Genomic DNA, 70,065 nt, shown 5'->3' with positions numbered 1-70,065 from the left:
ATGTCACGCTATTTCTAGAAGTCAGAATAAGTTAGACCTTAGTGGAGATCATCATCATATGTGTCATCTTCATCCAATGTGAAACAAAAATATTTTTGAATTGTGAAAAGTAACACAAAGATACTCAACGCTCTCAAGACCATCATATTTGTTGAGGCCCAAAAATCCAAGGGGCTAAGCCCAAGTTGACTATTGGCCCAATAGGGACAAGTAAACGCAAGAGAATTTAGGGAACGAATTAATACGAGCTACGGGCCACATGCCACGCCAAACAAGCACGTGCGGGAAGACCAAAAAACATGCTAAAAACATGCTCATTCCTATCGAACTCGGCTATAGCCTATGATGATAGGATAAAAATCCAAGCACAAGCATAGGTGTCGGAACCGCCATGCCAACACCAAGATGTGTTACAAGCTTAGGTGGGCCCAAGCCACCAAAATTACCCGGGGCTTGCTTGAACGGGTTGTGGTATGGATGGCAACGGGCTTTCATAGGACCCATTGACGAGCCAAGGAAATGGTAGTTTCGGGTCACTTGGGAGGCCCAAAACTCAAGCCTATTTCTTCGGCCCGAAATACATGGGTTAGCATAAGAGAAGAGAGAGCATGACCCAATACCTTAGAAAAAAAGTGCAAAGCCTGTTAGAAAAGGCTAGGACAATGAGAAGGCCTAAATGTGCTGTTAAGGTGCAATAGGCAAGCTGCTTCCGGCAGCTTGACGAAAGCCCAGCAGACTGACCCAGAATGACATATCACCAATTCAAAGCCTAGGAAAGAAAAGCCCAGCCCAAACTCTCTGTAAAATATCTGGCCAAGCACGTTTTGTCCCTATCCAAGAAAGTCAACAGCAACCATCTCAAAAACCAGAGGAAATCCACACAAGCAAGAGGTTTACCCGTTGGGTAAAACGTAGCTCCTTTCCCTCCCATTGTTCTGGCAGCTTGCATAGGAAAAATCGAGAGAAAAGCAAGCGGCTCTTCACCTCTATGATGAAGGGCCAGCAAAACCGAGACCTTGGAACCACAAATGGGTTCCTTACCCATGTGTCTTGGGCGGACGGAATTCATCAAAGAAGACGAAGTGGGGGAAAACAATGGAAAGAGGGAGGGAAGTATGACGGAATTAGAACCCTTAGTGGCTATAAAAAGGAGGACTTCTGCTACCCAGAAGACCAACCCATTTTCAGAGCTCGACCAAGCATTGTCAAGCAGCTGGAAAATCTACTCAAGCCATCCCATCTCCTCCTCCATTCGTTTCCTTCCTCCATTAGGAAGGAAATCAGCCAAATCTTCCTTTGCTTGCTCTAAACCTCCACCCCCCATAGGAAAATTCATCTCTCTCTCTCAAAATTGCTAAACCTGTGAAAGCCTAGCTCCCATGCCACATGCTCTTCAAGCCAAGCTCTTCTGCAAAACTGGTCAAGCTTGTTTGGGCTATTAGTGAAGGAAGCCTGAGAGTGTTTTCGTAACGGTTTCATCAGACTTTGCGAAAAACACTCTTCCAGGCGCTTGGTGTCGAACCCAGGCACTTGGGGAATTTTTCTCACTTCTCTTCTTACGGCAGCCCAAGCCCATTCGTCAGGCTGCTGGAACAAAAAAGCCCCAACAATATTATCATAGCATCATCACATGTACGCCTATAATAAAAGACCCCTTTAACAAAAACATATAACTATTGTAATAAATATCAAACTAGAAATACTACTTACACATAGAAAATATATTGTTTTATTATTATTATTTAAATACAAGATTTCACACCACTTTAATGCTGCTTGTTTGGGCAATGGTTTTGGTGAAAGAGCATAAGTTGCAAAACTTTGAAATTCTATTTTAAAATTGAATGTCAAATCATATTCCCGTTTCTCTTTCCATTATATACAACCTTCCCACAATTCAAGTCTCTTACTCATTCTTCAACTTCAAAATAATAAGGAAGATATTAAGAAATATTATTCTTGTAATTTATTGTAATATATTTACTTTCCTAAGTTAGTGTAGATCAAATTCCACCAAAGGTGGATCACGGCTTCTAAGCCTTAGACATAGAGTTTGATTGATTGTAGGACATGTATATATGCCTTGTACTGTTGACGATTGCAATTATTGAAATTCATCTAACACCAATCAACTATTGTCTACTTTTATGATGGTATCATAGCACCGTCTTGGTGCCTGCCCAACCTTTTCAAAACCCTACAACAAACCTGCAACCACCATGTCAGACGAAGAACAAACACTACCAGAAAACAAGAAATCCAATTCCAAAAATTCAAGCAATAGCAACAACGATTCTAGTATGGATACATCAAATCCATACTATGTTCATTCTTTAGACCAGCCAGGTCATATGCTTGTTCCAACAAAATTGAACGGCGCCAAATATCCATCTTGGAGTAAATCCATGATTCATGCCTTCACAGCTAAGAACAAAATTGGCCTTGTAAATGGATTCATCAAGCCGCCCTCAGAAACAGACAAATATGCTTTCTAGAATCAATGCAACAGTATGATATTGTCATGGCTTGCTCACTTCATGGAACCGGATCTAGCCAAAGGGGTTGTCCTCGCCAAAACCGCTCATCAAGTATGGGAAGATTTTAAGGACCAATTCTCACAAAAGAATGCACCAACAATCTATCAGATTCAGAAGTCCATCGCCTCTCTCTCACAAGGAACCATCACAGTCTCGGCCTATTTCACAAAACTCAAAGGCCTTTGGGATGAATTAGAGACACATCGAACGCTTTGGACTTGCAACCAGATAACAATACACAATAAACAAACAGAAGAAGATCGTATGATGCAATTTCTCATGGGTCTTAACGACACCTACAATGGTGTTCGTAGCAACATTGTCATGATGACACCGTTGCCTAATGTCCATCAAGCTTACTCACTCGTCATTCAAGATGAAACGCAATGACAAATGACGTCGAAATCAACTGAGAACTTCTCTATTGCTATTGCAATACATAGTCGATCAAAAAGTTTTTCAAATGATTCATCTAATAAGCATTGTGAACACTACGACAGAGGATGATTCATCTAGATACCATTTAAAAAGCTTGTTATCATCAATCAAAAGCTGATTATTCCCTTTTCACCAAGGCTCAAAGTACTTCATTTATGACAGTCCTTATCTATGTTAATGACATACTCCACACAGGAAATAATTTTCAAGAAATGGAACGTCTCAAAACATTCCTCCTCAACTACTTCCGTATCAAAGATCTCGGAGATTTAAAATATTTTTTTGGGCCTCTTCTCCTATCTTTTACTCCTCCCCCAAACAACCATTTTTCTCTCTCTAGATAATATTAACTATCTTTGCCTCTTGTCCACTCTATATACCACCTCTCACCACATCACTTATTATACTTTCCCTCGTGCAAGAGAATAAGTTTTGCAAATCTTTGTCCAAAAAAAAAAAAAAAAAACCTTTGATGTCCTAAGTGTTTGTGCAAAAATCCTCGTTGCAAAATATTCACTTTGGGATCCTTCAACCTTTGATCTTCCTTCTCTCTCTTCCTCAGTTCCTCTATAAAGGACCGGAGTAAATAGACCACACCCAGGGGGTGTTGGCCAAATACCCTCCGATGTCAAAGTTATTTCGATTGAATCTAGGAGAAACAATAGCTAAAAAAGAGTACGGAGATGTATATATGGTGTGAACTGAGCGACCTGAGCATTGTGTGGGGGGTGGCAGGAGCCGTGTATATAAAATATGGAGCGAGGATAGTGGTGTGGCCGGTGGCGGTGTTGGCGTTGCCGGCAGTTAGGAAAAGAGAGATAGAGAGTTTTGAGTATTTTCTCGGGTTTTAGAATTAGGTTTATAAGTATCTTGAGTGATGAACGAAGCCATGTATTTTATAAGAGCCTCGGAGGCTAGGGTTTTGTAAAGAAGTACCTTGATACCTTGAGTCCATTAAGGATTTGATTGGGATCAAATCTCCTATCACATCCCTAATTTGATGATGATAATATCTCCTTATTAGGATAATATCTAAATTGGTGGTATGATCTTATTCAATAATGATAATATCTCATAATTAAGATATTATCCCAATTTTTACTATTAATTAATTGACCAAATAAATGGGCTCAATTAATTAACCTAGGAAATATTCATCTTATCCACGTGGCGTCTTGTAATTGGAAACGAAAATATTTGCTCCACACTAGGCCCCACCTAAAGTTGTAATTAAACTATAACCATAAGAGAGGCAATGTCTCCCACACACAGGAAATAGAAAGTCTAGAGGTAAACGCCACAACCGCATGAGCTATTTTATTACACCTTCTAGGCACAAAGGAAAATACCATATAGTCTAATTGTTGCCTTTACACCCAAATGTCGTGCACTATGCCATCTAAGATCACATTAATGCTAGCATAGCTTTGCAACGCATCCACGAGCAACTTAAAATCTAATTCAATTACTATATGTTGTGCGCTGTAATCAATTTCAACTTCCAAGCTCGCTCTAACTGCCTCAGCTTCAGCTCCAAGAGCATTCAGACACCGCTACCCACCAACCCCACCAGCCAGACGAAAACACCCAGAGTCATCCTTCAACACCCGACACCCTGCTCCAACCATACGATTGGCACTCCAAGCACCATCACAATTGAGTTTGAGAAATCCCAATGGAGGTTTTGTCCAGCCATCAAGGATCACTAGCAGCTTTCCACTCCCATCATAGCAAGAGAGACTACAAGAAGAGGCTGAGATAGTTAGAATAGAAGTTAACTACATGATGGAGCTCAATGAAGTTGAGAGCTCAAATAATTTTCACATAGCCATGTTCCCATTCTTTTTAATGGGACACGTGATTCCTTTCCTCCATCTCTCTAATGAGTTGGCTGCTAAAGGCCATATAATCTCTTTCTTGACGCCTAAAAAAGCTCAAATTCAGTTACAACATCTCAATTTCCACCCAGACCTAATCACATTGTCTCATCACTGTCCCTCACGTTGAAGGCCTCTATGAGGGAGTTAAGTTTTCCCTTAAGATCCCAACAGCTTTGATCTATTTGTTCTATGTTGCCGTGGATCAAAACCGTGACCAAACCCAAGCAATCCTAAAAGCCAGCATCCTCAACCATAAGATATACATGATTTTCTACTACTTTGTTCATTAGGTACCAGAATTCACAAGGAAACTTGGGGTTGGGATCAAATCTATTTACTACATCACTACAGCTGCAGTTGTGCATGCGTTCTCTATTGTGCTGGGGAAAATTACAGCCCCAGCCTTACTGGTATTATTATCGAGAAACAACTACGTGACCTGCATCCTGGATACCAATCACAAAATGTGGTACTGCTTCCTGGTCGTGAAATTCGCTCCATGTTAGTGTTATGGAAGCCGTTTGGATTAGGTGGGCTTACATTTTACCAAAGGTTCGCAAACGCATCACAAAAAGTGACGTGTTTTGCATAAGAACATGTAGAGAAATCGAAGGTCATTTCTACGATTACCTGAGCGCACATCACAAAAGGCCTATGCTTTTAACTGGACCAGTTTATGGGTTGGACGACTCGAACAAGAATAGCCCACCTTTAGAAGACATGTGGGCTAAGTGGCTTGGTGGGTTTGAGGAAGCAGGGACGGTGGTGTTTTGTGCATTTAGGAATCAATTGATCCTTGAGAAGGACCAATTCCAAGAGCTTGTGCTGGGGTTTGAGCTAACTGGGTTAACCTTTTTTTATAGTTTTCAAACCACCTGCAGCTTGTGCTACAATTGAAAAGGCATTTCCAAGTGGGTTTGAAGAGAGAGTGAAAGGGAGAGGGGTGGTGTTTGGGGGTTGGGTGCAACAGACAGCCATTTTGAGCTACCCATTAGTTGGGTGCTTTGTGAGCCATTGTGGGTTTGGATCTATGTAGGAGTCTTTGTTGAGTGACAAGTAGATTGTGTTGGTTCCAAACTTGTGTGACTAGATCATGAACACCATGATACTGGTGAAAGAGCTCAAGGTTGCTATAGAGGTAGAGAGAGAAGAAAATGGATGGTTTTCAAAGGAAAGCTTGAGTAAAACCAGTACAACTATGATGGATAAGGAAAATGAGTTGGGTGTTTCTCTGAAGAATAACCTTGCGAAATGGAGACGGATACTACCAGAGCCAGAATGAGCAGTTATATTGATAGGTTTATCCAGAATCTAAAATAGTTTTGTAAGGTTGTAAATTAGCTTTAGCCTCTTAACCAAGAAATCTCATGGTTTTGGTCTTTTCAATCTCATATTGTTGCTGTGTGTTGTAATATAAGTAAATAGGGTGAATTTCAATTATGTATTACTAGTATATTGATGTTAGTTTAGTACTCGTATTATTAGTTGGGTAAACTGCCGAATAACCCCTTGAAATTGTACATAACTATCAATTTACCCTCTGACCTTTTTTTAGTGAATTAAGGGCTCGAATCAAATTTTATTGTCAATGTTCCCCTCACCGTTAAAAGTCCCACATTTCATCCATTAATCTGTCCATTTGACTCACTTTGACTCTCTTTTGAGGTTTATTTTGGTCATTCCTCATGGATTGAATTACCCAGGTGAACCTCACTTCTCATTTTGCCCACCAAGGTTGGTCCTCCATTTGTTTCTAGAGATTTCCATCCATCTAGAGAGAGAGAGAGAGAGAGAGAGAGAGAGAGAGAGAGAGAAAGAGAAAGAGATGAGGACAAACTTACCTAGCATCGTTGACGGGTCACACAAAGGGAGTTCGGAGTTTGAATACAGCAATTCATGGATATTGCCATCATGAGTCTGCTACTGTGGAAAGGTTGCAAAAATTCAGATTTCTTGGACTTCTTCACATCCGGGACGAAGATTTTATGTTTGTGCGTGAGTGAGTTGAATTTTGAACTTTGGGTTTCAAATTTGCAGTATTGCATTTCCAAGTTTTAAAACACTGTCTTTGCAGAATCGTTGTCAAATGTGAGAGTGTGGTGACCCTGTTATGTGCAATAGATCTAAGCAAATAATTCCAGGACTGCTAAGGAGAATTAACAAGTTGGAAGCATGAAAAAAATAAAAAGAAAAAAGGGAATTCAAAGCTGAAAAACCCATGGTTTTAGGTGTCGTTGTGCATGTTTGGGGTTATTATGTGGTTGATTTTGAATGAAGATAAAGGCATCAATGGGCAGCTGTAGAAAGGGATGGGTAGTTGGCTTTTTGTAAGGGTTATAAAGGGATGGGTGCTTGTCATTTTATAAGGGTTAGAAAGGGATAGGTAATTGGCATTTTGTAATGGTTAGAAAGGGATGGGTGTTTGGGTTTTGTAATGGTTAGAAAAGGATGGGTGATTGGCAATTTGTAATTGTTAGAAAGGGATGTGTGATTGACCATTTGTAATGATTAGTAAGGGATAGGTGATTGGCTTTTTGGAAGGGTAAGAAAGGGTGTACAATTGGCTTCATTTTGAGTGTTGTGACCAATGTAATCAATGTATGAGTTGTTTTGGTGAATGAAAATGCAAGCTCTCATTTTTACAATTGAAATAGTAAGTGTCACACCAAATATATGAACTACACTTCAAAGTATTTCAAAATACAACAGTTGAATTCACAATACATTACATTAATAGCACTTCAAAATACACAGACACATTCCTTAAACAATCTTGTCCAAAATCCCTTAAACATACACATCCACAACATATAGCTTTGCTATCAGAGCTTGTCCAAATTCAATTCAAAAATACGTCTTCATCACTAAAGCTTTGCATATTAGCTTGTACAAAATCAGTTTAAAATGTACCCCTTAAAGAGTTGCAAATCAAAATGATCCACAAAACCCAAATAAACATCACAACTCTTCAACCATTCACTTCAAATCTCTGACTAAATTCTCCATGGCCTTATTTGTTTTGATGGAGATTTGAACCTAGGCCATTTTGGAGAAGTTACCATTGTTTGAAGTTGTGAACTTGAACCTTGAGGAGCTTGTGAACTTTGGCGAGTTGTGAAGGAGCTTGTGAACTTGAACCTTTCACATGTTGGGAACTTGAACCTTGAGCAGGTTGTGAACCAGCAAATAGATTGGTCTTCCTATGACTTGGGGGACATGGGCTCCTCTTCTCACCTATTGCAAGCATAGCTCCCTTAAGCCTTTAAAAGATACCACAATAATGCAATTATTGATCCAAAACATCAAGGTTTAATCCAAGTACTTACATTAAACTTTGGTGTGGCTTGAGTTTGTTGTTGTTCACTCACAACACTCTGCCTCTCACAACACCTCTACCCTTGACACCAACCGTTCCACTTGCATTGGCACTAGCAGCATCAACACCTCCATTAACAGTTATAGCTCATCTTCCCCTCACAGCTCATCTTCCCATCATACTGCCTCTTGCTCTAGCACCTCTAGGTTGCCCCTTCATTGTCAATAACAACAAATCACATGTTAACATAGCAAAAACAACAAATCATATGTTAACATAGAAATATCATCAAGCATGGTTTGCACCAATACAAATTGAGGCAATAAAGTTTAGAAAAATAGCCAGGAGGAGACGGAGGCTTTATTTAAAATACACCTGTAGCTTCTTTTTTTGTTTAATATTTAACAGATTTATAACAGCACCAAAAACAAAAGTTAAAAACAAGAAAAAAAGAAGAAGCAAATAAATAGTAAACTAAAAGAAGCATGGATTGAAACCAATGCTTGGTGGTTCAAGTGGTAAGGAGCTTGTTCCTCTTAGGTAAGGTCTCGAGTTTGAGCCTTGTGAATGGAGTAGCCATCATTGGGAGAGCTTGCCCCCCAAATGGGGTCTGTCCGTACACCGGATAACCTACGCCACGTGGGACCTAACTTTCACTTGGTGGTACTTGTAGTGTAACCAAAACCCGGGGAGGTACCTAAGGTAGTGCATATAGCACTCTAAACTGACATTCTAGACTCTTTTGTACCCTTGTATAAACATATATAATTATATTAATTCTAATATTGTGTAACCCTCCACAATGGTCTAGCACCCGATAATCCCCCTGGAAATGTGAGATTACTCCGGGAGACTCGCGGTCAACCAAGGGTCAAACGGACCTGCGGGGCCCACGACCTCCATATTCCGATCCGAAAGTCCCTATGGGTTTTACAAGGTATAGGACACTCGTCCTGCAAGTTTGGTTCAGATCGGACGGTCGGATCGCTCACGATCGCACGATCTGACGGTTAATATAAAATATAAACTTTATTTTACTATTCGGAACATCCGGGGCTCTGATTCACAATCCGTGAATTCCTACACGATCCTAGAAATACCTAGATTAACATATATTAAATTTGGGACCATCCAACGGTCCCACCCTACCGAACCCGGATAACGCACAATATGCGTTCGTCCGTTCGATAGTCAAACGACCTCCAAATTGAGATCTGCGAAATCCTACGCACTCGTGACAACCTAAGGATCTCATCGAGACACAGTGCCACTTTTTCTACAGTGCCCACGCACCGGCAGCGCGTGGGTGCCCAAAGCGATAAAGCTTCGCCGGAAAATCTCAAAACCACGGCTCCAAACTCCTACCCTAGGTATAAAACCCTATTTGGAGCCACTTTTGTTCTTGGACCTACCCCAAAAACTGACCGGAAGCTGCCAGAATCGCGATCCCAAAATCGGTCGAATTTCAATTCGAAAATCGAATTGGCTAGGCTAAGAATCGATCCAATCCTACCCAACCATCAGCTAGAGCATACAAAAGGGATGAATTTCCATACCTTGATCGCCAGAAATGGCGGCTGGAGGAGGGAGATCGGAGCCGGCGAAGTTCGGGCGAAAATTGCCATTTTTCGACGGCTGGAGCGGCGGCCGATGTCGGGGGAGGGCTGGGTCGTGACGCCGAGGCCGAGCCGGTCCTTTTGGCACTGGTCCCGTCCGCAGCTGCGGCCGGTGGCAGGAGATACGAGGAGAGAGAGAGAGAGAGAAAATATGATTTTTATAAAAAATCCCATTTTGAAATAATTACGATTGTGCCACTGGGTTTCTTTTGACCATATCTCTCTCGTTACAACTCCAATTCGAGCCCACTACGTGTCTATGAACTCGTCTCAGTATGACCTATCCAAAAATACTAGTCACTGCCCCAAACTCTCTCCGATTAAGAATATAACCAAAATGCCCTTAAATAATTAAATAATTTAAATAAGGGTTAAATTTGGAGTCGGGGTGTTACAAATATGTCTTGGACATTTTGATATGTATTAATTTTTTTACATAGTCTAGATTTTTTGTTAATAACAATTGAATTGATACATATGTTTGCGCTTATAGTGTCTTTTTCTCTTTCAAAAAAGTAATTTTTTTATTGGTTTTTCTTCAGTAATGGGGCGGGTAGGGCGGACCCGTTCCTTAATGAAGGCGAGAATGGAGAATTGCCGGTTAGAATATTGCGGCTATGAATGCAGGGATGGGGAAAAAATCCTTAACGGGGATGGGGATGGGAATGGCATACCCACCCTCGATTTGACCTGTTGCCATCCCTATGTCAAAATGTCATTGTAACTTCTAGCATCTTGAGCCAAACTCTTGGTTCTATATCTATCCCTCTTATGAGAAGTTCTATGCAAAGCTTGATAAGGGCTAAGCTATCTTCCACTTCTTCTTCTTCTTCTTCCTCCACCAACACTTATGAGTTACAATTTTATCTTAATTTACCAACAATAGAGGTTGTTTATGATAATCAATTTAATCTTCTAGGTTAGTGAAAAAGCAATCAATCACTATATCCTATTGTTTCCCTTATGGCTCGTGATTTGCTAACTATTCTAGTTTCTACTGTAGCATTGGAATCATGCTTTAGTGCAGGTAGTAGAGTTGTATCCGAGAAGAGGGCCAGTTTGAGTCCAAATAAAATTGGGCCTTGGCAGATTCAAGAAAGCAAGATGCTGCAGAAGATGAGCAACCGGGCTGAAGAATTAATGAACATTAAGGCATCAAGACCAGATTGGATGGCAGACAATGAAGTTGACATTAGTAGTGAATCAAAAAATGAGACCATTGAATTTGAATGTAGAAATGTTATGTAATAGGACTACCTTTTATTTTGCAAGCCTTAGATTTTTATTATAATATCGGTATCAAACTTGGGACTTTTATTATCATGCTTTGATGGTTTGGTAGCCATTTAATTGAAGTTATCCTTTTGATGAGATTATGAGTGAATTGACGAAGTTATCATTTTGGCAACCACTGTAAATCTAATTTGATTTTGCACAGCTTGGGAGTTGAAAAGAAGATTTGTGGTTTGTTGTAACATTTCAGACTTTAACAAGAATGGAATGAATTTCAATTTTCATCTATGTTCCTTTTTTTTTTTTTTTAATTAAGCCCATTTGGCCTGCCCCAGTTGGGCTTTTTAGGCCCGGCTCATCAAAGCCCATTTAGGCCCGGCCCATGGACCGGGCTCGAGTTCTAAAATATTGAATAAAGTCCAGCCTAACTCAACCCGCTAATTCTCTTTTATTATTTTAAGCCCAGCTCAACTCAACCCAAGCCCGTTAAATTTAGGCTAGGCTTGTCCCTCCCGGCCTATTGACGAAGCCTACTCTCTATGTTCACATCAGTAGGCACCTTAACTCTCAACTCACAATTTTCTCGTTTATGCCCGTATCTTCCACAATGGTAGCAAATATCAGGCAAACCTTCATACTCAATGTTGTACCAATTTTGATTGATTTGTACAAAACCTCTAGAGGTTTAGTTAAATCTAACTCAACACACTACCTAGCAAACTTACCACAATTATGTGCAGTGGTCAGCAAATCAATTTTTAACAATTTGTCCAGCAAGCTACCAATTCGCTTCAAAGATCAAACATCAAAGCACTCATGTTGAATAGCCGAGACCCTGAGCCACGCTGCCATACAAGTAATATGAGCAGTGGTTGAGCAAAAACCAAGTCGCTATTTCTGTATTGCCAAATATTGTCCTACGATAATCCAAGGACCACCAGTCAATACACAGTTTAGATCCTCTTCAATATCAAATTTCACCATTTAGTAATCATTAACTAGATCTACCAACTTCCACACCCCTTTCAAACTCCATTGATGTTGTAATCTAGCATGGAGATAATTATAGGTATGAGATTTACCTAACAATATAACAATAAGAGCATTCTCCAAGGCTTACATAAACAATCCATAGCCCGATCAGAGAATTGAATACTTGACCCACATTCTTCATGAGAAATTTGAACATCTTCAGCATCATTTAAATCATCGTAATCAGCATCAAGAGAACATATATCAATTCCCACGTTTTTCCCAAATTGACCTTGTTCATCAATTTGTCATGAAAACTTTCAACTCCAAAAGTTGAATTCGGCGCAAGACCTTGTTCAGATTCAGACATTGAATGCTCCATCAGAAAGGGATTGGGTTGATCATCCATGTTGCACTCAGGGGCACAATAATCTCAACTCGAACTTGTTTCGTTAAACAGTGATTTTAAAGAAAATCCCTGACGATCCTTCCTTCATAATCAAAGAAGGTGCACCCAAAGTAGAAATAGCAACAATTGATTAAGAACAAGAACTGGAAACCACAGTGGAAAGTAGCCTCTAATACGACGGAAACGAAAATGGAATCGCAGATCTGAAAACACAAAAAATTGAACCGCACGTGGGGTGAGTACCAAAACTCATATATTATTATAATTGTAACCTACCACTACAATATTATTAGGTTTTCATTAAGCTAGATTTAAGTTAAAATAGAAATATATAAAAAACTGTAGTGGAGATTAGTGTTTCAACCCACTAATTTGGGATTTAGAAAGAATAAAAAGAACTAGAAATTTGGCATGGAAATAATAATCAAAGCTAACTAACTCAAATGGAAATTTGGTTAAATCATGAGTATCGAAACCGAGACCGTAACCAAGCCTTACAAAGCCACAGTAAGCATTACGCAAGTTATTTCTTTTCTTTTTTAATTTATTTTTTTAAAGATCCTTGAGCATTACGCACAACGGCGCAAGTTAGCGAGACATGGAATGCACTTTGGAATTAAGATAGATTTACCAGAAAATTCACCTGTCTGGTCTCTCTCTCATAAGTTTCCAGAAATCCCAGATTAGGGTTTTCTTTCTCGAACTTTCAACAACACACTGGACTCTTTTGCCTGGTAAGATCTCCAACCCCAATCTTTTCTTTCATTTTCTTTTCAGTCTTTCCTTTCATTGGCATCATAAAAATGCTTCCTTTCGATTTCTAAACACACTTTCACTGCTCACTCGAACGATAGATAGAAAACCCTAGGCCTTCAAAGACCGAGAAGAAAACGGAGAAGAATGGATGAAGGTGACGGAGCCGATCAGTTCCACCGTAACGAGGCGATCTCGGCCGTGGCCGACGACGGTTTTTTGGCCGAAGAGGACGATGATTATGAGGACCTTTACAACGATGTCAATGTCGGCGAGGGGTTTTATCAGTCTATGAGAAAGAACGAGGAATTAGGGTTTAGAAATGAAGTGGTGGAGGAGAAAAAGATTGAGTCGCCGGAGGTTGCGGCTCCGGAACCTCGCGGTGTTCCCATACCGGGTGTTGGGGGCGGTAGCGGTGAGGGTACTGGAGGAGGTGACGGAGGGGTTAGGGGTTCTGGGTATAATAACAATAATAATAACCAGAATCTAGGGTTTAGAGGGAACGAGGTGGGTGTGAAAGGGAGTGTTGGTTTGGGGCCCATTGGGGGAGGAGGTGGGATTAGGGTTGAATTAGGGCAAGCATCAGGCAAATTGAATGAGTTTGAGCAGCAAAGTGGGAATAATAGTGGTGCTGGGGTTCAAGGGATTGTTGCTCAGCAGCCGCCGCCACAATTGCAACAACAACATCAACCACAGCCTCAACAGCAACAGCAACAGCAACAATTACATGCTGCTGCTGCTGCTGTTGTTGGGAATGTGGGAAATGAGGGCATGTTGAGGCAAGCTGGTGGTGTTGGAGGTGGGAATGTTAATGGGATTGGTGGGAATAGCGGTCCGGGAGGAGGATTTGGTGGTGGTGGGGGTGGTGGAGGTGGGACGATATTATTTGTGGGGGATTTGCATTGGTGGACTACAGATGCAGAGCTGGAGGCAGAGTTATGTAAGTATGGACCAGTGAAGGAAGTGAAGTTTTTTGATGAGAAAGCAAGTGGGAAGTCAAAAGGATACTGCCAGGTTGAGTTTTTTGATCCTGTTGCTGCTACAGCCTGCAAGGAAGGGATGCATGGGCATGTGTTTAATGGGCGGCCATGTGTTGTTGCTTTCGCATCACCATATAGTGTTAAGAGAATGGGGGAGGCTCAAGTAAATAGGAACCAGCAGGTAACCCAAACTGCAGTACCTCAAACTGGTGGGAGGAGGGGCCCTAATGATGCTGGGAATAAAACTGGTGGGAGTAACATTGCAACTGGGGGAAATTATCAAGGTGGAGATAACAATAGAGGTTACGGGAGAGGTAATTGGGGGAGGGGTAATGCTCAGGGTATGGGAAATAGAGGACCGGTTGGTCAAATGAGGAATAGAGGTGGTGGGATGGGTGGCAGAGGTATAATGGGGAATGGTGGAAATGGGTTTGGGCAAGGTATTGGTGCAACCCCTCCTTTGTTGCACCCTCAGCAAATGATGGGTCAGGGTTTTGATCCAGCTTTTGGTGCACCAATGGGGAGAATGGGGAGTTATGGAGGCTTTCCTGGTGCTCCCACGCCTCCTTTCTCTGGAATTTTGTCTTCATTCCCACCTGTGGGGGGTGTTGGGCTGCCTGGAGTAGCCCCTCATGTGAATCCTGCATTTTTCGGCAGAGGGATGCCCATGAATGGAATGGGAATGATGCCAACATCAGGTGTTGATGGGCCTAATATGGGAATGTGGTCTGATCCTAATATGGGTGGATGGGCTGGTGAAGAGCATGGTGGTGGGAGAGCTGGGGAGTCTAGTTATGGTGAAGAAGCTGCTTCTGACCATCAATATGGTGAGGTTAGTCATGATAGAGGAGGTGGGTGGCCAAATGCCACAAAGGAGAAAGATAGAGGTTCGGAGAGGGACTGGTCTGGATCTTCTGATAGAAGGTATCGGGATGATAGAGATCAGGGATATGACAGAGATGTGCCTAGAGAGAAAGATGTGGCTCATGACCATGACTGGTCAGAAAGAAGGTATCGTGATGATGGTGATGCTAGTCGAGAACGGGACAGAGAGCGTGATAGGGGCCGAGAACGTTCTCGAGATCGTGATCGTGATAGAGATCGGGAACGAGAACGGGACCGTGATAGGTACAGGGAAGACCGAGACAAATATACTGATCATCATAAGTACAGAGACCGTGAACCGGAACATGAGGATGAATGGGAACGGGGAAGGTCATCGAGGACTCACAGTAAGGCACGTGTATCTCAAGAGGATAACCGTCGGTCAAGATCAAGGGATGCTGATTATGGGAAGAGACGGCGGCTTACGTCCGAGTAACTGCTCTGCAGCTTCTTGCTTTTGATGACTTTCCATTGAGAAAGAAATGGAATAGAGTAAAAGAAACTTTTGGTGGCTTTTGGTTCGCCATGCTTATGTGGACTCTCTTTCAAATGTTGTTTTTGGGTCCTTGATTCATCCAATGGCTGCTCTCATGTCATTGCCTAGATTTTTTGATTGCTTCTGTCTTGCAGGAGCAGAGTTCAATTCTCATGTGGAAAAAGGTAAGCCTATTAAAATTCAGTTTAATTTTCATCTGTGCTTTTAAGTTTGATAAATGTTCGTTTGTCTGTCTGGGATATGCCATACTTGTTTTATGCTTTTATCATACATCACCACTCTTGTATACTGGTTATGTTCTTGTGCATTGTTTGTACAGTTATTGGTTCTAAGTTTATTTGTTTTGGGAGGTTTTCATGCCCTTGTTCTGACCTCTCCATACCTCTTACTGTTGTTGATCAGTTTTTTAACTTTGCCTTTTTTGTAGATCTGTGGTATGATAGTTTTGGTTACCAGGGATTTTAAGTGTTGATTTCAATTTTTATGCTATGTTTGTCATTTGGGCTGAACTTGATGTATTACAATTCGTGTATGTTAGAGTCTAAATGATACAGCTCTACACCAAGTTTTCAAGCATTCATGACATATTGTAACATGAATTTGTGTGCTTTTTCGAATCCTTTTCCTCTTTACACCTACTACCCTTACCACTAGTGTGTACATATACACTTGTATGGAACAGATGCTTGATGACCCCTCAATTCCTTATTGTGTTGACCTCACTGTGAAGTCAATGTGATAAGTGATGTGCAGTTTTCCACGATGTCATCCACACACTGTGAAGTCAATGTGATAAGTGACGATGACCACAATTGAAAATGTGTGAATTTGTATATGTACAATTTGGTATCGCCTGTGTTAAGACTATCACTCAGGACTATGCATTCAAACGTGGTTCCACTTAATTAAAGGCTTTGTCTTGCTAGAGAACAGTACCTTAAATATATAGGTGTCCATGGTTTATATCTAATCTAGTTTTTATAAAAAATAAACTTTATAACTTTAACATTATAAAAGTTATGATTTTGAATTGCAATTTTCCTTTATTTTTCAGTATATCTAGTTTTCATGTTAATGATCCTGCCGTATTCAAAATATATTATAGTATCTGATTTTTTGGATTATTCTCCTGCCGTTATTTTGTTGGATTTGGTGGCAGCGGTGAAATGAGAATTTGGTCCTCCTTTTTTATTGTTTCTTTTTTCTTTTTCTCTCTTGTGTTTCTTGGTGTTTTCTTTTTTGTTCTTCGTTGTTCTGTTGGGCTGTGGATGCCTTATCCACCTTTTTAATATATCGTTTCTCTTAATATAATATATATATATATATTATAGTATGAGTTGAAGAGATGGGTAATCACTGATGACTTTGACTCATAAAAAGAAAGAATTAAAATTAAAAGAAAGTCTTGGTTTGGTAAATTGTTGTTTCAACTTTGAGCACTGAAGTATGGTACATATGTGTCTTAGAATCAGGGATGGCTATGTGCTTCATTGATTAACTGCCCTCCTCCCCTCGATGACTTTCCAAAATTGAAGGCTGCTAAACTTATTTGGATATGTCAGTGATCTAAATTGAAAATAAAACAATGACCTGGAAACTTACATGGACAGTGTTCTATTGCTTTAAAATAGTTTTTAGTAACAAGAGAAAACTTGGTTGGCCTTGCCTAGGGTTGCTGTGCTATTCTATATTGCTTTTCCTTCAGAAAGTGCAATGTTCCCTTAAGGTATTCTAGACGGCTCCAGCAGTCATCTTACCCAGTCTTGGAGATTTGGAAACCTGCCATTTATATTGTCAGTGCAGTTTGTTGCTGTGAAATGGTTGACCGGTTCAAATGTCTTCTCAGGAGGACAATTAGAGTAGAAGCAACTTGATTTGGATTAACAGACTAGTCTTTGCAAAGCTGAAACCCTAATTACCTTCTATCGATTTCCCTACTTGTAAATTATGGTGAAAACCTGTCCTTCATATCTATGGTCGACCAATACATAGAATAGAACCTAGTAGTTCTTCTTGCTACTATGATCCAACTGTGTAGGATCCATCCTTGGATTTTGAGGACGTGGTTGCTTTTTACTGACTTTCGTGTGTGTGTCTGTGTCTGTGTCTGTGTCTGTGTGTGTTACCCTATACTGCATTCTTCTTTTTATCATTTAACCCTTTATAACTTAAATATACTGCTGTGTAGTGATGTCGTAGAGTATTTTATTGTTTCCTGATGCTTATGCTTATTGTAGATCTGTCACCTGTTTCACTGTCTAATAGTTTGAAGGACACTCTATCGTGAGAATTGAAGCTGTGAAGTACAACCCAGAGTTGCTTTGGAGATGAAGAGGACCTCCAACTTCTACATTGAAGAGACGATGCATGGCGTTTCCCTTTATCTAGCTGGATTTAGAAGCCGAACTCTTGCTTTTGGTTTTAGCTTTCTTTTGCCTTTATGTTTGAGTTAATTATAGCACTTGATCAAAATAGATTTGTGGATCATGTTATGGCTTGAAATTGCTGAAGTCTGGAATGTGGTAGATTGTTCTGGAACCTGATATTTGACTGTTGTAATAGGATTTAGCAGAGGATGTTGCTAATGTGCCTTGTTCTGATTGGCTAGTTGTATCATCTTTCCCCCATTTCTTCTTTTGTTTTGTTTTGGGTAGTTGTATCATCTTTCCCGCCATGCTGATTGTGCCAAATTTTTGTGAGGATGTAGAAAATTAACCATTCTTTTAAAGCAATTATTTAGACCCAGAAATTGTATAGTAGCTTATCATGTACATAGGGAAGAGCTGGTGTATGATATCTTGTACATAGTGAATTCTTTGTTGAATGGATTCATTTTCATAATGGCCTCTCCCTTCTCTTCAAAGTTCATCTTATTTCTCTCTTTCACAAGTCCCGAGAGCTTAGTTGTTGGCTCTGCTAAATTGTTATTCTGAATGCTCTTCTTCTGCTTATGGTGGGATTTTCTTGCAAATATCATTTCGCATGCTTACAGACATGATAATTGTAATATCTGGGAATTCTACCACCTTCACTTGTAAGTTGTAAGCTGTAACATAACCATATGATCATCATTCTTACTTAAACCGGTAGGCTATGGGTGGGGTTTCATGGTTACGCTAACAATCTTCTTTCGTATCTCCAGCAATAGTTCAACTCTTACCTTTCTCCTCCCTTGAAATGGAAAAATAAAAATATTGTTGTCCTATTTTTTTTGGTCGAAATAAAAAGAGTAAATTACTCAAATGGTCCTCAAATTTATGCTTTATTTATATTTTGGTTTCTCAACTAAATTATTCGTTTAAATGGTCCATCAACTTTATATTATTCGCTCCAATTGTCCTATTGTATAATTTTCTGTTAGATTTAACCTAATTTTAGGGTAGATAATAACCAATTTGCCCTCATATTTAACGGAAATATTGACAAAATATAACGATATGACCAATAGAGCGAATAATATAGAGTTGATGGACCATTTAAACAAATAATTAAATTGAGATACCAAAATATAAATCGAGTATAAACTTAAGGACCATTTGAGTAATTTACCCAAATAAAAATATGGTTGTCACTATAACTTCGGCAATAGTTCGATTTTTGCTTAGTTAGTAGAACTATAACTCCCACATTCGAATTTTACCCCTACACACGAAATATCAATCTCACTCAAAAGTAATGAGTAGGACTTTTACCCCTACTCAAAAGTAATGAGTAGGACCTAGTCAAAGATATGCACTGGTGCATTGCACAATTTAGTCATTGAATTTTTAAAAAAAATTAAATAAATAAAAATAGAAAGAAAAAAAAAATCGAAGTCATTGGATTAAAAAAAGTCGAAGAATAAAATAACAAAGGTCCAGCAGATAGTAACAGACAAAATGCAAACAGAGGATCCGAATGCTTGATGTTGTATATAACAAAGCAAAGGTTATGAACTCACTTCTTTGTTATTGCTCACTCACTGACATTTATAATACACGGTTTAAATTCAAAGTCAAACAATAATTTCTTTTTTGTTGTAAATAATGTGGAGCCCACAAGTAAGCAATGAAAAGAAAAAAGTAAATGAATGTGAAGACTTTGTGTATATCCTACGGAATTGGTGTAGCAAATGTGGTTGTAATATCTCCGCTTATAAAAGGAGGTCTCCGTAAGAAAGGAAAACTTACCAATCAGAAGAGAAAAGTGAGAGGGAAATCAAAAAGTTAGAAAGTTTTAGAAAGATTTGAGTGAGAAAGTTCTATCAATGTAATACTATAAAAGAGAAATACAATCTCACTCTAATATTTAGAGGTATTCTCATATTTTGTTTATTTTATAACACCTTATCGAGTTTTTATAAATAAATAAAAATAGCTAAAATTTACCCCCTTACTTTTAAAAATGTCAGTTTTTATAAAATCTTTCAAATATAGCCAAAACTCACCTAAATAAACACAAATGCCCTTAAAAATTAAAATCTACATAAACTAAAAAAGTTTCATCCTCTCTCATTGAGTCCAGTCCCACGTTGGCCAATTGGCTGTTTTTGCATTGGTTTCATCTCAATTACTAAATTCCTGACCAAAGTTGTTGGTCTTCATCCAGTTAGTGCCCATAGAATGTGAAATTGTCGTGGATATATATATTTTTTTTAATTCCTTAATGAATTCATCTCATGTGTTTAACAGGTGAAGAATCCCTCAGTTCGTATTGAACATGAACCCAGTACCTACAAAATTGGTGAAGACCAGCTATTTTACTTTCAGCAAAGGGGAATCGACTATGAGAAAGCCATGGCCGCTATTTTACTTTCCCATCTTCAAAAGTTTACATCAAAAAATTTAAGAAAATTATAAAATTAAATATTCATCCATTGTTCATTCTAATTCATAAATTTAAATAGTAAAATATTACACCTTATCTATGAGGTAGGATGAAGTGCAATAGGATTCTTGCAAGTTTGTCGATAATGGCCAATTGAACCACATCTTGAACGCTTACGAGGTGATGGTTCTTCTCTGCATTATGGGATTCTCTTTTCCTTGCGCCTGCCATACCTTTTTGGTGTAATTGGTGGTAGAACAATTCTATCTCGTACGTCATTAGGTACCACCCAATCTATCTAATCCCTAACTGACCAAATAGGTTCTGCATACACAATGACCAATAAGTTTGTAGTATAATATTGTGAACACATTGGGTAACACGAAATTTGTCGATGCCTACATGCAGTACAAGCATATGCACATGGTAGTTGATCAAGATCAAAACAATGTTCAGACCCTATATATCATAATAGCAAATGTATATATGATTTGTATATATTTTTTTGTTAGAATACCAAATATAAACACAATTTGGCCATAGAGTAGAAAGTAGAAAGTAGTTGGACAATATAACATGTTTGATAAAAATATATTTCCTTAATTTCTATGCATGAAATGAAATTGCTTAATAATATATTTTCTATAAATTCTCTTTGAAAATGGTTGCCAAGAAGCAAAATGTTCAAATATATAACAAAAGCCTTTAAAAAGACTAATGAGGCCAGAACAAGGGTGAAGGGCAACTGGTGTGATATTTGACACATGGAGAGAGATGAGATGAGATCATGAGATGTCGAATGTTGAAGTTAAGTGGCGATGTTGCAAAGAGCTGGCAAATACCACAATTTGTCAAAATACCAAATATAAACACAATTTGGCCACCCCCCCCAAAACACAATTTTGGCCAACAGAAATCCCTAGAATTAAAACAAAGTTAGAAGGAGAGAGAGAAAGAAAAGCGAACCTGGGATTACGGATCGGTAAGTTAAATTAGGGAATGTTAGAATTGCTTCAAATTCCCATAAAAGAAACCAAGATATTCCTCCCACGCCCTCTGCAAGAAACCCAGAACTCACGCTATACCATCAAAATACACCTAAACTTATGAATATTTCAATTTCTTGTTCCTACCAAGCCAAAGAAACAAAGAAACCATTAAAAGAAAGAAGCAACCGCACGAATAAGCACAAAATATACAGAAAGAAAAAGAAGAACATCACTCACTAGTAGTTCAACCAAGGTTACAAACGCGTGTGCGATTCCAAACTTTGTGTAGTAGGTTTTTCTTTTTTAAGTTTATGTGGGTTTTAATTTTTAAGGGCATTTGTGTCTATTTAGGTGAGTTTTTGGCTATGTTTGAAAGATTTTATACAAACTGACATTTTTGAAAATGGGGGGTAAATTTTGGCTATTTTTGATTAAAAAAACTCCACGTTATCAGCATGATAGTCTCCCTTCTGTAAGGGCTTTTTTCTTCCGGCAGCTACAAATGGGCTGGGCTGCCGTAAGGAGCGAACTGATGAAATTATCCCCTGTGCCTGAGTTCAAAGATCAAGCCCCAAGAATGCTTCGAAAGGACAGTAGGGCCTTAGGAAACACCTTGGTTACTTTCACCAACAAAAATAACAACAGCTTACAGATAAATTCTTGGCTTGGCATGAAAAGCTTCTGGTATGGGAGCTGAGCATTCATGAGTTTAGCATGAGAGAGAGAGAAATGGCTGCGATTTCCTATGAGAAACAGAGTTTTTAAGGCATGGGGGAAGGGATTCTAAGAGGATTCGTTGAGGAGAGAGGGGGGGAGAGAGATGAGGGCAATGGGTGTTTTTCCGGCAGCTTGACAGAGGCCAAGAGGGAAAACTAAGGAAGAGGAAGATGAACTGAGCACGGAATTGCTGGGTTTTGGAAGTAAGAGAGGAAGCTTGCTCTCGGGTTGTGATTGTGGCTAGTGGTGAAGTATTGGGTGTTTTAGGTAATTTCCCAACAGCCTGACAAAAGCTATGTCAAAATCTGGAATGGCTTGCCATAAGAGAAAATGGGAGAAGATGGATGAATAGAGCACGAAATTGCAGAGTTTCAGATATGAGAGATGAAGCTTGCTCTCTAGATGTGGGTTGAGATGATGGGTAGGAAATGCATCTTTTTATAGGTGCTGGAAGCTACTCTTTTCTAAGAAACCATAATGGTTTCTATCCAATTTGGCCAAGTCTTTCCCTCCCTTTCTCCCATCATCCCTTCAATCATCCTATTTTGGTGAAATCCACTCTGCCCATTTGCACAAAATCAGGGATTTTTGGGAGCTCAATGCTCTTCCTGCAGCCACTTTAGTGGAAAACTCCTATTTTTAGCCATCTTTCTTCCTTCTTTTGTCCCCTCTTCTATGGCTAGATCTGATGGGTGGAAAGAAATGGGTATGTACACTGGTTTAAAGGGTATTTTGCTCAAGTATCCTTTAGTTTTTTTGGATGGCTTGTGTTGGGATTTGTCTTTGGCCATGTGCTGGAGATTCCTAGCAGCCTGCAGATGTGAGTGGACTTTAGCTTTGGTTGTGGTCTTATCTCCTGTTAAGTGCTGGAAGCTGCAGATATTTTCCTTAGTTGCTTGGACCTTTCTAAGATGATGGGCTAGTTTACTAAAGGGATGGGCCAACTTCCCAAAGTGATGGGCTATCTTTTCTAAGGTAATGGGCTATTTTCTCTCTGCTTACCCACATATTTGGGCTCAAGAAATGGGCTTGAGTTTCGAGGCTTCCAAGCAAGCCAAAACTTTCATTTCTCGGCCATCAATGAACTTCATGAAAACTCATAACCATCCATATCACAACCCACTCAGCAAGCCCCAGGCATTCCCCTGGCTTGGGCCCACTTAAGCTTGTAGCATGGAGTGTTGCTTATTTACTTGGCGTGGCATGTGTTTCGCATGCCCAAATCGAGTTTCTTCTCGTTAAGGTATCGCATTAGGCCGGGAATATATTTGGGCCGAATCGTGAATTTTTTGGGCCTCAACACCTTCTTTATCTCTAAATTTTTGCAGTTAAAACTATATGGTTATTTCTCTATCTCCTTTCCGTCATATGTCTGCTCTCACTTTACTATTATGACGACATACATACGTTCTTTTTTGTATCCTCATAATTTTTATGTTGTTTCATTCATGTTTGTTTAATTTATTTTTTTATATTATAATTTAGAATGGCTCGGTATTATCCATCATCCTACTATTTTATGGTGGTGTAGTTCCATGGTCCATCACATTGTAACATATATTATTATAATAAAAATGGTGGTGTGATTTTAAAGCCAATCTTGTTACGCGCGGTTATATTGCCCATAATATAATAACTTATATACTGGGAAAGTGCTAATTATACCGCCCTCCTAATAGTAATATATATTTATTTGTCAATAATTCTTACTAGTGGGATTCCTTTAGTAATAACCATTATTAAAGGTTGACCCTTAGTAATAATTATTACTAACCACTGACCCTTGCTAAAACATATGATTTCTTTTATGCTACTAACCTTTCTGTTTATTTATTTTAATAGTTTATTATATACTAGATATATAAAAGTCACAATTACACAACTTGGATGATGCAATTAAGCATATGTAAATACCAATGTGTGATGTGGTAAATTCGATATATAATATTTTATTCATATGTCATTTAATTTTGTTACTTTACTTTACTTTACTTTATTATTGTGAAAGAAATCATCTGTTAACATACATGTACAATGGGGGCCTAAAGTTCCTCAAACAATTAAAGGACCCAAAGTTCCTATTAAGAAATGGCTTAATATACCAAATCTCGAATCTGTGCAAACATATTATTGCAAATCATGATACATCTCATTTTCTTTTGAAGATGGCTAACTTAGCAAAGCTGAAATTTGTTACTTTGGACATATATGGAAACAACTATCTATCATGGGTCCTTATGCGAAAGGTACAATCACCAAAAGACAATGACCCTCCGAGAGCCAAATATGAATGGATTGTTGGAATTTTAAAAAGGTTTTAAAAATTTAACCGTTTTGATTTATTTAATTATTTTGGTTGTTTTATTTTATCTATTGTGGGGGTTATAAATATTAAATTTTCAGGTTTTATTTCTATTGAATGTCTTAATTTTCTAGTTTAATGTGGTGAAGGTTACATATTTTAGATGCCTATAAAAGGCCAATCGTCCTTCACATTTGAAAAAAAACCACAATACACCATTAGAATGTCACATACCACAGTCACCACCACAATCTGATTCTCTCCTCTTCTACTTTTTATACATTCTCTACTTATATTATTACTTTGGGCAATGATTCTGTGACTTGGATACTCATATCCGTCTATGAACGTGCTCATAGCGGATCTTGAGTTTGTGTACAAGAAGTCGTATCTTGGAGTCTTGTAAACCGTCAGTACCTGCACGTAGGGAGGCTACAAAGGCTTTAGGACAGCGTATTTGATGTGTTTCACTGTACCAAGCTCACCTTCTTACTTATAATTTATTTTGCTTTTACTTGCCTATAAATTTATTTTTCTTTAGTTTCATTGTACCTTAAAAGCTTTCTAATTTGTTTATATGTTATTTATAATATAAAGTTTTTGTATTTGGCTTTATGGAAAAGGAAAACTATAATTTTTATAACAATCTAAAGCATTTGTATGTTAAAGCTGTTTTTTTCCCGTATTACTATCTTTAATACCTTTTAACTCTTTGACTGAAACTTTTGCATTTGTATTGGATTTTCAAAATGAAAATTACGATTTGTTTTGGATAGATGCAGTTTAAAGCTTTCATGTTGTCTATACAATATTAATTGCTTTAAATATTGTTGGTACATTTATATTTTTATAATTTGTTGCTAACGTTTGGGCAATTACTGTTAATGTTTGAAAATAAAAAACATACAAACTAATTTATATTTATTATTATAGGTGAACGTTACTACTACCTGGTATAAATATCCTATCAGTTATGGAATCAAAAATTGATTTATTTTGCTTTTGGTTTCTTTTAGCCGTTAGCCTTACGACATCATGTTATATCTACAACTTTAATATTTTAATATTTTACTTACTATCAAAATAACTTCAATGTCATTGGAACATTTTATTTTTACTCTTTGGGTTATTTTGAAATATTTACTATGGATTCAGTTTTGGTTTTCGGTTTAACAAACTTTATCTTTAATGGGTGTATTGGTTTTTGTCAATTAATAACATTTTGATAATATTATAGATATTATGTTGCAAAAAGGGGCAGAAAAGTTTATGAGATTTTATTATTATTGTAATGTTTTAAATTTAATTTTGAAGCAGCCAACAATAATAAAAGCCTTAGCTAGTTGAGTGATAGATATAGCATTTTTTATAACATGGACACGCCTTAGATTCCAAGATTTCAAGTCAGTGTGAGTATAATTCGGCGATGCACATAAGTACCTTCTTGATGAAGTTATGTGGGGAGAATATTTTATTACCTTTTTTTTTTTTTTTTTACTAAAGTTAAGAAGGAGAAGGGGGAATTCTCACACTCACTGCCAAGGTGCCATGAAAATCTGAATTTGAAACCAATAATATGCAAATTAAGGTATTTTTTCACTATTGGCAATCTAGATTCATTCGTTTGGTTGGCTAGTTTTACAAGCTCATAGTAATTTGTTTGTTTGTTTGTATGTGTCTAAAACAAGCCTCCTACTTTAGTCGAAGTTGAAATGATAGTTGACCGCTTAGCCATCCAATTCCACCCTCTCACCCTTATCCAAAGAAAGAGGGCAGAATAAGCTTGAACCTAGTGTCAAATCCAATACAATTAGTGGGGCTATGATGGCTTGCTAGACTTCTCATTGATTTTATGGTCAACAAAATCATCATTTTTGCCAATAAGAGAGCAAAATGCCATACTCACGAGCTCCAGTGGTATTTTTCTTTTCAGTGCCGGAGGATATCTCAGTTTGAATTCATCTCTCTATATTGATTAAAAATAAAAATAAAAAGGTAACAGGGAAAAGTGAGTATAACCAAAGAAAATTCCTCTACTGATATGATTGACTCAAATCACAATATTTATACCACAATCTACTCAAATTCTATTCTCTCTATATAATCCCAAATTACAAACTATTTTAGTAATAAATAAAAATAAAACACTTCTGCAAAAGCACTAGTAAGTAACAACTAGGAGTTCTACACAGACACTGTCCTCAATTAAGAAAGACTTTAATTAGAAATCAAATTATAATTTATAAAAGGGGACCCAAAGCAAATAGCCACAGAGAGCAGAGAGTCCACTATAATTATCTGGGTCTACCCATGTTAGATCCGGGCCCACCCTTCCCCAACCCAACTCCACTCACACCCATCTGATGAAACCCGCTCCCGCCGTACACGTGTCCCTGATGCTGATGCTGATGCTGATGCTGCTGCTGCTGCTGTTGCTGCTGCCAATATACCCCAGCTCCTCCACTCCCACCACCACTCTCGTACCCAACCCCACCATTCCCGCCACCTCCACTCGCGTCCTTGTCACGCGCTGCCACGCTGCTCTTCTCCCCCTCCATCTCTCTGAACCTCTGCAGATAAACCTTGAGAGGCTCCACGTACTCCTCGAACCCTAACGTCGTCATCGCCCAGAGCAAATCATCGCCGTTGATCGTCTTCCGCTTCTCCCTCTGGCACTTGTCCGAGGCCTCGCCGGTGATGAAGCTTATGAACTCCGACACGCACTCCTGCACCGTCTCCTTCGCGTCCTTGGAGATCTTCGCGTTCGCCGGCAGCGCCTTCTTCATGATCCGGCTCACGTTCGCAATCGGCAGCAGCCGGTCCTGTTCCCGAGGCGAGAGCTCGCTGTTTGATTTCGTGTGCGCTCCGCCCGAGTCGTTGTCGGAGTCCGCCATTGAAGAAGCTCTTCTTTTCTTCTCTTTTTTATTCAAATTTTAAAATTAAAACAAAAAACAAAAAACTTCCTTTACTAATTATGGTAGAAAAATTCAGAAATTGACTTCACATGCTGAAGCCGTCGATCAAAAAATCCAGAATTTGAAGTTGCAAATCGAGCTGAAATTTCCAGGAATTGCAAAATGAAGCTTCCAAGTTTGCAAGAAATGAGTGAGTATTTGGATTTTGGACTTTTTTTGTTTTGTTGAGAATTTGAATTCCTGGAAATTAAGGGAAAAAATGGAAATTGAAATTCAGTGAGAAGAGAGACAGAGGAAGAAGAAGAGTATGAGATTCCGAAAATTATGAAAATTTAAAATGGAAGGGTTTGAATTTTGGCTGAATTATGAGGAATTAGGATGAGGGAGGGAGGGAGGGAGAGAGAGAGAGAGAGAGAGAGAGAGAGAGGTTGGTTTGGGAGCGAATGAGTTGGGTCCGTTGGATCATGGCGTTAATAACGCCTATCTTATGGTCACGTGGATGAATGTGGACCGTTATTTGCCGATAAGAGTTGAGTTTGCACCGACGGAATTACAGCCGTTGGATTGGTTGAGGTGGATGATCTGGACCGCGGGTTTGGTATCCGGCACGTGGTTGGTCTGACCTGGATTTCCTTTTTCAAAAGATATTCAACTTTTTGTGGGCGCAAGCAAACTTACCTCTATTCTATTATATTTCATTTTCTCACCGATAATTATGTTTTTTTCCCTACAACGCTTTAGTTCAGTATCTTATATTATATACATATTTGTTCATATTTTATGAGGTTTGTTAAATTGTGCAGCCATACAGGATTGTAAATCATGCCATATACCACCCCGATCACTATCTTGCCCGTCGACATCTCTACCACCATCATAGTCATCACCTCCACCACTCCTACCGTCTATGCCGTCATGACTGCCCACCCCGACCCTCAAGAGCCATAATTTTTTTTAGAAAACGAGCAATATTTAAAAAGCTAAAAGTTCAAACTAAATCACTGAAACACTCCAACGCATTCAACTTATGTGCATATATAGTATTTCGTATATTCAATTTTGTTATTACGTTTTCCACTTTAGAAATGAAGTACATAAATTGGACGAGAACACATAGACAGAGTCATTGCACATCTTTTGAAGCAAAAACTAGGCAGCAAACACATAGTAGGTACTAGCAGGGGAACAGATTTCGACATCTCTAAAGGATTTTCTTACGAGGGACCTCCTTGCACCTTTGTGATTTCGCCACTATCCATCCTCAACACCATTCCACCACGATCATTGACACTGCCACCATCACCACCCCCACCACTACTCCACCGTCATCATTGATACCACTGAACAAATATAAATGTTAAATTCTTTGTTTAAATCTGTTATACTTCTAGAGTAGCTAAATAAGAAACTATACATACACATTTTTTTAACATTAATTTCCATCAATTGGAACTCTTTAGAACATCTCTAAGCGAGATGTAAAATTCAACGTGACATTTTTAGCATGTAGAAGAAAAAAAAATAGCATAGACTCACTCAAACCAAAATGTTAAATCACGCGTAGAATAACATTTCTCCATTATGCTGTTATTTTTGGCTTGTTTAATAAACAAATCAACACTAATGTAATAAAATAATATTTTAATTTGAAATGTAAAACTCTATTATATGTCAAATTGCCATATAAGCCTTCAGATTCAAATTTAATGTTTAGTATTTGACATCTTCTTTGGAGATGCTCTCAGAACTTTTAAATTTCCTCATACAAATGCATGATGACACTTGCAATTTGGATAAAAGTTAGAATTTCTAATTCACATGCACCAATTCCCTTATCTTGATTCATAAACAAACAAACAAAATTAGAAATTTCGTCAAGAAAATATGGGAATTGGAGTCATAAAAGTCCAATGTTAAATTTAATAAACTAGGTATCTTTTTAAATTTCAAGCTAGTGTGAGTTTTAAGAAAAGAAAACTACCATGTATGCCGCCATCAACGCAACTTCTACTACCAACATTTGCCATGGATGTCACTGCCATCAACGTGCACTATCATTGTCACCAACATTTGCCATGGCCATCACCATCAGTACAATCCCCACCACCTCTACTACCATAACCTTCTCGCTCGCACTGTCATTACTGCTAACACCACCTTCACCACCATTTGCACCGCAACCACCACTCATATCACCTTCGTCGCTACCACCACCCTATACCACCATCGCCACTGCAGTCACGAGCTCTTCAGCCTTTGTCACCATCACCACCCCCACCCCACCCCAACCTTGTCGCCCTACCACTAGCAGCCCACCCATCAACATCACAAATGATGGCACTGTTACCACCACCACCACTATTAACGCATTTACCGACCACCACTTCTAATTTTATGAATTTGAGGTCTCCAAAAAGATAAATGTTAAATTCTGTGTTTAATACTTTTACGTTAGTTAAACAAGAAACTTTACAATAATTAAGTTACAAAAAATGAAGTTACGTTTGGGCAACACCTTGCTTTTTTGCCCAAGCTGTTTACCCTCAATGTGATAAGGTGTTGCCCAATATGAATCGCTAATGTTTGACAAAAATGTAGCAATGATCCTCTAAGTAAGACTTTACTTTACTTTTAGTCGTTTATCTCCAAAAATTGTTATAATGGTGCTTCAACTATGCCTCGACTTTCAAAACTCGTGCTTTCCATCAGCTCCATTAACTTTTCCGTGAAAAATAGGGCTATATTTGTCTTTTCATATGATGAGTTCTTAATAAGCTAGCCCAGCCCCCAACAACCACCTCTCTTTCCTCCAGCCACCCTTCATAGATCCACCGCCGACCCAACCTCACCCACAACCCACTCCGACCTCGACTCACTCTCTCCTTCTCTCATTTTCTTCCTCCCTCTGTTCATCAACCCCCTCCTCATCCCAACCTTTTTCATCGATTGGTCTTCCTCTCAATCAATTGAACAATCTAAACAAAACCCAAAAGGATCATTGGAGAGAGAGAGAGAGAGAGAGAGAGAGAGTTGTTTTGGGTTTGGGTAGAATGAGGTGGTGACTAGATAAAAGTCTTACTTGCCCTTAATTTTGACAGAAAATTTAATGGAATTGACAAAAGATTATAACAATTTTGTGGGTTGAAGGACGAAAAGTAAAGTGGGGTCTTATTTGAGAGACCATTGTTACAATTTTATCTTTACGTTTTAATGTATTTCTCATTTCTCTTTTATTGTTATTATTTTTTTTTTAAAATAACAATTTTCTATAGAGGGGAGCAAACAATATCTATACACGTGTTATTTGCACTTTTCTAGCAGTGGCAAAGTAGGGGAGAGTGGAGTGAGGAGCCAATAGATTCACTTTTTTTGGAAAGTTTTTATTTCCATAAAAAGTCATGTTTGCGGCAATAGTTTGAATATGACAAAGAATACTAAAAAAATATGAGTGTTTGTTAGAGTGTGGATATGAGTCATATCACAGCGAAATTTGATGATATTTTGTAGAAAAGTTCATTTCCAAACACTATAATCTTTTTTCTTTTAATAAAAGTATATATATTAAACTCGTTTGGTGTTTAAGATTGAACTGAATAGAATTTCACTAGATTTAAGATAAAAGATGACTTACTCATAAAGAAAATTTGTCCTATCTAGATCTCACAAAATGATATAATAACACTTTATAATTTATCCCCTTTAATTCCAAAAATAAAAAATCATTCATATTACCTTCATTTCTTCCTTTAACATACAACACATTGAGTTTCTGCCGAACAAAAATACTATTTTTAAATTGTTAATATGTAACAAGAGATTATTTAATTTAACTAAAAGAATGTGATTAACAAACACTTATTTTATTAAACATGACTTATTGCTTTTGTTTTTGTCATAAAGTTCATAACATGGTTTATTATTTTATCTTATTGCTTCAATGACTTCCAGCTTCACAGAGCATATCCCCATTTGACACCTCTAAGTCTAAGAAGCTCTACTTTATTATAATTTCTTCAGAAATCGTCTCTTTCAATCATGACACTGATGAAAATTTAGAATAAACATTAGTTTATGGTCCCAAAGTGTTTTTAGAGGGACAAAATAATCAAATGTTTTAAAGTTAAATACATTTTGTCAATAAAATACTGTTTGATTTGTGTTTTACTGGGCAAAGCATCAACCTCAATTCTGGTGGGGGTGTTGGTCACCACAGTGACTTACTGTGGAGGCAACTAAAGATGGTACCAAAACCTTCACATTAAAAATCTTCATTACAACCACCCACCCTTCATTATACAATATGCTTTGTGTTTGGGCTGCCATTGTTTTGATCTCAATATTTTTTGTCAAATTTTGTTTTTACTTATTTGACACTGACCCTCTATTTGGATGAAGAAATTGAAAATTACATAGAATTCTAAAATGACGCAATTTAGATTTCCATCATTTCAATTTCTGGCAATTAAAAATTTCAGTGTTTGGATTTATGTATGTCGAATTTTTTAAACAATAGAATTTTGTAAATTGCACTATGAAAATTGTGAAATGATGCCTATTTTGGTGAAAATTAAACTCAGGAATTTGATGCCCCAATTTTCATGATTTTTTCGGCATGTCATTTAATAAATTCCGTGCTTAAGTTGCCAAACAATGGAATTGTCAATTTCTCCTCTTGAATTCCCGGCTTTTAGTTAAATTCCGAGTTATTTTCCTTCATCCAAACGGATCACGAGAGTATTGTAGAGTTTCCATTTTGTTTGATATTAATAAAAACAAAACCAAATTGTTACAAGACGCTCGAAAACCCCAAACAGATCATCGTGATCAAATGGTCACAAGAAGAAAGAGGATTATCAAAGTAAAACATGTCAGTCCCTTTGTAACTTGTTTACTTTGTGATACAATTGAAAGTCAACATGTCTTGAGTATGATGACCGGCGACACTAGTTGGATTAACATATATGATTACCAAATACTAAAACTACCGATCATGTCTACATAAGTTTTAGATAAGGACTTGTTAACACATCTTTAGGTTGAAAATAATCTTAGTTAAACCTACTTAGTGAATAACTAAAACATCCTTAGAAATTGAGGCATGCGCATGATATATGACTCTTTTAGTGACAAATTGATCGGTAATCTATTTTTTATAATAAATTGATGTGTCTCATCTTGTGCTCGTTAGTCGACAAGTTAAATCCATATAGTAAGAGTCTTTTTTATATTTTGCGATGCAAGTTATATTAGGGAAGATGGTTTTCATACACATCCTCAATGTATCATTGGAATTCGAATCTGAGATCATTAATTTGTAAATTAAAATCTTTTTCACTGGGGGCTAGACCCCGTTGACTAACAGTTTTGTTTTTTCACATGATACAGTGAAATTCAAAGTTTAGACAATTTTTTTTATACAAGCGATATTCTATTTTAATCTAATCTAAATTAAAAATATGAGAATTCGAATTCAAGTATAGAGTAGTGCAGGGTAGGGAGCACACCCACAAAATATAGATAATTATGCAAACAAATAGATACATGTCCTTAACACAATAATTAATGTTGAAATTGCCTTTAAAATATTATTAGTCGGTGGTCTAAACCCGACTAGTAAGTAAATCATGTGCCATCCACTACTTATCTTGTATGCTTTGTTTATTTTCTGATGGGACGTTGAAGTGCTCCACTTCACAAGTGGAGCAATTTGTCTTCTGCTCGACGATATATCACTACTAAATTTACAATACATTTGTTCTTCTTTTCCTTTTTTTTTTTTTTCTTTTTTCCCAGCAACACATTTTCTCTTTAGCAACCAATAAAATCAGTGCCAAAATTTTCATCGTCAAACTAGAAGCCAAGTACAAAAAACTGGGGGAATATCCAACCTATATAAGATGGAATGGAAAGTCTGGGAAAATTGCAAAATAAAAAATACACTATTTGAACTTACGATTTGATAACGAAATCATCCTTGCAAAAAATTAGTCAACTCAAGAATCATTGAGACTGATTGTGATTAAAAAGAATAGGCAAATAATGGGGTAAAGCAACGGTTCCCGATTTAGTTGCAGCCTTGGTTCTGAATTATTCACACGCATGTTCATATGGCCTCAAGATGCCACCTAAAGGGGGGAAATAGAATAGAAGGCTCAGCTTTCTGTCCCTAATAGGGGAAAAAGGGAGCAGGAGAGGGGCCTCAGTTAGCCCAAGAGAGGAAAAAGAAATGCAAGAAAGAAAGAAAAAAAAACAAACTTACTTTTGTGCCAAAGAACAAAAAGAATCCGTCAAATGTACGAGTGGATGCAAACCCAAAATCATAAGGCTTAAGATGCTTTCTTCTACTATATATTACATATTCTCTACAACTACTAAATGAGAAATTTTGACATGACATGTGAATTAGTAACGCCACGTGGCAGTGATAAAACCACACCCAAAACTTTTTGCCATCAAACGTTATCGCCGAAGAATACCTGAGAAAACTTACCAATTGTGACAAGTTCTCATTAATTTCCTTCTATATTTGTTTAGTTACTGCAAGGAAGCCTGGCATGGTGGTAAATAGAGTACACAGATCACATCATGCTCAGAAGAAAAAATAAGAAAACCAGGATGTGAAAGAAAGCAGTGAATTAAAGGGCAACTCATGGTCATCCAGAAAAAGGCTGGTTATATTAGATAGTAAAATTGCTACAAATTATGTTAATGTGTACATAACAAACTGCCTTCCCGCATGGCAGCAGAACCCGAGGGTAATTCCACATCCACTGGTTTTAATTTACTAGTCTACTTTCCAGCAAACAGAGCACCAACAACAAATTACAGCCAGCTTACTGTGACAGACTAAATAGTACATGCAGGATTAAGATAAGTTATGAAAACAAAAGGCATAAACAAAGGGGGCTATACTATGTCCATGCAGTCATAACCCTTCTTATTGGTCAGGCTTCCACCTCTTGCCCGGCAGACTCGGTTTCATCTTTCTCTGGGCCCCCTTCTTCGTCTTCTTCATCTGCCTCATCAGCTAATTTCGTAAGCTCTTCCTGGATCATGAGCTTTATGGATGACTTTCTCGGGCTGAGATCTGTATCAAATTGCCGAGCTGAAAAAGGACAATATCAGGTAGTAAGGCACCCAATAAGAAAACCCGAAGATGACTTTTGGTTTAATCAAACACTACTTTAATGAAAAATATCATATCATTTCCACCAGGTTTCTAACCAAATTACTAGATCAATAAAGCATCGACAAATATTACAAAATTTCTTTGAAAAGAACCATTTAGAAGCCAAGGCCAAACTAGTAACGATTAGATATCAGAAAAGTACAAAAGAAAAATAGTCTTAAATTTAAATAAAACAATAACGAAAATGCACACCAAGTTGCTTCAGAATGTCGGTGAAAGTAGCCTGCAAGAAAATACAACTCATCAGTGGGATGAGAAAAACCATTACTTACCACATGCCATGGTAAAATAAACATGAAATCTAATTGTTTCAGATACCTTCCATTTTAATTTCTGACATTTATAATGTTCTCAGTATTTACCATGTAAGCACGCCTTACAACCATGTTCACCAGCTTATTCAAGAATATGCGACTACAACTTTGGTAGACAATATTAACACTCTACGCTTACCGTATTAAAGTCAACCTCTTTGAGAATTTGACATATTGCATCTCTCAATTTGTCATCACTTGGCCTCAATTTTTCCTCCTTGGTCTTGTCCTTCCCTTTAGCAACCTTTTTCCCTTCAAATAACAAAAACACTTGGTAATGTTGACTAGAATGAAGCGGCAGAAGAAAGCTCTAATTCTTGCTCTATAATGAAACAATTCACAAGAGTCAATTGCTTATAAAAATCATACGTATTCAACAATAAAGTTATCAAATCTTTCAAAAAAAAATTGACCAGATAAACCATTTTCCATTAATACGTAAATAGACGAAAACACAACAAAGGTATATAAGTATTTCAAAAGTTAATACCAAAAATATATAAGATGTTGATGATAACAACAATAATAACACTAAAGTGAAGGAGAGATTTTGATTTGTACCAGGCTTTTCCTTTGAGGCAGATTTTGTTGGAGTTGGCACTTTTGAGACTTTCTCATTTTTCTTCTTCCTTGAGGATGCCTTTGGACTCGTATCGCTGTCATCATCCACCGGAGTGCGTTTTGATGATGACTTCTTTCGTGATTTAGTAGGTGGTGGAGTAGATTTAGCAGAACCTGTGGCTTTTTTAGTTTGAGCTTTAGCAGAAGAACCCTTCTTTCTGGATGATGATTTTCGCCTTGGCTTTTGCTTTTCCACTTCTTCTTCACTATCATCTGAAGAATCAAGTTTCTCCTCACTTTCTGAATGCTCAGGCGTCTCATCCTCAGAGTTTTCGCGAACACCATTTTCGTTTTCCTCCTCAACATTTTCTTCATCTTCTTTCTCATCTTCCTCTGACTCATCTTCTGTATCTGCTGCACTCTTGTCGTCCAATTTTGAATCATCATCATTCTTTCTACGATTCTGGAAAATTACAAGCGAAATTAATTTTTTTACAAATAAATAAGAAAAACAGCAATCAAGGGTATGAAGCCCTCTAAACGGATTCAAGAGAGAAAATCTTATACAGGTACACATGCATGTTTCTTCTTTAGTTAAACTCCTCTGAAGGTGAAATTACAGTAAAAATCACCATGACTACAAAAGCCTTCGGAAACAGTGCATATATGTCCTTATCTTACGATCCACCAATGCTAAACAAAGAAATGGCACATATATTGAAAGAATGATGCCACATTCTACCCACAGCTGAGGCCATGGAATAATGGACCCCTCAGACACTCTACCAAGTTTGGCAAAGGAACAGATAATGTTCACCAGAAGACACAAGATTCACCAAAATGGAAAGACAAAGTCTTGTCCAAATGCAAAAGATATATATGAACCGGAAGGAAAAAAAACAAAAAAAAAAAAAACCCTACTTTTGCTGACTTTAGGTAGAATCTTTTATAGTTACAGTAAGACAGCACAAAAAATGAAGCACCAATTAGGTTACTATACTAATGCTCAAATCACAACTTTGCTTATGAGATTACGGGATGAGAAAATAATACCTTTGCTGAGCGCTTTGAATTTGTGCCCCCAGATGTTGATGAACTTCCTTTAGTTGCCCTCTTGCGCTTTTTGCCCTTACTTGACTGATATTTCAGTAGGAAATGAAAAATTGTGAACCTACTGTGCAAGAAAACAATTCTCTCAAAGGGGAAATATTTGCAGCTAAGTAAATAAACCTCTTTTTCTGCAAGGAGAGAAGTGGTTGTGGCATGAGGGGACACCAAAAAGTCTATCAGCTTTGCAACTATATCCTCCTGCATTTGTATTTTTAGCTCATTTAAGCAATTGCACTTCCAAGTTTGACAATACCAAAATTAGTTTTTAAAATTGAGCTAAAAATTCATTTCTGATATGCCGCCTCTGCTCTCAAATGAAAACCAAAACCAGTGTTTCAGATAATCCCAGGATGCATCACCTCTTTTTTAATTTTCTTTTTTTCTAGATAAAGCAAAACAGATCAACTGTTGCATCTGTAGGTCCACTCATGGTTAGATTATCACTTCTTGTGCAAATATAAGTAGAAACGCAGAGCAGGCAGTTATGTCTAAATCGAACAATGTGCGTAATGTCAATTAATGAACTATCAAGAAACATTCCAACCAGTGAGAAAGTCACTACTTCAGTCAGGTAGTGAATTTAGTAAAAGATTCACCATATTAAATGGAAAGGGACAAAATTCCAATGAAACAGGTAGCAGAAGCAGCAGCAGAATGTTAACAAACCTTCCTAGTAGTAGCTTTGGAAATTGGTAAGTTGAGCAGATCACAGAATTCCAACAACTTCTCTTTATTACACTTGTCAAATTTCTCTTTCACCTTAGTCTTTTGCTTGTCCTGCAACAATGACAACATTTGAACCTCACTATTACATCACGAGTTAAAGCACACTGTTCATATTTGAGTGATAACAAACTATTCCTAAAAGCACTAAAACATGCCATACAAAGATATTTTAAATGCAAGAAGAAAATCTAATTTTGTTTCTTCATTATGCATCCTTTTACCTCATTTCCACGCCAGACAAAACCAGAAAATCGGGATATATTACTCTTGACCTCAACTGCCTGCAAAAATTAAATCAAAGTCACATATGAGGAAATACTAGCTTTAGAATCTTCCAAGAGCTTTTATATGTGTAGTTTAATTTTGTAGTATATACTTTGTATATGAATCCTCAACACATTCTCGTTACCCAGTAGGGTGGTGGAAAAAGTAATCGAACAGAACAAATAAGAAGTTGACAGTAATGACTTACCTTCCCTCTCCTTCCAAAAAGAATTGTGTGAAGTAGTTTTAAGCTATCATCCAATTTCCTTCTTGACAACTTGAAAGCCACTGAACAATTTGAACAAGGCAAACATCATAAGTTTGCATTGCCATATATTTGAATGTAAAGAACCTTCAACTCTTAAATTGTAAGACTATGATCTTGTGAATCAAAGCAACAACAATTTAGTCTCACGCATTGGTGTAGAAAAACCAAAAGGCTAAGGAAGAGACATTGTGCTATTAAATAATCATTTTCATGCTATACATCACTTGAAAGGGTTCTATATGGATTTCTTCCAAGCAAAACTGGATAAACAGGAAAAGGCACTTAGATATTAACATAGAAAACTGAATCTATAAGACAGAAAAGTATAATTGCCAATACCTGCACATGAAATTTCCATTATTATAAATGAAAGAATTAAACGCAGGTGTAGTAGTCACAATCTCCTTACTCCGGCCTCACTCTAACTTTTCATATTTTGACATGATTTGAACAACTTGATACAGCAAGAAAGAAAAAAAATGCGGAAATGCTCTTTTGGGCTTTTGGTTGGTGTAAATTGTTGGTAGATAAGGAAAAGCTGTAATTTTAAGAGAGAAAGGCAAGGATACAAACTACTAGCATCACACCATAAATGCTATTTTAGGCTTTTGGTTGCTGTAAATTGTTGGTAGATAAGAAAATGATGGAACCTTAAGTAAGCAAAGCAAGGATAGAAACTACTAGCATCAGACCAGTAAGATTCTAGGAATCACTCTTAGAGGCCCAAGGCATCACACCTAGGGTTAGGTTGCATCAGACAATCCTAAAGAGAAACGTGTGCTTGCTGGAAAATCTCTAAATTCATTCATTTCTTTGAAAGCAAAAAGGGTTCACAAGCCTTATATAGAGCTCTACTAGGCTGGCAACTAAATGTGATTTGTGACTTCTACCTATACGTTGAGGCCATGGATGCATTGAACCAAAATTAATTATTAAAGGACCATGTATTTACCCGCTACATGAATCACCACACTTAGTAACATTAGTTATTATAGGACTATATATTTACCCAATAGACAAACCATATACATAAAGGAATCTTGGCTACTGCGGTAAAGACCATACAACAATACCCCATATTGACTGAACTCAATAAAAACCAATTACCCAAGATCCCATGTATGCCTAACATCATCATATTCCAAATTAGGGCTTGGGCCTTAGAGCCCTCCCTGTAACGCGTTCAAAAAAACTTTTAAAGGGCTGCCACTTACCTCCAACACAACTTCTATGCTTGAACGGCATAATAAGGGGCACTAGTAATATTAAGAATATCATATAGTTCATATTCCAGCTTCATTAACGCCAGACCCCACACAGCATACAAAACAAGAAAATATATTCCTAAGAGCTCCGACCCCTTCATAGTCCTATTGAATGACTTGATCAGTAAAAATGAACAGAAGGCTAACAGGTAACTACTGAGACGAATTTTTAAACGTGAAAAGAATATGCAAGTGGATTCTTGGATTTCATATCATGTCAAAACAAATTAGAACTTGTACAAGATTAATTTTGACAGAGAAAACCACAGTGAGGTTCATGAACAGTAGTGTAAAAATAACAGAACAATAGGGCAGAAGCCATACCATTAGGTATGTCTTTCAATGGTGTACCGCGCCCCTACAATGTTAAAGGTAAGACTATAAACAAAATAATCCCCAGCAATAGATAACTGAAACTGATATCTTTAGACCACAAAACAAATAAAAAGAAGACCTTTTCTATTTGGAATTCCCTGACAGCATCTTTTTCAATAGATGCCACCAGCCTTTCAACTGATTTCCGCTCACGTACAGGGCGATCAGTAGTAGGAGTCCTTTGCTCTGGCTCCTTCTTTTCTGCCACTTCCTTTTTCTTCTCTTTAGTTTTCTCCACACTCTTTCCTTTTCCACGCTTCCTCGGCCCTTTCTCCACCTTAGCTTCTTTTGCCCTCGCTTCTTCCTTATCTTCTTCCTTTTCTTCTTCCTTCTCTTCTTCCATCTCTTCTTCCTTCTCTTCTTCCTTTTCTTCTTCTTTCTCTTCTTCTTTTTCTTCTTCCAACTCTTCTGCCTTCTCTTCTGCCTTCTTTACCTTGTCCTCCTCCACTTCAAATTCCCTCTTTTCTTCAGTCTTTTCTTCGGTCTCCTTTTTTTCATTCGGACCAGTTTCTTCTTCCATTTCCTCAACTTTAAGTTCCTCTTTTTCTTCTTTTAATTTTTCATCTCTGCTTCCATCAGCCTCTAGGTCTTCATCCATTTTTTCAACTTCAGCATTCTCATCACCTATCTTAACTTCATTGGACCATTTCTTCTTTCTTTTCCTCAACTTTGGATCCCTTGTTCTTCTTCAATTTTTCATCCTTTGCATCCATTGGCCTCTAGGTCTTCATCCATTTTCTCCACTTCAGCTTTCTTGTCACCTTTCTTATCTACATCCATTTCCTTTACCCCGACATTTTCCTTCCCTTTTTTATCAGTCACATCTTCACTGGTTTTCCCTGACTGGCTAGTCCCATTCGCGACTGTTTCAGTGCCATTGGTCACCGTGTCTTCCTCACCCATGATCAAGCCAGTCTCAGTTAATCTAAAGCAGATTCTTTGTCCCAAAGTTTATCAGAAAACTATCTCCTGAAACAAATGTAGTATTTACTTAGCGCATGTATCACTGAGCATGAAATTACCATAAAAATAAAAAGACCTCTCATAGAAATTTAAGGGGTTACTACTATCCTTTCAAACAAAGAGAATGCAACCCGTTTGGAAAAGTATTCAAATAAAATGCATTACATTTGAAAATGCCGCAAATAAAGCTGACTTTTAGCTGACAAATAACATTCCAAAGGACAATAATCGAATTTCGGAGAAATAGGCATGGGGAGTATAACAATAACAGTCCCCACAACATTGAAAGCCCTTACTACATCTGAACAAAGTCCATAACTTTCACAGATCCCAAAAGGATAAAAATCAAATAAAATTTAAAATTTTGAAACTTAATACAAAAGCATTCCAAATAAGCACCAAAAATCTTTCCCTTCGTTTGCTTAGAAAGCTGAGATAAAAAGTAAGCGAAACAAATTTCAAATCTTTAGCTCCTATACTGCTTAAACTAAGCCTCAGCTTCACAAAGCCATGTTAAGGTTTTGTTTTTTTTTTCTTAAGCAAAGGAATTATACTAAGATCAGTTTGGGTCAAAAATACGCGAAATTCAAAACTACAAATCACACTTCATTTTACAACTTTCTCGGCAACCAAACAGAGCCATGAAAAAGAGAAACAATTTTGCACAGTAATCAGTAGAAACCAACCAAGAATTCACAAAATTTGAGAGCTGCAACAAACATTTGGAAACCCTAAGCTCTGCACCACAATTATGCCCAAATAAATCACCAAAAATATTTTTACAAAAATTCTACAACAGAAAAAAGAAGCAACAATTGACAATTGCAATTCAATAAAAATAGTTTAGGATACGAAACTTACAGAGATTTGAATTTTGTTGGTTGATTTGGAGCTTAGGAAAAAAAAAAGTCTTCGAGTCCCACTCTCAGTGCTTGGCTCCCTCTCTCTCTCTCTCTCTCTCTCTCTCTCTAATAAAACAATATGCTTCGTGTTCGTTTTTTATTTTTCAATTTTTTTTAATTTCATTATGCTTCGGATTTATATAGTCCGGATTCCAAATCCGGATTTAAAATGCAGTTAACTGCCTCGTCGGATTTGTGTGTCAGACGTGAGAGCGAAGTTCGATAGCGGGAGTCCATCCACGGCCCAGATCTGGTTTAAGATGGTACATAGCAAATCGACCGCTGCCGTTTGATATTCGTTTAGTTGGAGATGTTACTCGTCGCGCCTGTGGGGCCCACTACCCTCAGCAGGAAATTTTGTAATGCAAACTGGAAAAATTTAGTGTTAAGAGTAAAATAACCAAATAAAATAAATAAAAGGAATAGTTACACATATTTAATGCACAACTTAGATGGTTGGTTGATGATGAACAATCACATTAGCAAAGCTATGGAGATGCTCGCTCCCTTTGGAAGTTAACTTGTTTCATAAAGTGTGGACTTTTAAAGATTTTCTACAATATAATTATTAGAATCTCCAGTCGATATGTTAAATTGCTCATATATATATATAATTAATTTGTTTCATAAAATGTGGACTTTTAAAGATTTTCTACAATACAATTATTAGAATCTCCGGCCAATATGTTAAATTGCTCATGTATATATAAAATGGTAAGAATTGAATGAGAAAAAATTTTCAACTAAATAATCAAATCTTACATGAATTTTAAACAACATCTCATATAACTTGATTCCAAATGTTGTTTTAATATTTTGTAACATTGAGCCCCACTATTATTTTAATGTTTTATTCTCATATATGTCCTGTTTACATTTAAAAGTATAATAAAATAAGAGTGGTGATTTCCCCACTCCAATTTTATCCACTTACACTCCATTTTATAACTAAAAAAGGAGTGTAAGTGGATAAAATTGGAGTGGGGAAATCATTACCCTAAAATAATTTGCTATTTGATATTTCACGTGAACTTAAAAAATTTATAAAGTATCAAATTGTCATAAGCCATCAAATCCAAATGTAACATTTTATATTTGACATCTCTTTGAGACATCAAGATTACTTGAGCTTTTTAGATCTTGACACATGTTTTTGCAAGACAATTGGAAAACCAAACTAGGTTTGTTCGAGTCGAATTAATATGCCTATCCTTTCAAGTGTTTGTTGAAAAATTTAATATTAATTAATATTGATTTTCCTATTTAAATGAAAATTAATAAAATTTATTGGATTAAAGACATGACTCTTGGGTTAAAGACATCTTCATATGGGGGGTGACAACTCTTCAAACCAAGGGATGCATTATTTGGGGTGACAACTCTTCATACCAAAGGATGCATTGTTTGCCTTTTCAAATTGAGATATCTTTTTAGAAAGGGTATTTCATCATCTATAAATAGAGCAATCCTCCTGCAGTTTTATTCATTCAGTTTAATTCTCTACATATAGACTTTCACATATAAAAAGCATTAGAGCTTTCATAAAGAGAGGTTCCTGCATAATTTGGTTCAAAGTTCCTTGTGAATTGCAATGTTTCTTTCACAAGGAGGGGAGTCGTTGTATCCTGGGAGGCGAACGCTAGTGAACCATAAGCACCGTTGTGGGGCGTAATTCGTCTTAAGGTCAGAGTGTCCAACACTTGCCTCGACTCAATTAAGTTTCTTCTAATTTAATTCTCCCTTTGTAAAATCTGTTTTATGTGCAGTATTTATTTTGTTTATTTTACAGCAGTTTAGCACTCATATTTCCAACAGTGTTGACCTTCTTATGCATTTTAAACTTCTCATAAGCTAGTCATGAGAGCATTTATAATGAACTCTCTAAACTACGTCTTTAGATAAAATTTAAGTAGAAATTGCAAAAACACAACTCCAATCATAACTTTACTCAAGAATTTGAATAGAAATAATTAAAACATTCGTGAAATGTAGTTCGATGAGAAATTGCAAAAACACAGCTTCAACTCAGAGTGGTGGCGCTGCGTGAAGCATAGGCCCAAACTCAATTTACCACATGACTTTGGATTCTACATGGAAAAGGCCTATGAATGTTCATGTGGTGTGGTTTTGCAATTGAGATTATGTGTTCGATTTTTTCCTCCTCGAGTCGATATTGCTTGAATAAAAAATAATTCCATGACTCATGTTCAAGCCAAAAATGAGGCATTATTTGTAGGGTTATCCTAAAGAAAAATGAGGAATGGGGCTACCAATTTGCCATGCCACTTTATGTATCATTTAAAGCACAGTGCTTATGAAACTGAAGACAAATAAATACCAAGATATATTTTCAACAAAAAAAAAACATAAATTTGTTAAGGAAGATAATTCAGATTGTGAAACTTTAGCCTAAATCCTAACCCTAGTTTCTAACTGCAATCTCATAGATCAAAGTATCCAAAATTATTGACCTCTTGAATTATTTGCAACTCATGCTTCAATCTCAAACCTTGGACACTTGATAGAGCCCATGGAAATGTCAATCTCAATCAGGTTGTCTTCCTCATTCACCTCATTGATATCTGCTAATTGCTCTCTTAGACCTTGTTGCCTGAAAATGGAGTCTGGCAAATTTGACTGCAGCTTTTCCTTTGGCTCACTTGCTGGAAGATTGATCTCAATGAGGCTATCATCATCATCATCAGAGACTGAACAACCATCAGATATCTCAACTTTTGGACCCAAATTGTTAGAACACATCCAACTGAGCTCAAAATTCTCACTTGGAACTGATTGTTCATCACTCTCTGATTGAACATCAGGATGTTCAACTTGGTCGTCATAATTTGTAACATTTTCACTTTGCTGGGCAGTTTGTGTGACAGTTTCCACAGTTGGAAGCAGTTCATGCCCTATCTCATTTTGATCTTCTACTTCTTGAACTAGTTGCTCTCTAACTCCCTCTCCATCATGCAGAAGGTTTTCTTGGCCACAGAGAGGATTCCCAACTGGTTTCTCATCCAAAATCACCTTTTTATTTGTGTTTGTGAGGACAAAAATGGTTGACAGGATCAAAATTGAAATTGTAAGAAGGAGAGGGAAGAACTCAAAGCTCAGAAAGCAAATGAAACCTGAAGAAGGAATTAGGACAGCAATACAAAGCAGTGAAGGAATAATTAGGACAGCAATACAAAGCAGTGAAGGTCTAGAAAAACACAATGAGGAATTGAGTACTTCACTCTTAGCCATTTCATCCATATCCATGAAATGGGAACAAAAAAGCACAAAAAACAAACTGATTGATTCTATATCACCCCACAGAAACTTAGAAAACCAAGATCTATGAACATAAGAACACAAACCAAACTAGCAAGAGAAAAAAAGATTGACACCAAAATGTTGCAAAAGAGGCTTTTAGAGGGAAAAAGGAAATGAAAAACAAGTTGCAAACTTTCACTTGCTGCTGATTTTTATTTTTATTTTTTGCTGAAAGATTGATCCCTTTCCTTGTACCTAAAATCCGAGCTTTTTCAGAGGGAAATGCAAAACCCTTTTGCACAGATGTACACAGAGAGTCTTCCTGAGTTTCTCTTACATCAAAGCAGTCAAGCTGTAATTACCTGAAGAAGTTGATTCTCTTGAGAAAAGCAAAGTCCTCTGTCTCCCATTTATATTGTCAAGTGCAATTCATCTCTGCTCCCCACATGGCACCTCTGAGAATGAGACCCTCAGCAGGAAGACAGAACAAGGCATGTAACCAAATCTTATATATCAATATATCCCTAGGTCTGGCCAGGAGCATTACTTGACTTTTCTCCCCCTTTTCTACGCTACCAAACAAAACCCATCAATCAAATTGAGCATACTCTCAAAAGCGTGGGTTAAAGTATTCCTAGAAGACCACCATTTTTGGTAGTCAATTTTCACACTAAACAAACATCAAATAAGAGATTTTTTTTTTCCCTCCCAAACAAACTAAGAAATTTTCATGCTTATCTTCTTTTTCTAATGTATGAGAACAATGCAGTTAAAAGAATACATATTCTTAAAAAATATAATCAAATTTGAGTACGTAACATATTTTTAATTGAACTGTTCTATCACTCAACACGACCGACATACATAATTTTTTATCCGGTATTCAAACTTAAGTTTCTAACCTAACTTTCTCAATAGTGAAAAATAAATGCTGGTCATCATATAAATACATTAAATCTACAAATTTGTCAGGAGTCCAAAAATAAAGAAAATGTGCAGTAGTTGTAATTATGACCCATTTTCTGTTGTCTGCTATGAATCTCAAAGATATGCATGTTGATGTTGTGATGGAAGCCCATTTCCTGGCGGGGACCATTTGGCTGCATTTTGTCAGGTATACATCACCTTCACGTTCTCGCAAGCAAAAATATAGATAGGTTCATCCATAATCTACCTGCTTCATGACCATTGGTTATAATTTTTTGTAACAAATACTTACATCTTGGTAATCATTTTAATAGCATCTATTTTTCTCCTTTGACACACACAATTAGGATGTCTTCTTCTCCACCACAATTTATTTTACGGTTTCTATATGTTTGGAATAAGTTGTAGAGACTTTTTGGGTTCTTTATATAATTTTCACCTATATTTTTGTGAGAGTTTTCCACATCTCTTTTGCGAGAACTTTCCACCTCTCATTTGTGAGAGTTTTATTTGTATTGTTATGACTTAATTTTTTTTTTTTTCAAGCTTTATCTATTTTTTTTTCATTCTAAGTTTGCAATCTTAGTTGGGATGCTTATGCTAGAGTATATTCGATCTTACATGATCGTTAGTGGAGACAAATTGTCTTAATTTTAATGTTAAATCGCTCCGTTATTGTAATTGTCCTTTATAACTAACTATTATTGATACTCTAAAAACGTCATCCTACACTTCTTCGTATTTTTTGTAAACATATATAAAGAGAGAGAAATGAATGGAAACATTTTTTAATATTTCAATTCCTTTAATAATAATAAAAATATGTAGTAGGTTATGCAACAAGATAAGATGATCATATTTTATCTGTTAGGCTCGTGATTCCGAATCTCTAACTAATGGGGCAACAAAAAGTTACTACAATTACCGCATATGAAAGTTATTTAAATCATGAGAAAGACAGAGGAAACTTTCTTTTGAGATATGTTTGATTTGAACTCTGAGGGTAACTAGGCCAATAAAGAAATGCTTTTTATAAAAAGTTAATTGCAATTAGCAAGCCTCCCTACTATTTTGAAAATTTCCCCCTTTTGAGATCTCCAATAATGTCCTCGTGCACCCCTTGTAATCATGATCAAAATTTTCATATATGATCTTAGGTTAAAAGTCTTATGTCGTGTTCTTGTTACATTTTTTGACCCAGCCAAGCCAACCATGTAAAAAACTAGCTCATCTTCATCATTTAACTGTTTAAAAGCTTTATTCATGTAATTTCTTTTCAATTAGCGTTATCTTATTGAAATAACTTAAGAAGAATATGAACATACCTGAGTCGTATAACTCGTGAAAAAAATTGAACCTAAAACAACATGTGCTCAAATAGAGAGTATTGGACTAATCTAACGTTAATTTAAGGGCCAAAATGTTAATATTAAATCAATGTAAACCCAAAAATCGTTCGTAAAGTATATAAATAACCACCCATTTATTCATAATTTGTGTGTTTGTCATTTATATACATGAATGAAATTTTTGTGTTTAGGACTTCTGAATTTTATTAAGTTAAAATGTTCATAAAAATAAATTAAAAGTCTACAAACAAAAGTGAACTCAGCAAAAGTTTTTTGACAAAACATAATTGCGGTTAAAACAATGTTCGAATTTTTTAATTTGTTCATTTTTGAATTTGCACAGAGAGAGAGAGAGAGAGTGTGTGTGTGTGAGGGAGAGCGGAGAGGAGAGGGAGAAAACAGAAGGGGGAAGGGGCCTATGGGGAAATGGGGGAGAAGAAATCTGAGGGAGGGGGAGCTGGGTTTGGGTCTCATGATTTTTTATATTTATTTTTCTTCAATTTTTCCTAATTTTGTATCTATATATATAAAGCAAAAGGCAGAGAATGGTGAAACATTCAAAATACCAGAAAATGCTATTGGTTAATGCAAACATTAAGAATTCAAATTATTAATTAAATGAGGATAATATGGTAAATTCACACTTTTTCATATTTAAAAAAATTAAAAGAAAAAGAAAAAGCAGATAATGTATCCTATTTTTATGGAACACAACTACCCATTACTTATTTTTTTTTAAAAACCTCTCGCAAGCGCGGAAGCGCGTGCAAAGAAGCTAGTTTATTTTAACTATATTTTTATTTGTTAATTATGAAAAGTCATATTTACTCTAAAATTTGGTTAAATTTAATAGAAAATTAGGTAGTAGGACTAATGGACCGAATAATATAGAGTTAATGAACCATTTAAACGAATAATTTAATTTAGAAACCAAAATGTAAATTGGGTATAAAATTAAGGACCATTTGAGTGAATAACCCAAATTTTTATTACCACTTAATATCTGTGTTCCCTTCCCCGTGTCTTTACTGTAGGCCACGACAATTTTTTCACCAAATCTGGACCACCAACGAAGCATATTAACGAATAGAAAGTCAACAGCGAATCAAACAACCCCTGAAATGACGAAAAGATCCTCTAGGCCTACCTCAGCTAACCAAAGAGAACAACTTGAGAAAATGCAAAGTCTTTTTAGGGTTAGGGTTCTAAAACTGTAGTTAGCTCAGTTGTTTCCCCATCCACATAAATTGATATATATGTTCCATATTGGGGCATTACATAGGTTTTCTCATAACTAAAAGCTCGGCTTTGTACACTCGCAAGCAACACACGGAGGTTTTCTCTTGGGTTTCTCGGGATTTGTGTCTGTGGTCATTGGATTTGAGCTGTTGGATTGATCTTGATCTGGGCTTTTGTGCCCTGTGGCTGGTCAAATCCATGATCATCAGCGTCCCATGGACCCCTCTCCAGTGCGAACCACTCAACCTCTTGATGAAGAAGATGAGTGGGGTATGACTCTTTGGCATCTGTCTTTTTCGTTTTTCATCTAGTTCCCTTGTTTGGTTACTGAGAAAATTTTCTGAAAAGTGAAAAAGAACGAGAAAAGCTCTAATCTTTTTGCCTGATTTATGTGGGTTTTTGTAGTTTTGCTAAAATCAGCTTAGACTAATCCACTCATCGTGTTATGCACGTTTCTGGTGCATTCGGGCATTGATTTCTGAATTCTTCTGTTGGTCGTGCTTAGACATTTAAGTTGATTTGGTTATTTTTATTTTTGTTACGAAATGGAAACCAGAAGCAGCTTTGTTAGTATTAGATGTGGGTTTGGAATTGCAATTTGAATTGGTTAGCTACATGTAACGTGGGGATTATTTTCTGTGTTGTGAGTATTGCTACCACAATTGGAATGATTTTCTTTCTAGTTTCTCTTCCTGCTGGTGTGAATGGTCTGATTGTGAATTTGCAACAATGTTATGAATGCGGGGTCGAAACTTGGCTCATTTACTTGATAGGATTTTCTAATTTTCATGCCATATCGTTAAGGAGTACCATTTTTACTCAGTTACTGTGGATTTCATATCAGTCTATGTATTAAAGATCTGGGAATGGGCTTGCAGTTGCATTATAAGCTGGGTTTTTTTTTATTTTGTGTCACTACTGGTTGGTGTAATTTGAGGAAAGTGTTTGATCCGAGATGAAGGTAAGTGTTGGGCTTAAAGTGATCATACTTCATAACTTGATCATAAGCTTGCCCAAATTTTTTTTTTTTTCCAAAAACCCAAGTGTTTCATGGGAAAAATCACTTGGAAGTGCTTCTATAACCCAAAAATACTTGTAAATTATTTTGTCAAACGATATCAGAACTGCATATTGGGTTTGTGTGACAGATTACGGTTGATTGTAATGTATTTGTTAGTTTCAGCAATGCAACACACTTTCTGAATTCATTTGATGAGTATTTAATTGTTTTGGCATTAATGTATGACTGTTTCTTGCATTAGACACTGATGGATTTGTGATTCCGAGCTTGGTTATTGAAGACCAAGATAAAAGTAATCATGATGCTCCAACAATAGAAGCCTCAAAACCTCCATCTCCAAAGGTCAGTTGCAAGTGATCTAGCTAGTTCCTTGTATGTAGTAAAAGAAAAAAGAACACATTTGAACCCTGATGGCCTTCATAAAGTCTTAATTCTGAGACCTTGCAACTTCTTATTTATTGAAGTTGTCTTCTTTTCTGCAGGCCAAAGGAGAAGAGAAGATCTACTTAGGACCGCACGGGGCTCCCCCTTCGCAATCAAAGCAGCAGCAAGAAGTAAACCCTTCCAGCCGTAAGCAGAAGTTCAAGCAGAAACTGAAGGAAGCAGATAGGAGAAGTACTGGGACAGGTCGAGAGAACAAGGTGGAGAATCTGCGAGAGCTTGTGGGTGGTGGGAAAGGAAGCAGCAGCATGGCAAAGGATTCTAACAGGGATTGGCTAGACCCTCACTGTCATGAGTCGCAATTTGAGAAGTGGAACACCCAGTGATTGGAGTATCTGATATCTTACAATATTCAAGATATTTGAATTTGGCACCCATTTTTTGGTTTTGATCTATTTGGATCTCTGGAGACATTTGAGGCCATGTATCTTGACAATAAAATTTTAGTTGAAGCTTTCACGATTATTGCAGAAATTATCATAAAAGAATTTGGCTGTTTGAATTCAATTATTTGTTTGTCCATGGCATCTCAAGAATGTATGCATATATATTATGTACTAGGTTTTAATTCTGTAAACTCCTGGTTTTAGAACCCCGTGGCTCGAGTGAAGGCTCTAGGTCACTGGGCTTCTAGGCTGGCTTCACAGAGCAACGATTACCTCCCGCTCTTAGCAGTGGAAGGATTACGGGTCGGTGTCACTGGGTTGGTTATTTTTTTGGGGGAGTCAGCGACATACAAGGTTAATCTGCAGAGCAGAGTGGCTCAGTGACATATTCGAAGCTAATAACTTTACTACATTGCGGCTCGATGGATTCAGCTAATAACTCAGTGACGTATTCCAATCGATGGATTTAGGATGTGTTTGGTTGATGGGAAAAGGGGCTTGAGAATGGGACTATCATAAATAGTGATTGTAGTCCCAAAACAGATGTTGTGAACCTCGTACAAACCCAATTAAAATTTAAGAATCCTCTATATATATAGTTCTATTTCCCAGCATAAAATTTAATGTCTATCGGAATGAGAATAAAACTAATTTCAAATTGTGAGAACGATTAGGAGTTATTCTCTATAAAAGTGATTATAGAGAGAAGTGATTATGACCTAGAGCCATAGATTTTGTAAAGAGCACAATGCCTGGGGGACTATTACCTTGATAGACGAGCATGTACAGAAAAAGGATGGAATTGTAGAGCCACAGAATTCGTTAAGAGCACAATGCCTCGAAATTGATAATGTAAGATAAATAATCGTCTCTAATGAAATTATGCTTTTTGCCTGTAAAAAATAATGTAGTCTTAGGAAAATGTAATAAATAAACTGTAATACAAATCTATTGAGGGTACTTCTGCTGTAATGTTGCTGCTTCAGAAACTACTATCTTCAAAATTTCAGAACTTCAGATGGATAAAGGCTTGTATCTATGCAACCAACCCTAAAAATTAACTTAGCCACTGGTTCTATTTGGATGAATGTAGAGGAAAATGGAGAATCCCTTGGCGGGTACATATTTCATCCAACACCCAGGAACTCTAATCCGCTAGCCGAAGGTGTCAAACCATATTGTGATAGATAATCAGCACTGAAAAATTTGCTCAGATGTCTCATCCCACTATCGCACAAAATAGTCACAATTGTGTGACCAGGACCAATTGACTGTGCCGCTCGTACTGCTCCAACACAATTCATGGCTGAAGAACTCCCCAAAAACAGCCCGTCATTCTTCATAAGAAACCTGAGGTTTAAGCATAAAAATCTTATGAACTAAACATTCTTGCTTGAACATTACCGAACGAATGAAAGAAAGTGGGATTTTCCATCTTACATCAACTGGTATATGATTGAACATACTCAAAATACCTGTTTAACTAATTATTTGGAAAAGGAAAATATACTGGACACAAACCAGGAATCATAGAGGATATTGACAAAAAATCATTTCCAACTACTTCCATTTTCTGAACCTCTCAGCAATCAAGAAAGCACTATGAAAATGTGATTTCTGAGAACAAGAGTATGGACCAACCTGGACATTTCAACAGCTTCCTTATCTGTGCCTCGGAAAGCCCCATCAAGTTTTGCCATCATAAAATTCTTTGTTATTCTATTGATTCCAATTCCTTCAGTTATCGTGTCAAATGGATTCTTTAGCCTTTGTCCTTCAGCCTCCTCTCTGGTGTACATCACTCCCCTCGTAACTTTATTGAATAAACCGGAACCAGGAGGATCTATTAGGAAGCATTTAATGTTTGAATTCCTTTCCTGTTGAACACAAAACAACATTGATTAATACAACTATATTTTACCAGAAGATGAACAAAACAATTTAAGATGGGAAAAGTAGTGGACCTGGAGAAACTTAGAAACACCTGCCAGAGTACCACCTGTTCCTGCTCCCGCCACAAATGCATTTACATTTCCTCCAGTCTGTTCCCAAATCTCAGGCCCAGTAGCCTCATAGTGGGCCCGGAAGTTTGCCAGATTTTCAAACTGATCAGCAAAGTAACCACCTGTACAGTTCCTTGAAAACAAACTTTGTTTCTCTTCATCATATTGGAAACCATTAGTCTTCTCGGTGGTGCCATTGGCAACACCCCTCTGATTCGCATCATCTTTTCTATGCTTTAATGCAAACTCATTTGCTTCTGATGCCCGTCGTTTGGCAACATTGACGAAGTGGTCTCTGTGTGTGATTGACACTGGCCTTACCCTTTCTACAGTGGCTCCCAGGGCTTCAAGTATTTGAGACTGGAGAAAAGGATGGCACAACAGAAGCAAAATTTAGTACAGAGCAGAACATAATGTTTATTTTTTAAAGGAAAAAAAAGGGGTGGGAGGGAGGTCATGCTTTTTGGTACTGGGGGGTTTCTGGAGTTTGCTCATATCAGACACCCCAAAAGTACCTGTAGCTGATACATGGTCCATTACTCCATGTTGCTAATCCAAAATGCATTCTCTAAATACCTTCTCAATAGCAACGTCATCAGGTATAACCACGTGGCATTTGCAACCATAAGCTGGAGCAACAGTAGCAAGGCTAATAGCTGTGCTTCCAACACTCCCCTCAGTGACTACTCCACCTGGAGCAAGGTCTCCAGATTCCAAAGCCTGTATAGAACCAAAAACCAGAACACAAGTGACTCAAAAGACCGACCAATTACGGTCAACAATGTATTGCAACTGATTATCTAAACTACTAAAAGGCAAGAACAATATAAAAAAAGATAAATTTGCCTAGTTCATTGAAACGAAAGCAAATTCAGAAGCTACAATCTTATGTCAACTTAAATGCTACAAAATATGTATCACCTGCAGAGAAAATATGTACAATACCAAACTTATGGACCTTTGTAAATTCTTAATATTTGGATAATTTGACAACAAAAGTAGCACGGTAAATCCAAAGTTCGTTTCTTCAACAAATGTACGACTGTTTGAAAAGCATTAACAAGATGCTCAGGAAGGAAGAAAAAAAGGAAAAGAAAAAGAAAACAGAGTTGAAATTATGTGAACTTATATACGTTCAACAAATTCTGCGTTTCAGAGAATTATCTATTCTCTAAGCTATGTAGTGGTACCAATTACGCATATTCTAGGAATTAACTTCCAATACAGAACCCCCACCCCACCCCACCCCCAAAACAAAGAAAACACTTGAGATCCTAGAAGAAACGAAAGAAGCTTACCTCTTCAATGATTTTCACAGCAACTCTGTCTTTCACACTCCCTCCTGGGTTCAAAAATTCGCACTTGCCAAGTATCTGAACAAAACCAAAAACAAAATGAATAAACCATCCCAAAAAATATGGAATTAAACCTTTTCCAATCACAGGGAGATGAAATTTACACTAAAATAGAAAAACCCATCATCGTGGAATCAACAAAAATAGTTCAAAAACCAGAAGATAAATATATGTGTTAAAGTTAGAGTTTGATAAAAGCCATGAGTGCTAGAGTAAAAATTAAAATGAAAGGAAAACCCAGGAAATTTTTTGTTGTTGAAGAAAGTCGAGAAAAGCTTACTTACTTCACAACCGGTCGCCTCGGAGAGGCTGTTGATGCGAATGAGAGGGGTGTTTCCAATGGCACCAAGGAGGCCATTTCTAGGATTTTTCTTTGAGGGTAGCTTTTTAGAGGAGGGCTTGGACTTGTAGAGGAAGAGAGAGAGCAACGCAATGGTCACTGAGATTGCAGCGACAACAGCGTCTGTGGTTCTCACAGGCGCCATTGTGGCGGTTCGAACCTCGGCACAGGGCCAAATCTTTATTAGTTTATTTATTTATTCACTGATCAAGCACCCGCCAGTTGACGAGAGTATAGGATTAGGAAGGAAGAGAGAGACGAAGTGTGGTATAACGTATATGCGCAGAGAGAAGCCAGTTAATTAGTTCATGTTCATCGATCCTCTTCTGGGTTGGGGATTTCTTTGGTTCTCCTTGGGCTTCTTCACTGGGCCTAAGGCTATCTCCAACCCAGCTGACCAAACCCAAAATATCATAAATTTTAGCCCAATTTCTCTCCCACCTCAAGAAAAACAAGGGGCAAAATTTGGGAAAACTCAAAAGTTATACTCAAAATTTGGGAAGATAGATTAGTCAATGAAATAATGTATGGAACTTCTGTTATTTCTTTATGTAATTTTTATATTAAACGACGAAGAAAATTCTAGAGGAAGAAAGATTAGTCAATGAAATAATGTATGAAATTTCCTCCCTTTCTATATGTAATTTTCATATTAAATGACGAAGAAAATTCTAGAGGAAGACAGATTAGTCAATGAAATAATATATGGAATTTCCGCTCTTTCTTTTTGTAATTTTCATATTAAATGACTCAGAAATTTCTAGAGGAAGACAGTTTAGTCAACGAAATAATGTATGAAATTTCCGCTCTTTCTTGATGTAATTTTCATATTAAATGACGAAGAAAATTCTAAAGGTAGACTTATCAGAAAAGGATATACATGTGCTCGTAAATGAAAAAGTAAAATACATGTCCTCCTCCTTTGTTTTGAGGAGTGGGACAAAAATGGGTGTTTATAAGACTTGAGGAAGGCTTTTACTAATCAATCAATGAAGACTAGAGGAAGACTTTTACCAATCAATCAATGAAGACTAGAGGAGGACTTACCAATGAATGGCTCCTTTCTTGGTTAGGGGAACGTGTGTGTGGGTTTTAAAACTCATTGGAGAAAGACTAGAGGACTATACCACATCATGCGGTAGATAATATGTCAATTTGCAAATAACTTTAGTAGCAAGTGGACTATACTAGCCACTTATAGCTTTAAGCCTGATCATTCAGATAATGCTTGTATCCTCTATTTTACCATGGCTATAGCACAAAGAAAGCCGATGCTTTCGTTGCCTCTTCTACCTCGATGCGGCAATGCTTTGTTAGGCTTTCTCCCATTGCGGAGAATTCCCCACTATTGCCTTCGGTAGGAGTATAGGTTGTGTCTCAGTTAGTGTGGTTGATATTCCAAATTGCCTTAGTTAGCTTTGCCTTGCCAACTACCTAATCAGACACAAGGCCCCTCCTCGGAGAGAAAGTTACTAGCAAAACTATATAAGACTTTTAACAATTGTCACATATGATTGTGTCTTAAACCCCTTTCAACCTTAACCTTAGAATTACACAGAGGTAACAAATATTATTTATTGAATTATCGAAACAGTACAATATTCTCAACAACTCATTCTTGATACAATAATTTCCTAATATAGCTCATTAACCAATTTGGTTAGAAACTAATTTTTTAACTAATAAATTAACAAACTGACTATGCCAGCTCATCACTAATCCAGCTCAGCAATGATGAAGGTTCCTAACAATGTGATCAGCCGATGTAACGTAGTGTTATTGATTAAAATATAGTCATCCTTGCCACCTCATGTAAATCCCACAAGACTCATTCACGGAGGGGAAGAAAGTTGGAGGAATGCTAGCAACCTTCTCTCCAACCTTCTCTTTTGGACCTTCTCTCTTTTTCTCATGACATGTGTCACTTTCCTTACATTAAAAACAATGTAATTAATGCATCAAATAAGGTAACATTTGTTTCCAAATTTACCCTTAATTTTTGTATTGATTTTAATGTTTCCTTAAATTTATTATCCAAATTTGTTACAACTTTCTTATCACCTTGTTAAAAAATTAAATAAGAAAAAACATTAGTTTTTTTTTTCTTTTTTGAAAGACTCCAACAAATAAAACTTACCTAATTAATGGTTTGAAAATGCAATCAATGAACTTCCTTAGAAGGACGTCTTTTGTCCTTATAAAAAATAAGGATATATCTTCTGTGGATTTTTTGAAGGTCATTATTGTGTTTTTTTTATAGCAAAAAAAAAAAACCATTTTTCCTCTTAAAAAAATAGACATTTTCTTTTAAAAAATAGAATTTTTTTTAAATTTTTTACGTATGGTAAGAGAGTTGTAAGAAAAATTGGATAAAGTGAAGGACAATACATTTAATAAGGGTAAATTTGAAAAACAAAAGGTGGTTTGTTTGATGTATTATTGTCATTATTTTAAGTGTATAGGGAGTGACATATGTCATAAGGCAAAAAAAGAAGGTCCAAAAGAGAAAGTTGAAAAGACGATTACTAGCATTCTCCAAGAAAAAAACTTACTTATAATGGGGGCATTATTATTTTGGTATTTCCAATCAATAATATAATGACATACAAAAAAATTATCCTATATATATTAAGTAAATTTAGGTTTTACCCATAAAAAAACTTTCACTTTTGGAAAAAGCCAAAGCTTTTTTAAAAAAGACAGAAAAACCTCTCAACTTTCAAACCAAAGACATGCAAATGTAAAGGATTCCTTAGGAAATCAAAAAATAAATAAGGGCAAATTTGTCCATTTTGGCTTCTTTTAAAATTTTTCTCTCTCCTTTGGGCTTTTCTAAAGTCTCCCTTTCAAAAGGTACTATTACTAGTTACTAGTTACTGCTGTACTGATAATTATTCTCTTTTGGATGACTCTGCCTCGAATTACCGAGCCATGTGTTAGATCTTAGCTTTCCCAAAAACAAACAAAAACTTTGGTTAACTCTTCATTTGAAAAAGAAGCACGACAATTTGTCTTTCACTGAAAACCGACAGTGTATATGTGGATGCATTTAAGTTTTCCTCAAAATGACTATAACACCCTTGTTTACTATGGAAAAAGAACAAAAATTCAAACATTCTCTAACCACCTTCATTATTGTTGTAAAACTTTTTTTTTGGGATAAATTTCACTGTTGTTTTCATCAGGTGTTATACACGCGTCGGGAAGCTAACTGTGTTGCACATTATTTAACTAAGAGTGCGTTGTTTAGTATTCATGTTTTTAAGTGATTTGAAATTCACTTAATATTATTCAGGATTAGTATAATTAGAGTCGAACATTAAATTCCTCTCTCTCTTTGTCATGATTAATACAATTTTCTTTGTATTGTATATGTTTCCTTAACAAACAAAAGGGTTTGCAAATAACACTCAAAATTAGTCCTCAAAAGTTTTCGTAGGAAGTAAAGTTCAAATTGTACTTTGCTTATCTACATGTCAATTTAAAAAAGTAATTTTATTTTGCACTTCAACACACTCTTCGAACTGTATTAATTAATTTATTATATTGTCTTTTGGTACCATTTGTTCCGAGGTGGCTCACCAAATTGCGCACCAAGTTGTTCATTATGAGCAGATAGAAGAATGTAACAAAAAAGTTTGAAATCTATCTTGGTTATTATTATTCAAGTAAGAAAACTTTGTTCTTCTTCATGATGGGCATTTTGGTAAACAAACTGCAAGCTAATTACCATAAAAGATGAAATTATGACCTGTGGGAAATTAAATAAATTTTCACTCCAAAACAAAAGTTTAGGAGACAGAGCATTCTCCCCTCCAGAGAATCTCTGCACTGAGAGATAACCTCTCTCTCTCTCTCTCTCTCTCTCTCTGTCTACAAAAATCAAACCCAAACCTTCAATCTGCTCAAAACCCAACCCATGGAGATCCCAGAAAAGCTTCTCAAGTTCAAGTTCCACTTCCTCTTTGCACTCATTTTGTGCCTTACCCTTTACGCCATAACCCTCATAGCACCTAGATTTCTGACCATTTTGGCTTACTTTTGGCCTCTCTTCCTCTCCACCGCTCTCTTTCTCTTCGCTGTTGTTGTCTTCGGGAAGACCACGTTACCGGTTACCGAGGCTTCCGGTGAAGGCCTCCTGGATTATGTCGCCGGGCAACCGGAACACGTCGTAGAAAGTTACAAGTCCGCGGAGCAGAGCCAGAGTTGAGGAAAAAGATCAGAAATTTTATTTTTTCTCTCTGTAATTTCTAACTTTTTCCTTTTTGCTTGTTTTTTTTTCTCTTCCTTTTGGGTTGTAGTTGACAAATATAGTTGACGGTAATTTCTGGGAAGAATAATGTCCTTAATTGACATATGGGTCCCTTTCATTTTGGCTTTCTTTTATTATTGTCACAATTATTACTTACATTGGTAGCTACATTTCTCTTTTTAGCACAGTTGATATCATGCGATTAATCTAATTTATTATTAAGTAAATTTTTTGACGATTAACTAAACTAACCTATTATCTTTTTGTTAAGCACTCGCACTAGTGTTTTTCGACTCATTTTAAGGTATTAAAATATTATGTAGAACCCCAACTGGGTTTAGCCCAATGGAAAATTAACATTGACTTGCAAATTACCGTTTTTATGTTTGAACTCCTATAGCACAGTGATAGTGTGTGTGTGAGAGAAGTATTTCTCTTCCTGTAGTTTAGACTATCGCAATGGCAGATTCAGTCTTTTTTCAGCTAAGCGGCCACCCGGCCGAGAATTTTTTATTGCATTGCATTTTCTTGGTAGTTTTTGTTTTTGTTAAACTTTAATTTATGTATAGAGATGCATTAGTAAATACGTTTGCCTAGCCGACTATCAAATCCTAAATCCGTCATTGACTTATACTTTAAAAAAAAAATAATGCAGAATGATTATTTGAGAAAAAGAAAGTTGCTTGGAATGGTTTTATTTGGTGGCATATTTCAAAATATCACGTCCTGTCTAATGTGTTCTAATCTTAACTTTGTATAATAGTGTATGATTGATGTGAAATATCGCTATATAATAATAAAAATACGTGATTGATTTGAAATATCGCCGTGTCATGGTAACATTCATGGCGTAAGTGAGGGGGTTGTAATCTGTAAAGAGAATAAGATGCGGATTTTGCACTCTGGGAACTTTTTGGGAGGTGATGTGAGTGGTCGGGACTGGACGCAATGTCGAAGTCTCCCACGATGTGATTAACGAGTAATGGATCTAGTGGGCTGATAATGCCCATTTCATTATCTTCTTTTTGTTGTAATTGTTTGTAATTTTGTGCTTAGGGTATTTAGTTTTTCAATTTTTTTTTCTGCTTTTTCTTATTTTTAAATTTTAAATTTTTATATTGCAGTTCCAGTCTTCCAGATAAGCCCTAAATTTGTGTACTGTGCACAGATTCCCTAATTTTTCCAAACCATTGACACCGACAATTTTTGTTTGTTTTCTTGTATTAATCTAATTGTACGATAAAGTCAAGTAGGGGAGGGGCCAATCTTTAGGTCCAAAAAGGTTTTGAAATTTCAAAATTGTACTCTCCTCTCTGTTTGTTATACAATTGCTACTATAGTATTAGTAAATTTGTTAGAATCAGTGATTTAAATGTGAGAGTTTTTTTTTAATACAAAGCGATAATCTAAACTATCACAGTATTATAGAAGCAGAAGTGTTTTTATTTTTATTTTTTATTTTTTTGGTTGAGGACATTTCCTATTGAAAAGGGCGATAGCATATTAAACTCACACACACAACACAAATGCTAAGACTCAAACCTAGGACCTTGCCTGAAAGAGTAAAATACTCCAAACCACTACACTAACATATTTAACTCATTAGAGGGGATTTAATAGCTGTCGAAGTGTATTTAACTCCCACACCAATTCAATAGTTCTTTAGTATTCCAAATAAATCAAATGGCTTATTCAAGTTTCATACTAATCAATGACCTAGAAATATCCACACAACTGTATTTATTAAATTAGTTAGTGATTTTTCGATTCATATTTTCGCTATATGCACTTCAAACTTAATATTTTACAATTTTCCCGCGCTAACATACTCGTGTCGTGCTATATGACCAAAAAAAAAAAAAAAAACACTCGTGCTATAGGAGGGCTAAAAGAGGGGTATTGAAATCCCTTCCCTACAGGGACGGACCCAGAAATTTTGTGTCGTGGGGTCATAGTGTAAAAGTTCAATTTTTTTTTGGGGCTTCAAGGCTTTGTGGGGAAGAGGGTTAAAGGTTTGTGGGGGGTGGAGATTGGGGATTTAGGTTTTAGAGTTTAGAAAATAGGTGTTTTGGAATGAAAATTCGGGAGGAAGAAGAAGGGAAACTGATCTGTGTTTTTTTTTTTATAACACCTGGACCAAAACGACGTCGTTTTGGCCAGGTCTTTTAAAAAAAAATTCGATGGTCCAAAACGACAGCGTTTTGGCCAGTGGGTTTTTAAAAAAAATTCGCTGGTCCAAAACGACGCCGTTTTGGCCAGTGAGTTTTAAAAAAAAATTCGCACGTCTGGTCCAAAACAACGCCGTTTTGGCCAGCGCGTTTTTGTCCAAAACGACGTCGTTTTGGCCAGCGCGTTTTTGTCCAAAACGACGTCGTTTTGGCCAGTCTGTTTTTAAAAAAAAATTAGAAGCTGGCCCAAAACGACGCCGTTTTGGCCAGCTTCTTTCAAACAGAACAGAGCCCTGTTCATCTTCTTCTTCCTCTTGTCTGCAAATCCCCTCTCTCATGGGGTCATACCCCATTTCAAAGCCACCTTCTACCTTGCTTCCATGGAGTCCATGGGGTCGTTTGACCCCATTGACCCCACTGTAGGTCCGTCTCTGCTTCCCTATTAATTCTCAAATCAGAAAACACAAAAATTTGTTCACATAACTGCAATGGCACACCGTAATATTCTATAAAAGTATATTGTAGGACGTGTAATAAGTGGGAATAGAGGCGTATGATGTGATGGTACCTAAAAGTGGATCCACTGGATTATGGCCCCATCTAGCTGCTGCGAGAGAGTTCAAGAAATTGAATGATTATCCATAAGGTGTGTGGGGACCACATCATGTGTGCGCCCTACAATCATTTCAGTTTGACATCCGAGTGAGGCATTGCTTTGAGTTTGAGGTGATTGCTGGGCTCGGACCCACAAGATAATTACCATCAAAGTATGAATCAAGAATTCTGAGGGCTTTATATATTGTAATTAGTTGAGGTCTTATTTATTAATTATTGAATTAAATTAATTAATCGTTAGAATAACTCAAGTGTGAATTGTCTTCTGGGCCACAGTAAAGGTTTTGCCTGGCCCAACTCAAAGAACCCAAAGAAGATACACAAAATATTAAAAATTTTATTTTTTAAATGTTTTTTTATTTATAAATATTTATACAAACGATATTGGGATATGGAATCGAACCTACAAGCCCATTGCATACACAAAGGTGTCTTACTCAAAGAGAGCATATCCTTTCCTTTCAAGTAAAAACAAAAATGCAGACGCATATAATATTGTATAAGAGCATCCACAATCATGCTCTCTATTTTTTAGTTAAAATTTAGCTAAAAACATATAAAAATTTATTTTAGGAGCTTTCTATAAAATTTAAACTCCAATCATGCTCTTTAGTTTAGGGAGTCATAAATGCTATAACTCTTTTTTAATTGGTCAATCTCTATTAAAAAATAATATAAAAATAATAAATAATAATTAAAGATTTGAAATACTCCAGCATTAAATTATAGAGAGCCACCCACTAGGAGTCATTTCTCTCTCCTCAGATTTAGGAGCTTCTAAAGGTCTCCCTATTTTAAGAGGTGGATAAGGAGCATGGTTGGAGTTGTATTTTTCCAAATCCTCTCTAAAATTTATCTAAGGAGGTGGTTTAAAGAGCCCATAGTGGATGCTCTAAGTAACCCAAAGTTTAACCACCTAATCTTTCATCAAAATACAAAAAGGTTGTTTCCCATTTTGATCAATCTCTTTCTATTGTTGGCTAGAAGCAGTCCTATTTTGCAATGTGATGGAGAAAAAAAATTTGTGTCCGCTAGATGCCGCTGACAAGTAAAGACTTTCGCGGTCATGAAATGCGAAATTTCAATGTCACAATTGTCATTATGCAAGTTGGTTTCACACATTGTATGAATCCAGTAAACCAAAATGAACAATGATCACTAAAATGCTTAGAGGCAGTCTAACCATTTTTAACCAAAGTGTTTATAAGGAAGATATGTATTGGAGTGTTTCTGATATGGCCTCATGTATAAAATTTATATCACAGAAAGGGTAAACAATCATACATACTACAATCTTACAAGACACTTCTCCGAATGAAAACCAGCATGAGGCCAGTGTTACTTTTCTGTCGAAGGAGGTTGAGCAAGCATTATATCTGATAACGACAAGGTTCCTGACTGATCAACGTCGAGATCTTCGAATTCCTCCATCACGAGTCTAATATCTTCTTGGCTAATCTTCCCCATCTCTTTGAGCTTATATATGATAAATTCAGCAGCCCTATGGAAAAGAAAGGACGAGAAAGAGAATGGAAAGTTTGTTATGAAACTATCAGCAAATTTGAATTCAGAAATAAGCCCATAATATGGAAATAATTTTGGGAAAAAAAAACACAATCCACATACCCAACTACCCCATCACCATCAAGATCAGCTGCCTCCAAATCTACATTTGTTGTCCTACGAGAAAGAACCCACTTGACCAATGCCCTTTGCCTGCTCTGGGAGTTTAGCTCAGCAATGTAGAGGAAAAACTGAGCTAAACAAATGGTACTTGTCAATATCCAGAATATTGCAAAAACACGCCCTGCTTGAGTTGAAAAGCTCTTATCTCCATACCCCAGGGTTGTAATGGTAGAACAAACGCAATAAAATGCATCCACAAGGTCCAATTTCTCAACAGTAGCTAGGAAGATTGTGCCAGCACTTATGAGTACCAAAAGAAGGATAAAGGCCACAATGCATTTGTACTTCAAACTGTTAGTCTCAACATCTTTAAGAACTTGAATATGACCAACTTTTTGATGCATATGTAAGGCTTTAGCAAGCAATATTTCCTGCTTCTCGACCAAGTAGTCAGCTGCTTTGCTCAAGATCAACCCAACAAGAGCCATTCCTGTGAAGACAAAAGCACAGGCCAGTAGTTTCGAAAGAATGCTGTTTGGCACTAGGTCTCCATATCCAACAGTGGTCATTGTCACAATACAGAAATAAACAGCATCAAGAACTCCATTTGTCTTCTCTCCCTTGATCTGGTTCCTGACGAGGTAGAAGCAGATAGTTCCTATGCCTAAGTAGAAAGCCAAGAATATACCTACTTTACGAAAACTCGGGTGTAAATTTCGAAAAATGGATTCAGTAACTGGAACTGAGCCAGTGTTGGTTGTCTCTAAGGGTACATGCTCTGCAAGAGGAGCACTTCTACAACGGCGAAATTTTCTACTCTTCAGAGGTTCTCTCACATCATCCATAGCCATTAGGACGATTCACGATTCAGATTTCAGCAAATTACATGACCTGCAAAGCTAGAAGCTTAGGCAGGTTGCGAAATATAGCACGCCAGCTAGAAGCTAGAATCTTTTAATTAACCGACTGATCTAACAATTAGTTACCAGCAAGTACGTTATTTAGTTGATCTACCATCTTTGATTGAAGCATTGTTCGAAAATATTTTTATACAGGCACAACACAATACTAAGATTGCAATAATCAATTACCCCCAAAGCAAAACCTCAATTTTCATCTTCAATCAAAAAGTGAATTCTCATTTCCAGATTTCATTATAAAATCCAGTTAAAAAAAGTTTGACAGCGTATAGAAACAAGATTTATCTCAAAACAACATAAATCTGTAAATAACTATAAGCCCATAAACCAAAACAAACAAAAAAAACCCATAAACCAAAATTCAGTGATTCACCATAATTCTGCATAATCATAATTGGTAAATGCACAATCAGTGATCGATCTCATAGTGAATTTTTTAGTGCAGTGATGAAATGAAAACCTTAAGCTGAGTAGTGAGGGTTGTTGCTGCTCTCAGACCAACTGAAATAACTAACTCTGTTTCAAGTATCAAAGTCAGTTAAGAGAGAGAACTCACCAGCCACCAGACCAGAATAAGCTGCATGTTCGGATTCTGCTTCTCAATTCTTCACAGGTCTGGAAGATCTCAGTCGCCGGACTTTCATCATTCCGCCGCGTACTTTTTTCTTTTTCTTTAAACCCAAAAAATAGGATGGAATTTGTGTTTTTGTTTATTTGGGAAAGATTAAGACAGACACGTTTTGCGGCTGGCCGGATCGTTGTAAATTATTCTGTAAATTTTTTTTTAATTAAATGAAGTGGATGGATCGTTGGATCGAACCTCCAAAAGTCCAAGGCTCAACTGCGTTTGATCCGTGTGCGACGTGTAGGACGATGGGCCGTGACATGAGGAGGCAGCGACATTAATACACAACACTTTTTCTTAAGAATTTGTTTAACATAAATCGTCCTTGAAATTTTTTAAACATTCTCAATATAGTCCTTAAATTTTCAAATTCATCAATATGATCCTTCATTTTTTTTCTCTCTAAAGCTGAATTTGATTTCTGTCATTGCATTTCATCAAGAGTCTCATTAAAACTGGTCGTGTGTTAAGCTTTAAAAATATATTTTCATTGAAATATAGCTCATCTGCCCAAGATGCAAAATAAAACTCTCGCTCTTTGCTCAATAAGGTGATCTATTCTCTATTTACAATTTCATACTGGAGTTTTATTAAGGAGAGAAAATGACTTTGTTGAGTAAATGACAATTTCTAATTAAAATTAATGACTTATCTAATTAGACATGGCTAATTTTTGAATATTTATATATTTGATATGCTTGTATTTTTTATTTCAGAACCGAATTTTACAATTCTAACTACACCCCTTGATTGACACTCCAAAATTTAAGTCATTTGTAGATTAAAATGTGAATTTAAGTAGCATTCTTGGAGATGCTTTAGGGAATTCGAACATTATTTTTGTTTTTTTCATTGCAATTGCATGAAAATTATATAAGTCCAAATTCTTTATTTTTCTCCAATACATTTTTCAAATTTAGAAGGTCGTCAACTTCATTTTCTATTCATCTTAATTATTGTTACAGGGGTAAATTTTCGCCCAAATTTCAACCCTTGTAATGGCACTATGCACCAAGCACAGTCTCAGCCACTCACATTCTCACACACAAATAATAGACACACAAGATAAGGATACACTTTGCCTGAACACTTTGTAGATCAGCACATGCACTTTGCTGTCTTACTTTCTATTTGTGTCGTTGTCTCTTGTCTACAATGCCTACTCTAAGGCCAATTTATAGACTCATCACAGTTGACAACCCCAACTGCTTAGGTGATGTGTCTATTGTGCACGCAGCCACCATGGCATAGGTAGTTTTCCTCCTAAAAACCGCCATGCCACTATCCCACCAAGAAACCCATGAACTCCTATTCTTAAGGTTTCCTTTTTGCTTGTGGCGCCATGTGCCAATGTCAAGGCCATGTCATGCCATCATGCCATGTTGTATGTCTACAAAGGTGCAAGGTAATCGCCCACTCTTTCCACTAACATTGCCTTCGCCACATGATGCATCCCATGCATGCCACTCCGCCACTACCATGCATAACCGCCCAGACATGCCCTTAAATCTTGCTTCACATATGCTGGAATTTCTCCCTACAACTGCGCATGTAACTGCCCACACAATCTGCTAGCAACTTGCACACAACTTGCCAGGAACCGCCCACTCAACCTCCCACACGATATGCCAGCAACTGCCCACGAAACTGCCAGCTTGCGTTGTGCGCTAGCTGCATGCGCTGTTGTGCGGCGCTGCGCTACGCTGTTGTGCTGCTTATGTGCATTGCGCGCAGCTGTGCTGCACACTTGTCCCACATGCGCTATTAAGGCTTCCAAAGTAGACTTGTACATTTCTTTGACAACCGCTGCCAATCTTTTTCCATAGCTGCTGCCACGGTTGGCCATGACACTTGTAAAGGTCTTACAATTATTCACTACCAAACTTCTAACCTCTTGCTAATCTCTTATAACATCCCTTTTTCATTTTTATTTTTATTTTTCATTGTTACTTCTATCACATTAGTTAGTTTTTGGTCTAATATCACTCAGTCTTCAATTTTATTTGAAATCTCATGGACATCGATTGTTGAATTAAAAAGAACAACTTCTATGATATTGCACATATATTTTGTGTAATGCTTCTAGTTTTAATAATTGGAAAACAATTTGTTTAAAATAAAATAAAATCTTGTTTCTTATTTGTTAGCTTTTTAAAATTCAAAGGTAAAGAAAAAAGAAGTATAAAGAATTTACTTATTTTAATACAAACGGTAATTTACTTTAATTTGTGTAAGAACATGTTTTATATTTATATAAAAAAAAAATATATTATTATTTTAAAGAAACATTCATACTACATATTAATTATTTATTAATATGACTTTTACTTATTTAATATTTATTGTGAAGACCTATATGTTATTAAATCTTAAGCTTAATATGAGATTATTCATTTAGGTGAAAGATGTCACTATTTTTGTTTTCCATGTGTAGAGACTTGGAACTGGTTTTAATCAAATGATCATTGTGATGCTAGTAACAAGTGGTGTTGTGATATCATTGGTGGAAATGAATGAGTCATATATTATCTTATGATCAGTGGCGACGCCAGTATTTTATGTGTCTGGGGGCCTCTCACAAAATATAAATAATAAAAACTTTGGAACTTACAAGACATCAAAACATCAAAAATCATATTGTCTATTCATTACAATCATAATTGTCCTTGACGTGTTTTTATATTTTGAAATCTTTGCATAACAACCTTGTCATCTATATTATCAAAAATGTCTTCTCAATATATGCAACCAAGCAATAATTCATCCACAAATCCCCCATTCGATTGTGTAACCGATTCTTCACAATATTCATAGTAAAAAAAAAATACTCGCTCTACATTTGCGGTCGCTGCAAGTTGGATTAGTGCTAGTGTCAGAAGCAAGTACACTAAAGGGTAGATCTGATCTTTTTTTTTTGTCTCAACCATCTTTTGCGCAAGATCAGTAATCCCTTTCAATTATGTAAATTCATTGTTAGAGCTCACGTCCCAAATGTAATTCTTAAGTTGTTCTCGAGTAACTTGAGATCATATTTAGAAAAATCACTTGGATAAAATTGGGCAAGCCGCATCAACTTTGCTTTATCAAAAGCAGAAAATGAATTACTTAGACTCAAGCATGCCATACAAAGAAGTAATTCAGTATTTTTCTCATTGAACCGATCATTTAACTCTTAGAGATGAATATCAATGATATCAATGAATAAATCAACACAATAATGATGTAAGTTTGTGATGGGCTGAGCTTTACGTTTTGGTCTCCCTCCACTAGAAAAAATATTATCCATTTTAGGAATTTCAATATGAGACTTGTCACAAAAGAAAGAAACTTGATCAAGTAAAGAATCCCAACCATTATCTCTCCTACTTTGCAATCTTCTTTTGCATATTTTGACCAAGTCCATGACACTCACAATATCTTAATATTTCTTTTGTAATGCATGAGACAAGTCGTTTGTGATTCCCAAATTTTTTATTTATTTATCAAGTGTAGACCAAAAATGAAGCTAAAAGATTACATAAAAGTCAATTGAACATTTGCTTCAAATTTTTGTTCATAACCTGATCCATCTGTTCTTACAATCTTAAGCACATCTATCATAGATGGGAACATGTTTTCCAAACTGATTAAACAATTATAATGAGAACTTCATCGAGTATCACTAGACTACTTGAGATTAGTTTCTTGATTCAGGTCTTGCCCACTTAAGAGCTCATTATTATTGAGTGCTTTAAAAACTGCATCATCATGCTTTTCTCTTAACATGTCACGACGATTAGCAGATGCACCTACAACATTCACCACATTAGAAACCATAGTAAATAAATATGCAATTTCTGAATGTTTCTTTGCCATAGCTACTAGAGCTAGCTGAAGCTGATGAGCAAAACAATGAACATAAAAAGCAGAGTCATTCTCATTTAGAATGCGTGTTTTAAGACCACTAAACTCACCTCTCATATTACTTGCCTCATCATAAGCTTGCCCTTGCAATCTAGAGATGCTTAATCCATGTCTCGAAAAGAAATCATTAATGACTAACTTGAGTGAGGAAGATTTAGTATTTGTAACATGCACAATGCATACAAAGCGCTTAATTACATGACCTTTATCCACATAACATAGTAAAATGGCCATTTGCTCATTTGAAGACATGCCACATGATTTATCAATAAGAATGGCAAATAATGAATCACCAATATCCCTGATGATTGCATTGACGATTTCAGTTGAAATAGCACTTGAAATGTCCTTTTGGATATTAGGTGATGTTAACTTCATATTTTTAGGAGGATTTTTTAGCATGACAGCTTTTATATCATCATTGAAATGACATAGCCATCGTAAAAATGCAAGAAAATTCCCTTGATTGGTTGAATTTCCAGATTCATCATGCACACGAAATGGAAGCCCTTGTTGTAAAAGTTTCCTACTAACACCAACTAATGCATCTAAACGAGTTTGATAATCCATTCAATCTTGGTTTAAGTGTGTTGAGAGAATTGTTTCAATATATTGCTTTTGGTTTAATAAGACCTCACAACTTCTCCAAGCTTTATTATGGACATTATTTGGTCCTCCAACATGAGTTTGTGGTCTATCTTTTTTCTTCCAATTTGAAAATTCAACACCAACAAAAGATTCACCCCTAGATTGCTCTCCCATATCAGGTTTAAAGAGATAACAACATAGTCAAAAGGCATCATCTTTTTCTATGATGTACTCCAACCAAGTATGAAACTCACTAAACCAAGCACAATTAAACCGTCTTAGTTTTGCTCCAAAGTTTTTGTAAAATTATGCCCTCGAGTTTGACAAGGACCTTTTTGGAGATAAGCTCTTCGAACTTGGTCTTGAACATTTGGATGGTAACTCAATATTTGATTACGTAATCCGGGATTAGCTGACAAATTTTTCAGGCTAATTTCCGTAGTTTGGTTTGAACTACTTTAATTTTTTTTCTTTTGAATGCCCTCCTTCCTTGTTTCAATCATTCATTCCAATTATTTAGAATAGATTTCTACCATGTAGTAGTTTAGTTTGAGCTACTTTCATTTTTCTTTTGACTCTTTGTAGGTGAAGACTCTACTAACTCAGACTTTGATTTTCTTTTGAAAAATCTTTTCATAACTGAAGCATGAATATGGACTAAATTTAAATTGAAACAAGTATGAACATCTTCTCAAAATTATAAACCAAAACAAATTGAGCATTCAATTCAAAGAAATATATTAATCAAACCAATAGAGAATCTTGATGAATTATTTTTGCATATGTGTCAAACTGTAATTTGCAGGAAGTAGGAATGCCTCATTCCAGGGAAGGAGGGAAGCCGTATCCTTATTGATTTATACAATAATGCAATATATAATTATGATAATAATTCTAATCCTTTTGGGAATGGGTAGCGTATGGTTGTAGGAAATTTGGCTTGTAAGTAGGGCCCACATGGTAAGGTACTTTTGTTTGCATAGTACTTTTGGCTATTGGGTATGGCCCATGTGGTAAAGTATTTTTAGCTTAAAGGAAATTAGGCTGCATACAAGTACTTTTTTTCTTTCAACAAAATTTTGGTGGGGGCTAGTGACTGCATTGGTCCCCACGTGCTTCTAGCCCTCTGTAGGGGCTTTTTCTTTCCCGCAGCTACTACGGGCCTAGGCTGCCGTAAACAGCAAAATGGATGAAATTGCCCCTTGAGCTTGAGTTCAAAGATCAAGCCCCAAGAATGCTTCGAAAGGACAATAGGGCCTTAGGAAACACCTTGGTTACCTTCACCAATGAAAATAACAGCAGCTTCCAGATAAACTTTCTAGCTTGGCATGAGAAGCTTGTGGCATGGGAGCAAAATTGTCATGAGTTTAGCACTGAAAAGAAAACTAACTGTTCCTGGGGGGAAAAAAGGTATTAAGGCAGGAGATGAAGAGTTTGCAGAGAGGTTTGGTTGAACATGAGGAAAAAGAGAGAAAATGGTGGCTTGAGTGTTTTTCCGGCGGCTTGACATAGACTATGTCAAGTGTTAGAACAGCTTACCAAGAGGGAAAACTAAGGGAAAGGGATGAGCTAAGCACAAAATTGCTGGGTTTTGGGAGTAAGAGAAGAAGCTTGCTCTCTGATGTGGTTGATGCTTGTTGGGTAGAAGATGCCTCCTTTTATAGCCGTTGGAAGCTGAGATTTTTCAAGAAACCCTAATGGTTTCTATCCAATTTGGCCAAGTCTTTCCCTTCCTTTCTCCCATCATTCCTTCAATCATCTTATTTTGGTGAAATCCACTCTGCCCATTTGCACAAAATCAGGGATTTTTGGGAGCTCAAGGCTCTCTTTCCCACGGCTGTTTCAGACTCCTATTTTCAGCCATCTTT

At 36.8% G+C, this 70,065-nt stretch overlaps 9 protein-coding genes and 1 pseudogene across 12 annotated transcripts; 4 read left to right on the top strand and 6 right to left on the bottom strand.

Annotated features, from left to right (window-relative positions):
* Window positions 4,651-6,175, top strand: LOC18780371 (annotated as a pseudogene).
* On the top strand, window positions 12,949-18,356 carry LOC18781000 (uncharacterized PE-PGRS family protein PE_PGRS54). Of its 2 annotated transcripts, none has more exons than XM_007213562.2 (3): window positions 12,949-13,135; window positions 13,256-15,679; window positions 17,781-18,356. In XM_007213562.2, exon 2 carries the CDS (start codon window positions 13,302-13,304, stop codon window positions 15,453-15,455), a length of 2,154 nt encoding a protein of 717 aa, XP_007213624.1. In that variant the 5' UTR covers window positions 12,949-13,135; window positions 13,256-13,301; the 3' UTR covers window positions 15,456-15,679; window positions 17,781-18,356. The 2 variants fall into 2 exon arrangements, with proteins under 2 accessions (XP_007213624.1, XP_020417272.1); XM_020561683.1 differs by having other exon boundaries at window positions 17,753-18,356.
* LOC18781428 (nuclear transcription factor Y subunit B-3) lies at window positions 26,344-27,655 on the bottom strand. Its single transcript, XM_007212023.2, has one exon. The coding sequence runs from the start codon at window positions 27,221-27,223 to the stop codon at window positions 26,624-26,626; it is 600 nt and encodes a 199-aa protein (XP_007212085.1). The 5' UTR covers window positions 27,224-27,655; the 3' UTR covers window positions 26,344-26,623.
* Window positions 33,898-57,457, bottom strand: LOC18779737 (DNA ligase 1). Of its 3 annotated transcripts, XM_020561866.1 has the most exons (13): window positions 57,344-57,457; window positions 41,141-41,247; window positions 39,396-40,285; window positions 39,266-39,299; window positions 37,617-37,696; window positions 37,366-37,425; window positions 37,085-37,195; window positions 36,539-36,616; window positions 36,362-36,445; window positions 35,309-35,771; window positions 34,887-34,999; window positions 34,626-34,656; window positions 33,898-34,349 (listed from the first exon to the last, which is right to left on the bottom strand). In XM_020561866.1, the coding sequence occupies exons 3-13, from the start codon at window positions 39,912-39,914 to the stop codon at window positions 34,189-34,191; spliced, it is 1,734 nt and encodes a 577-aa protein (XP_020417455.1). In that variant the 5' UTR covers window positions 39,915-40,285; window positions 41,141-41,247; window positions 57,344-57,457; the 3' UTR covers window positions 33,898-34,188. The 3 variants fall into 3 exon arrangements, with proteins under 3 accessions (XP_020417455.1, XP_007211854.1, XP_020417456.1); XM_007211792.2 differs by lacking the exon at window positions 57,344-57,457 and having other exon boundaries at window positions 41,141-41,300; XM_020561867.1 differs by lacking the exon at window positions 57,344-57,457 and having other exon boundaries at window positions 39,396-40,282; window positions 41,141-41,300.
* LOC18778955 lies at window positions 43,443-44,983 on the bottom strand. Its single transcript, XM_007212925.2, has 2 exons — window positions 44,802-44,983; window positions 43,443-44,211 (listed from the first exon to the last, which is right to left on the bottom strand). Exons 1-2 carry the CDS (start codon window positions 44,847-44,849, stop codon window positions 43,672-43,674), a joined length of 588 nt encoding a protein of 195 aa, XP_007212987.2. The 5' UTR covers window positions 44,850-44,983; the 3' UTR covers window positions 43,443-43,671.
* On the top strand, window positions 47,890-49,924 carry LOC18778517. The gene is made up of 3 exons (XM_007212132.2): window positions 47,890-48,224; window positions 49,217-49,317; window positions 49,458-49,924. Exons 1-3 carry the CDS (start codon window positions 48,170-48,172, stop codon window positions 49,740-49,742), a joined length of 441 nt encoding a protein of 146 aa, XP_007212194.1. The 5' UTR covers window positions 47,890-48,169; the 3' UTR covers window positions 49,743-49,924.
* On the bottom strand, window positions 50,654-53,796 carry LOC18779047 (cysteine synthase 2). Its single transcript, XM_007211670.2, has 6 exons — window positions 53,445-53,796; window positions 53,104-53,178; window positions 52,382-52,525; window positions 51,767-52,165; window positions 51,444-51,679; window positions 50,654-51,152 (listed from the first exon to the last, which is right to left on the bottom strand). Exons 1-6 carry the CDS (start codon window positions 53,643-53,645, stop codon window positions 50,930-50,932), a joined length of 1,278 nt encoding a protein of 425 aa, XP_007211732.1. The 5' UTR covers window positions 53,646-53,796; the 3' UTR covers window positions 50,654-50,929.
* LOC18778362 lies at window positions 57,390-57,870 on the top strand. Its single transcript, XM_007212231.2, has one exon. It carries the CDS (start codon window positions 57,420-57,422, stop codon window positions 57,708-57,710), a length of 291 nt encoding a protein of 96 aa, XP_007212293.1. The 5' UTR covers window positions 57,390-57,419; the 3' UTR covers window positions 57,711-57,870.
* On the bottom strand, window positions 61,612-63,944 carry LOC18781149 (two-pore potassium channel 1). The gene is made up of 3 exons (XM_007211502.2): window positions 63,638-63,944; window positions 62,162-63,052; window positions 61,612-62,036 (listed from the first exon to the last, which is right to left on the bottom strand). Exons 2-3 carry the CDS (start codon window positions 63,010-63,012, stop codon window positions 61,874-61,876), a joined length of 1,014 nt encoding a protein of 337 aa, XP_007211564.1. The 5' UTR covers window positions 63,013-63,052; window positions 63,638-63,944; the 3' UTR covers window positions 61,612-61,873.
* LOC109948647 (zinc finger MYM-type protein 1-like) lies at window positions 67,373-68,179 on the bottom strand. Its single transcript, XM_020562332.1, has one exon. It carries the CDS (start codon window positions 68,177-68,179, stop codon window positions 67,373-67,375), a length of 807 nt encoding a protein of 268 aa, XP_020417921.1.

The sequence above is a fragment of the Prunus persica genome, chromosome G4, assembly GCF_000346465.2.
Source record: "Prunus persica cultivar Lovell chromosome G4, Prunus_persica_NCBIv2, whole genome shotgun sequence".
NCBI lineage: Eukaryota > Viridiplantae > Streptophyta > Magnoliopsida > Rosales > Rosaceae > Prunus > Prunus persica.
The sequence above is the reverse complement of the archived record's forward strand: the minus strand, read 5'-3'. Positions and strand labels throughout refer to the sequence as shown.

Excerpts from the sequence above, each read along its gene's own strand:
- LOC18781000 (XM_007213562.2), top strand. The coding sequence starts at position 13,302 with ATGGATGAAGGTGACGGAGCCGATCAGTTCCACCGTAACGAGGCGATC.
- LOC18781428 (XM_007212023.2), bottom strand. The coding sequence starts at position 27,223 with ATGGCGGACTCCGACAACGACTCGGGCGGAGCGCACACGAAATCAAAC.
- LOC18779737 (XM_020561866.1), bottom strand. The coding sequence starts at position 39,914 with ATGGATGAAGACCTAGAGGCTGATGGAAGCAGAGATGAAAAATTAAAA. Across the intron at positions 37,196-37,365 it reads TTGTCTGGCGTGGAAATGAG|GACAAGCAAAAGACTAAGGT; the intron begins GTAAAAGGATGC and ends TCATTGTTGCAG. Across the intron at positions 34,657-34,886 it reads AAGAGGTTGACTTTAATACG|GCTACTTTCACCGACATTCT; the intron begins GTAAGCGTAGAG and ends ATTTTCTTGCAG.
- LOC18778955 (XM_007212925.2), bottom strand. The coding sequence starts at position 44,849 with ATGGGAGACAGAGGACTTTGCTTTTCTCAAGAGAATCAACTTCTTCAG. Across the intron at positions 44,212-44,801 it reads AAGAGAATCAACTTCTTCAG|GTGATTTTGGATGAGAAACC; the intron begins GTAATTACAGCT and ends ACAAATAAAAAG.
- LOC18778517 (XM_007212132.2), top strand. The coding sequence starts at position 48,170 with ATGGACCCCTCTCCAGTGCGAACCACTCAACCTCTTGATGAAGAAGAT. Across the intron at positions 48,225-49,216 it reads TGATGAAGAAGATGAGTGGG|ACACTGATGGATTTGTGATT; the intron begins GTATGACTCTTT and ends TTCTTGCATTAG. Across the intron at positions 49,318-49,457 it reads CAAAACCTCCATCTCCAAAG|GCCAAAGGAGAAGAGAAGAT; the intron begins GTCAGTTGCAAG and ends TCTTTTCTGCAG.
- LOC18779047 (XM_007211670.2), bottom strand. The coding sequence starts at position 53,645 with ATGGCGCCTGTGAGAACCACAGACGCTGTTGTCGCTGCAATCTCAGTG. Across the intron at positions 52,526-53,103 it reads CTGTGAAAATCATTGAAGAG|GCTTTGGAATCTGGAGACCT; the intron begins GTAAGCTTCTTT and ends GGTTCTATACAG. Across the intron at positions 51,153-51,443 it reads GAAGCTGTTGAAATGTCCAG|GTTTCTTATGAAGAATGACG; the intron begins GTTGGTCCATAC and ends CTTAAACCTCAG.
- LOC18778362 (XM_007212231.2), top strand. The coding sequence starts at position 57,420 with ATGGAGATCCCAGAAAAGCTTCTCAAGTTCAAGTTCCACTTCCTCTTT.
- LOC18781149 (XM_007211502.2), bottom strand. The coding sequence starts at position 63,012 with ATGGCTATGGATGATGTGAGAGAACCTCTGAAGAGTAGAAAATTTCGC. Across the intron at positions 62,037-62,161 it reads GATGGTGATGGGGTAGTTGG|GGCTGCTGAATTTATCATAT; the intron begins GTATGTGGATTG and ends TCTTTTCCATAG.
- LOC109948647 (XM_020562332.1), bottom strand. The coding sequence starts at position 68,179 with ATGGATTATCAAACTCGTTTAGATGCATTAGTTGGTGTTAGTAGGAAA.